Below are 72089 nucleotides of genomic sequence, written 5' to 3' on the forward strand. Positions count from 1 at the left end.
GCATCATTGTCGTCTCGCCAACTATTGCTTCTATAACTATTGCTACTGCTTAGTGATAAAGTAAAGCAATTACATGACGATTGCATTTTATACAATAAAGCGACAACCATAAGGCTCCTGCCAGTTGCCGATAACTTCTACAAAACATGATCATCTCAAACAACAATTTATATCTCATCACGTCTTGACCATATCACATCCCAACATGCCCTGCAAAAACAAGTTAGACGTCCTCTACTTTGTTGTTGCAAGTTTTATGTGGCTTCTATGGGCTTCTAGCAAGAACAGTTCTTACCTACACATCAAAAACACAACGATTTTTCGCCAAGTGTGCTGTTTTAACCTTCAACAAGGACCGGCCATAGTCAAACTCGATTCAACTAAAGATGGAGAAATAGACACCGGCTAGCCACCTGTGTGCGAAGCACGTTGGTAGAACCAGTCTCATGAACGCAGTCATGTAATGTCGGTCCGGGCCACTTCATCCAACAATACCGCCGAATCAAAGTAAGACGTGAGTGGTAAGCAGTATGACTATTATCGCCCACAACTCATTTGTTCTACTCGTGCATATCATCTACGCATAGACCTGGCTCTGATACCACTGTTTGGGAACGTAGCATGCAATTTCGAAAAAATTCCTACGATCATGCAAGATCTATCTAGGAGATGCATAGCAATGAGAGGGGATAGTATGCCCACGTCCCCTTAGAGATCTAAAGCGGAAGCGTTATGTTAACGCGGTTGATGTAGTCGAACGTCTTCATGATCCAACCGATCCAAGTACCGAACATACGACAGCTCTGTGTTCAGCACACGTTCAGCTCTATGATGTCCCTCGAGCTCTTGATCCAGTAGAGGGTCAGGGAGAGTTCCATCAGCATAGCGACGCGGTGACAGTGATGGTGATGTGATCCACACAGGACTTCGCCTAAGCTCTACAACACTATGATCGGAGGAGAAAACTGTGGAGGGGGCACCACACACGGCTAAGACAAATCTTGGTGTGCCTTTAGGGTGCCCCCCGCCCCTGTATATAAAGGGGGGAGGAGGAGGCCGGCGGCCTAGGAGGGGGGCGCCAAGGGGGAGTCCTACTTGGACTCCTAGTCCAAGTAGGATTCGGCCCCCCTCCTTCCTTCCAATGGAGAGGGAAAGGGGAAAGGGGGAGTGGGAGAAGGAAAGGGGGGCCGCGCCCCACCCCTTGTCCAATTTGGATTGGTCTTGGGAGGGCGCGCGCTGTCGGTGTCAAAACCGGTGGATCTCGGGTAGGGGGTCCCGAACTGTGCGTCTAAGGCTAATGGTAACAGGAGGCAGGAGATACAATGTTTACCCAGGTTCGGGCCCTCTCGATGGAGGTAATACCCTACTTCCTACTTGATTGATCTTGATGATATGAGTATTACAAGAGTTGATCTACCACGAGATCGTGGAGGCTAAACCCTAGAAGCTAGCCTATGATTATGATTGTTGTTGTCCTACGGACTAAACCCTCCGGTTTATATAGACACTAGAGGGGGCTAGGGTTACACAGAGTCGGTTACAGAGAAGGAGATCTACATATTCAAATCGCCAAGCTTGCCTTCCACGCAAAGGAGAGTCCCACCCGAACACGGGACGAAGTCTTCAATCTTGTATCTTCATAGTCCAATAGTCCAGCCAAAGTATATAGTCCGGCTGTCCAAGTACCCCCTAATCCAGGACACCCTCAGTAGCCCCTGAACCAGGCTTCAATGACGATGAGTCCGGCGCAAAGATTGTCTTCGGCATTGCAAGGCAGGTTCCTTCTCCGAATACTCCATAGAAGATTTTGAACACGAGGATCGTGTCCGACTCTGCAAAACAAATTCCACATACCATCGTAGAGAGCACAATATTCCACAAATCTAATCTGCTGACAACTTTTCATATCGTGACATCACGCCACAGCCCGGTCATTATTCGAACCGTTTTCCTCAACCAGCTACTGCACATATCACGAGGCGGATTCTTTGGCACGTCTTGTCAAAGCAGAGATCATGTCCCCTTATCACGGGATTCTCATCAATATGGGTGTGGGTAATGATGACCCACAAGTATAGGGGATCTATCGTAGTCCTTTCGATAAGTAAGAGTGTCTAACCCAACAAGGAGCAGAAGGAAATGATAAGCGATTTTCAGCAAGGTATTCTCTGCAAGTACTGAAATAAGTGGTAATAGATAGTTTTGTGATAGGATAAATTGTGGCGAGTAACAAGTAACAAAAGTAAATAAAGTGCAGCAAGGTGGCCCAATCCTTTTTGTAGCAAAGGACAAGCCTGGACAAACTCTTATAATAGGAAAAATGCTCCCGAGGACACATGGGAATATCGTCAAGCTAGTTTTCATCACGCTCATATGATTCGTGTTCGGTACTTTGATAATTTGCTATGTGGGTGGACCGGTGCTTCAGTACTTCCCTTACTTGGACAAGCATCCTACTTATGATTAACCTCTATTGCAAGCATCCGCAAATACAACAAAAGTATTAAGGTAAACCTAACCATAGCATGAAACATATGGATCCAAATCAGCCCCTTACGAAGCAACGCATAAACTAGGGTTTAAGCTTCTGTCACTCTAGCAACCCATCATCTACTTATTACTTCCCAATGCCTTCCTCTAGGCCCAAATAATGGTGAAGCGTTATGTAGTCGATGTTCACATAACACCACTAGAGGTTAGACAACATACATCTTATCAAAATATCAAACGATATACCAAATTCACATGACTACTAATAGCAAGACTTCTCCCTTGTCCTCAGGAACAAACGTAACTACTCACAAAGCATATTCATGTTCATAATCAGAGGGGTAATAATGTGCATAAAGGATCTGAACATATGATCTTCCACCAAATAAACCAACTAGCATCAACTACAAGGAGTAATCAACACTACTAGCAACCTACTAGCACCAATCCCGGACTTGGAGACAAGAATTGGATACAAGAGATGAACTAGGGTTTGGAGATGAGATGGTGCTGGTGAAGATGTTGATGGAGATTGCCCTCTCCCGATGAGAGGAGCGTTGGTGATGACGATGGTGATGATTTCCCCCTCCCGGAGGGAAGTGTCCCCGGCAGAACAGCTCTGCCGGAGCCCTAGATTGGTTCCGCCAAGGTTCCGCCTCGTGGCGGCGGAGTCTCGTCCCGAAAGGTTCTCTTCTATTTTTTCTCATCGAAAGACTTCATATGGGAGAAGATGGACGTCGGAGAGCCACCAGGGGGCCCACGAGGTAGGGGGCGCGCCCAGGGGGGCGCCCCCCACCCTCGTGAGCAGGGTGTGGGCCCCCTGGCCTTCATCTTTGGCGATGATTTTTCTTTATTTATTTTAAGGTATTCCGTGGAGTTTCAGGACTTTTGGAGTTGCGCAGAATAGTCCTTCAATATTTGCTCCTTTTCCAGCCCAGAATTCCAGCTGCCGGCATTCTCCCTCTTCATGTAAACCTTGTAAAATAAGAGAGAATAGCCATAAGTATTGTGACATAACGTGAAATAACAGCCCATAATGCAATAAATATTGACATAAAAGCATGATGCAAAATGGACGTATCAACTCCCCCAAGCTTAGACCTCGCTTGTCCTCAAGCGAAAAGCCGATAACAATAAATATGTCCTCATGTTTAGAGGTAGAGGCGTCGATAAAAATAAAATACGGACATGAAGGCATCATGATTATTTCATAACAGCAACATATATAGATTTTGTCATATGATTACTCATGTTCAAGTGATGATCTTTTCACAAAGCCAAAATATGAATCAGAAAACTTAATGAGCACCATCAAATTTATACCCTCAGTCATTGAAGCAATTGCAATTTATCATAACATCGGAAAGAGTCTATGTCAGAGCTTAAAAGCAAGTCCACATACTCAACTATCACTTAGTCCTTCATAATTGCTAACACTCACGCGATACTTGTGGTTACGGAGTTTTAATCGGACACAGAGAAAGATAGGGGCTTATAGTTTTGCCCCACAACCTTTTACCTCAAGGGTAATGTCAACAATAATAATTCATGCTCCCCCACATCCAGTTAGATATATATATATATCATGTTCTTTCCAACATGCTGAGCTTGCCAAAGGATAAAATGAAAAAGGAAGGGTGAAGATCACCATGACTCTTGCATAAGGTAGAGGATAATAATAAAAGATAGGCCCTTCGCAGAGGGAAGCATAGGTTGTCATGCGCGTTTAGGGTTGATGCACAAAATCTTAATGCAAAAGAACGTCACTTTATATTGCCCCTTGCATGTGGACCTTTATTATGCAGTCCGTCGCTTTTATTGCGTCCACAACAAGTTCGTACAAAGTTTATTTTCTCCACACTAATAAGTCATGCATATTTAGAGAGCAATTTTTATTGCTTGCACCGATGACAACTTACTTGAAGGATCTTACTCAATCCATAGGTAGATATGGTGGACTCTCATGGCAAAACTGGTTTAAGGGTATTTGGAAGCACAAGTAGTATTTCTACTTAGTGCTGAGAATTTGGCTAGCATGAGGGGGAAAGGCAAGCTCAACACGGTAGAGGAACCATGACAACATACTTTATCTCAGATGTAAGAAAAGATAACTCATTATGTTGTCTTCCTTGTCCAACCTCAACTCTTTAGCATGTCATATTTTAATGAGTGCTCCCAATCATAAAAGATGTCAATGATAATATATCTATATGTGAAACCTCTCTTTCCTTATTACTTCCTATTAATTGCAACGATGACCAAAGCTATATTTGCCAACTCCCAACAACTTTAAATCATCATACTCTTTCTATGTGAAGTCATTACTTTCAATAAGATCAATATGAACTCTTTGATTCTTTTTATTCTTTTTCTTCTAATCACCCAAGATCATGGCAAAAACTCAAGCCCTTGACTCAACACTAATCTTTATTATATAGCTCACGGACTCGATTACAAAGAAGGATCATAAAGCAAAACTCAAAACTAGATCATGCCATGACTTTATTCTACTAAATCAAGATACTACTAATAGGATCGAACTAAGAAAAACGGTAAAGATAGGAGTTGTGATGGTGATACGATACCAGGGCACCTCCCCCAAGCTTGGCAGTTGCCAAGGGGAGTGCCCATACCCATGTGATTATTTCCTCAGAGGTGATGGAGGTGGTGATGATGACGGTGGATAATCGCACATCGAGCGTAAAAGCTCCTCCAACTTGCGGATAATGTTCTTGAACCCGGCAATATGATCCTTCAACAAAATATTCTCCTGTGTAAGATACTTGTTCTGTATGCGGGCTAACTCAATCATATTGAAGGCTTCAAGCTCTGTTGGGGTAAAAAGGTTAGGTAAAGGTTGAGGGATGTCTTCTTCTTTCACCACCGGAGCTTGAACCTCCGTGGCCTTCTTGATCCCTTCATCCTTGTTGATTTCTTCTGGTTCCTCTCTTTTCAACTCTATCTTCAATAGCCAAGCATCCTTGTCTTCGTTGTTGGAGGAGGGAGAAGTCATGGTGCTCTAGACCTGTCAGAAAAACAGCTCGAAACAAGAACAGGGGAGATTTGCGTGATACGAGAGTCAAAACCTTCGGGAGTATATATAATGAATTTTTACCGACCAAAATACGTATCGTGCAAGGAAACGGAGTCCGGAGGGCACACGAGGTGCTCACGAGGTAGGGGGCGCGCCCAGGGGGGTAGGGCGCGCCCTCCACCCTCGTGGAGGCCTCGTGTCCTCCCCGGACTGCTACTTATTTTTCTATTTTTCTAAATATTCCAAAACAGAGAAATATTGCCTTAAAAATTGTTTTGGAGTCGGTTTACTTACCGTACCACATACCTATTCCTTTTCGGAGTCTGGAACGTTCTGGAAAGTGTCCCTTATGTATTCCTCCGGGGTTACGGTTTCAATAATATTAGTTTCAACATTTATAGGATTACCTGAGATATAGTGTTTGATCCTTTGACCGTTTACCACCTTCGGATTTGTGCCTGCGAAGTTGTTGATTTTTATGGCACCGGAACGATAGACCTCCTCGATAACGTAAGGACCTTCCCATTTGGAGAGAAGTTTTCCTGCAAAAAATCTTAAACGAGAGTTGTATAGCAATACATAATCACCTACATTAAACTCACGCTTTTGTATCCTTTTGTCATGCCACCTTTTAACTTTTTCTTTAAACAACTTGGCATTTTCATAAGCTTGGGTTCTCCATTCATCAAGTGAGCTAATATCAAATAACCTCTTCTCACCGGCAAGTTTGAAATCATAGTTGAGCTCTTTAATAGCCCAATATGCCTTATGTTCTAGTTCGAGAGGTAAATGACATGCTTTTCCATAAACCATTTTATACAGAGACATACCCATAGGATTTTTGTATGCAGTTCTATAGGCCCATAATGCATCATTCAATTTCTTGGACCAATTCTTTCTAGACCTATTGACAGTCTTTTGCAAAATTAATTTGAGCTCTCTATTGCTCAATTCTACCTGACCACCAGACTGCGGGTGATATGGAGATGCAATTCTATGATTAACGTCGTATTTAGCAAGCATCTTACGGAAAGCACCATGAATAAAGTGTGAACCACCATCAGTCATTAAGTATCTAGGGACTCCAAACCTCGGAAAAATAACTTCCTTAAGCATTTTAATAGAAGTGTTATGATCAACACTACTAGTTGGAATAGCTTCTACCCACTTAGTAACGTAATCAACATCAACTAATATATGAGTGTATCCATTAGAGGCAGGAAAAGGTCCCATATAAGCAAAGCTCCAAACATCAAATGGCTCAATAACAAGTGAATAATTCATAGGCATTCCTTGATGTCTACTAATATTACCAATTCTTTGACATTCATCGCAAGATAAAACAAACTTACGGGCATCCTTGAAGAGAGTAGGCCAATAAAAACCGGATTGCAATACCTTATGTGCAGTTCTATCTCCAGCGTGGTGTCCTCCATAAGCCTCAGAGTGACACTTGCGTAGGATCTGTTCCTGTTCATGCTCAGGTACACAACATCTAATAACATCATCTACTCCTTCCTTATAAAGATGTGGGTCATCCCAAAAGTAATGTCTCAAGTCATAGAAAAACTTTTTCTTTTGTTGGTATGTGAAGCTAGGTGGTATAAATTTAGCAACAATATAATTAGCATAATCAGCATACCAAGGAGTGCTATGAGAAGTACTTATGACATTTAATTTCTCATCAGGAAAGCTATCATCAATAGGCAGTGGGTCATCAAGAACATTCTCTAACCTAGATAAATTATCTGCAACGGGGTCCTCAGCTCCTTTTCTATCAACGATATGTAAATCAAATTCCTGAAGCAAGAGAACCCATCTAATGAGTATAGGTTTTGCATCTTTCTTTTCCATAAGATATTTAATAGCAGCATGATCTGTGTGAATAGTTACTCTAGAATCAACAATATAGGGTCTGAATTTATCACAAGCAAATACAACCGCTAAAAGTTCCTTTTCGGTAGTAGAATAATTTCTTTGAGCATTGTCTAGAGTCTTTCTAGCATAATGGATAACATTCAATTTCTTATCAACTCTTTGCCCCAGAACAGCACCTACAGCATAATCACTAGAATCGCACATAATTTCAAAAGGTAAATTCCAATCAGGTGGTTGAACAACAGGTGCAGAGACTAATGCTTTCTTAAGTATTTCAAATGCTTCTACACAATCATCATCAAAGACAAATGGTACATCTTTTTGTAATAAATTAGTCAGAGGCCGAGAGATTTTTGAGAAGTCCTTAATGAACCTCCTATAAAATCCGGCGTGACCAAGGAAACTTCTTATACCTTTGATGTCCTTGGGACATGGCATCTTTTCAATAGCATCAACCTTGGCTTTATCAACTTCAATACCTCTTTCAGAAACTTTGTGCCCCAAGACAATACCTTCATTAACCATAAAGTGGCACTTTTCCCAATTCAAGACAAGATTAGTTTCTTCACATCTCTGCAAAACTCGAGCAAGATTGCTCAAGCAATCATCAAAAGAGGAACCATAGACGGAAAAGTTGTCCATGAAAACCTCACAAATTTTCTCACAAAAGTCAGAGAATATAGCCATCATGCATCTTTGAAAGGTAGCAGGTGCATTACATAAACCAAAAGGCATACGTCATAAGAAAAAGTACCAAAAGAGCATGTAAAAGTAGTCTTTGATTGATCTTTAGCCGACACAGGTATTTGAGAAAAACCAGAATAACCATCTAGAAAGCAATAATGTGTATGTTTGCATAATCTTTCTAGCATTTGATCAATAAAAGGTAAGGGGTAATGATCTTTCTTAGTAGCCTTATTTAATTTGTGGAAATCAATTACCATCCTATAACCTGTGATAATCCTTTGCGGAACCAATTCATCTTTATCATTAGGGACAACAGTAATACCTCCCTTCTTAGGGACACAATGGACAGGACTTACCCACTGACTATCAGCAACGAGATAAATTATACCTGCCTCCAGAAGCTTGAGTATTTCTTTTCTTACCACTTCTTTCATTTTAGGATTCAAACATCGTTGAGGATCACGCACTGGTTTAGCATCTGCTTCCAAATTTATTTTATGTTGGCATAGAGTGGGACTGATGCCCTTAAGATCACCCAGAGTATATCCAATAGCAGCACGATGCGTCTTCAGAGTTTTCAATAATCTTTCTTCTTCATGCTCTGAAAGGTTAGCGCTAATAATGACAGGATATATTTTCTTTTCATCAAGATAAGCATATTTAAGATTATCAGGCAACGGTTTAAGCTCAAACGCGGGATCACCCTTGGGTGGAGGAGGATCCCCTAGGATTTCAACAGGAAAATTGTGTTGCAGAATAGGTTCCTGTTTAAAGAATACTTCATCTATTTCCCTTCTTTCATTCATGAACATATCATTTCATGGTCTAGCACATAGTGTTCTAAAGGATCACTAGGAGGTACAACAATAGAAGCAAGACCAATAATTTCATCCTTACTAGGCAATTCTTCCTCACGATGTTGTTTACTAAATTTAGAGAAATTAAACTTATGAACCATATCATCCAAGCCAACAGTAACAACATTCTTTTCGCAATCTATCGTAGCATTAACAGTACGCAAGAAGGGTCTACCAAATATAATGGGACAAAAGCTATCTTGTGGAGAACCAAGAACAAGAAAATCAGCGGGATATTTGGTTTTCCCACACAAGACTTCAACATCTCTAACAATTCCCATTGGAGATATAGTATCTCTATTGGCAAGTTTAATTGTAACATCAATTTCCTCTAACTCAGCAGGTGCAATCTCATGCATAATCTCTTTGTATAAGCCAATGGGTATAACACTAGCACTAGCACCCATATCACATAAGCCATGATAACAATGATCTCCTATTTTAACAGAAATAACAGGCACGCCTACCACAGGTCTATGTTTATCTCTATCACAGGGTTTAGCAATTCTAGCAGTTTCACTAGTGAATTGAATAACATGCCCATCAATATTATCAGACAAGAGATCTTTAACAATAGCAATATTGGGTTCTACTTTGACTTGCTCAGGAGGTGTATAAGTCCTAGTATTGCTTTTACGAACAACAGTTGAAGCTTTAGCATGATCCTTCATTCTAACAGGGAAAGGGGGTTTCTCAACATAAGAAGTAGGAACAATAGGATCATTATAAGTGACAATCTTTTCTTCAACTTTAATAGGTGCAGCTACTTTTACTTCTATGGGAGGATGATATTTAAACCACTTCTCCTTGGGGAGATCAACATAAGTAGCAAAAGATTCACAAAAAGAAGCTACTATCTCAGAGTCAAGTCCATATTTAGTGCTAAACTTACGGAAAATATCGGTATCCATAAAAGATTTAACACAATCAAACTTAGGTGTCATACCTGACTCCTTACCTTCGTCGAGGTCCTAATCTTCAGAGTTGCGTTTAATTCTATCCAATAGATTCCATCCAAATTCAATAGACTTCATCATAAAAGAGCCAGCATAAGAAGTATCGAGCATCGTGCGATTATTGTCAGAAAGCCGAGCATAAAAATTCTGGAGAATTGTCAATTTTGAGAGCTCATGATTGGGGCATGAATATAACATTGATTTAAGCCTCCCCCAAGCTTGAGCGATGCTTTCTCCTTCGCGAGACCAAAAATTATATATATAATTGCGATCACGATGAACAAGACGCATAGGGTAATACTTTTGATGAAATTCCAATTTCAATCTTTTATAGTTCCATGATCTTGTATCATCACATAGCCTATACCATGTCAATGCGTCTCCCTCCAAAGATAAAGGGAAAGCCTTCCGCTTAACAACATCATCGGGTATACCTGCAACAAAGCGTAGATGTTCGTCAGGATGCTTTGTTCCATCTCCTGCGAAAGTGTTAGCTAGCAGTTTCTCCATCATACCCGAAGGAATCTGAAAAGCAGTTTCATTTTCAATAGATTCAGTAGGTTTAGTAGGTTGAGGAGCAACTCTTGGCTCAATCGGACGGGGTGAAGATACCCCGAACAAGCCCCTCAAACAATTACTTTCCATAGTAACAAGTGACAGAAAATTTCAGCACACTAAATAAATTTTTCCTTACCAAATTCCACCTACCAAAGGCGCTTAACTCCCCGGCAACGGCGCTAGAAAAGAGTCTTGATGACCCACAACTATAGGGGATCTATCATAGTCCTTTCGATAAGTAAGAGTGTCAAACCCAACGAGGAGCAGAAGGAAATGATAAGCGGTTTTCAGCAAGGTATTCTCTGCAAGTACTGAAATAAGTGGTAACAGATAGTTTTGTGATAGGATAAATTGTGGCGAGTAACAAGTAACAAAAGTAAATAAAGTGCAGCAAGGTGGCCCAATCCTTTTTGTAGCAAAGGACAAGCCTGGACAAACTCTTATAATAGGAAAGGCGCTCCCGAGGACATAGGGGAATATCATCAAGCTAGTTTTCATCACGCTCATATGATTCACGTTCGGTACTTTGATAATTTGATATGTGGGTGGACCAGTGCTTGGGTACTGCCCTTACTTGGACAAGCATCCCACTTATGATTAACCTCTATTGCAAGCATCCGCAACTACAACAAAAGTATTAAGGTAAACCTAACCATAGCATGAAACATATGGATCCAAATCAGCCCCTTACGAAGCAACGCATAAACTAGGGTTTAAGCTTCTGTCACTCTAGCAACCCATCATCTACTTATTACTTCCCAATGCCTTCCTCTAGGCCCAAATAATGGTGAAGTGTTATGTAGTCGATGTTCACATAACACCACTAGAGGTTAGACAACATACATCTTATCAAAATATCAAACGAATACCAAATTCACATGACTACTAATAGCAAGACTTCTCCCTTGTCCTTAGGAACAAACGTAATTACTCACAAAGCATATTCATGTTCATAATCATAGGGGTATAATATGCATAAAGGATCTGAACATAAGATCTTCACCAAATAAACCAACTAGCATCAACTACAAGGAGTAATCAACACTACTAGCAACCTACTAGCACCAATCCCGGACTTGGAGACAAGAATCGGATACAAGAGATGAACTAGGGTTTGGAGATGAGATGGTGCTGGTGAAGATGTTGATGGAGATTGCCCTCTCCCAAAGGAAGGAGCGTTGGTGATGACGATGGTGACGATTTCCCCCTCCCGGAGGGAAGTGTCTCCGGCAGAACAGCTCTATCGGAGCCCTAGATTGGTTCCGCCAAGGTTCCGCCTCGTGGCGGCGGAGTCTCGTCTCGAAAGGTTCTCTTCTATTTTTTTCTCATCGAAAGACTTCATATGGGAGAAGATGGATGTCGGAGAGCCACCAGGGGGCCCACGAGGTAGGGGGGCGCCCCCCACCCTCGTGAGCAGGGTGTGGGCCCCTGGCCTTCATCTTTGGCGACGATTTTTCTTTATTTATTTTAAGGTATTCCATGGAGTTTCAGGACTTTTGGAGTTGCACAGAATAGTCCTGCTATATTTGCTCCTTTTCCAACCCAGAATTCCAGCTGCCGGCATTCTCCCTCTTCATGTAAACCTTGTAAAATAAGAGAGAATAGCCATAAGTATTGTGACATAACGTGAAATAACAGCCCATAATGCAATAAATATTGACATAAAAGCATGATGCAAAATAGACGTATCAGGTAACCCAATCGCACCATCAATCATGGGGCTTGGGGAATAAGCGAGTTTACCGGGCAAGTGGGGAGGCGTAGGATCCCTGCTGCCTTTATAAGGAGATAAGGACTCCCTTTTTTCACCCACGCCTTCTTCTTCCTCTACTCATCCATTCCCCCTTGCTCGAGCCCTAGCGCCCAAGCGTTCATCTTCTCCGCCCACAAAGGCTTTCCGTAAATGTCCGGATCCGGAGCAGGAGGCAAGTGGATGGCCTCTACCGTCTGGGAGAAGGATATCAAAAAGCTTCGGGAGGCCGGGTATCTGGCCAAGAAAATCAGCCACCGTCTTCCGTCGGCGGGACAGATCGTCCCTACTCCGGAACCCCACGAGAGGGTTGTATTCCTCCCTCATTTTGTCCGCGGGCTGGGGTTTCCCCTCCACCCATTCGTTCGCGGCATCATGTATTATTATGGGATCGATTTTCACGATCTATCCCCCAATTTCTTCCTCAACATCTCGAAATTCATCGTCGTGTGCGAGGCTTTCTCCGCATCTCGCCACACTTTGGCTTATGGCTGAAGGTCTTTAATGTGAAGCCCAAGGTAGTGACTGGCGAGCACGCTGAGTGCGGAGGCGCCATGGTGAGCAAGATGCCCAACTTCACATGGCCAACAGGTACTTTCAATGATTCCGCCAGAGTGGCAGCAACAGTGGTTTTACATCACTGAGTCGCGTGGTACGGAATGGGGCGCTGCTCTAGAATTCTAATCCAGAGACCCCCCGCAGCTCACGTCCTGGCCTAAGAAGGGCCTGAACTGGTCTTCGTCCGCCGAACTGTCAGTGCTCCAGGCGCGCGTCAAGGATATGGAAGACAAGAGTACCAAACTTGTCAATATGGTCCAGGTGATGTTAGTTTGCCGGATCCTTCCTTGTCAACACCGGGCTTGCAATTTATGGGAATTCGACCCGGCCAAGCACTAGACCCTGCGAGAGCTCTTTGGGTCCTCGCACAAAGACATCTGGAAAGTGCTTTTCAAGTCCAGCAAGTCATGGACGGACTCAGCCGAGGACCGCGGGTACCAACTGTCCCGCCCTGCAAGTTCGGTAAGTCATTATAAGTTTTATTCGCATAACCCAAGGGAAATGCTTACTGTGTTCTCCTCAACTCTCCTAGGGATGGACGAAGAAGGCGGGGAGGATCTACTATCCGGCCCCACTGCCTGAAGAACCAGCCGGCCCACTTCTAACGAAGATGCTGGTCCCGACGCCTTACAAGGCGCCGAAGAAGAAGGCCGAGAAGGAGGCCAAAAAGACCAGGGGCGGCCTCCGTCGCCGTGGCGCCTCGGACGCAATGTTCGAAGACTCTAATGCCCGTTCTGCCTCGAAGAGAATGAGGAGGAGGAGGAAGACGAATCTCCAGCGGGGGGAAGAAAGAAGAGGACGGCCACCACGTCCTTGGAGGCTGAGTCGCCTAAGAGGGGAAAAACTCCTCTTCCAGAGGGGCCCATTGCTGCCGCCGACGGTAGCCCGGAGTGGGATCCCAGGGCCCAGCCCCTGGTGAACTCGTGAGTATATAAAATCCGAACACATTTACGCATCCATGACTCACTGTGGCCTGACGTTTTGATCATTGAGCCATCCTTTTTTGTTGCAGTCCGACGAGGTCCCGCACCGAACAAGCCTCGTCGGAGGATTTCTCGGGCTCGGATGCTATGGAAAGCGGGACACCCCCGAAGGCCCCTTCCCCCCAAACATGTGAATGACACCGAGGTTTCGTCCCAGAAGGACCTAGGACAAGGAGGGGGAGAAGAGATCATAAAGGCGGCGGCAGGAGGTCAAGCTTCAGGGGCCGGACACATGGGAGAGAAGTTCCCCATGGACGTCAACGGTGGGGGCTATGTTGAATTCGGCCCCCAGCCGAACGCAATTCTAGAGACCAATACTTCTCTAGAATCGGGCAAGCTGCCTCCCTCGGCTAGAGGGGGTGTGGCTGTTCTGCTGGCAACCTCTATCCAACCAGAGGTGCTGAATACTCTATCGGCGGCGCTGGAAAGCGCCTGGATCATCGATGAACACCGCGCCCTTATGGGTGCAGTGATAGAGAAGATTCAGTCCGCTGAGAGAGGACTGAATGAAGCCTGCGTCAGGCTTATAACGGGCTTTGAGGTATGTTTTAAGGGGTTTCGAAGAGTATCATAGTATATATAGTAGCCCCCGATACACTGTTCGGTGAAAGAAAGAACCGGACAGAGGATCAAATTTATACTCGCAGGAGACTCACTTGATGGCATATATCTCTCTTCTTTTATAAGCAGGCGTCTGTAGCGACTGCTACCTCTCATACTGCGGAACTCTCCGGACTGAATCAAAGTCTGGAGCGGGCCAAAGAAGAACTTGGCTAGTTGAAAAGGCAGTTGGAGGATAAACAAGGTATGCACAAACCGTGCTCGTGTTTAGTGCGAACAAATTTTTAGTATGGTAAAAATATGTTTCATGATTTGCTCTAGGGGCGATGACCGAAGTCGAGGCTCTTAAGAAGGCTGTGGCCGAGGCCGAGAAAAAGGCAGCCGCAGAGCAGGCTCTTCGCGAAAAGCACGAGGCCCAGGTTATTGAAGCTGAGCGAGAGCTTCAAGAGGCCGTGAAGAAATGCGAGACCTTGGAGCAGAGTTTATCAGGGAAAGAATCCGAACTCTCCCAAGCTTGCCAAGCCGCAAGTGATGCCTAGGGGGAAGCCCAAGGTGCCCTGAAGGAAATCCAGGAGGCGACGAAGATTGCGGCTGGTAAGGCTTTTTCTATACAAAGCGGGTAGTTGAAAGGAGAAAATCAAGTTGATAATTTGAATTCTGATTTCTCCAGGTGTATTTGCGGAGCTGCCATGCTGCATATCTGATGCCGCCCAATTCTACCGAGCTGAAGAAAGGAACACTGCGGATAGGCTCTTTTGGTTGCAGTATCTGGCACCGAATTATCCGGTGCCTTTTGCCGATCAACTGAAGAAGCTAATCGAACTGCATAAGATGGCCGAGCTAGCCATGAAGGATTTGATTATCCGACTATGGCCTGCTGAGCCAATTCCAAGCAACTACTTCAGGCTTGTGAAGCGGCTTGTGAGTGCAAGCCCTCGACTTGATGTCATCAAGCGGTCGGTCTGTATAGAGGGTGCGCGAATGGCCTTCGCCCGTGCAAAGGTGCACTAGGGGAAGATGGATGCTGAAAAGCTGATGACCGAAGGACCGACGGAGGGGAAGGAGCACTGCAAGCCTGAGTTATATTATGATAGTGTCCTGAAAGGATCCCGCCTTGCGGTGGAGCAATGCACCAAGGACATTATATTTCCATGAATACAATCATGTTGTCCTTTGTAATTTTGAACAAGGTCATTTCTATTATTTATTGCCTGTTATTTGAAAGTTTATCCTCCTGCGCGGCCGTTTTATATATTAATCCTGAGAGATGGCCAGTCGTCGGCTTCTGCCCCCATGTAGGAAGTACGGGGGTGTTCGGGATAAACCTGAGCACTCTTTATCCCAATTTTGGGTCCTTGAAGGAGGTTTTCAGCACAATGAACCAGGCAATCGGACTATAGGGCTTTATCACTCTCACTTACCCATAGGAGCTTGACAAAAGGAAGGTAGGGGCAACCCCTGGTGTTTGGAAGACCGCACGAGGGGCTCTATAAGCACCTGATCGGAAGAAAAGCCGATCCATCACACGCTGCATTGGTTATGGCATTATGCGGAAGAAATCCTTAAAGATTTTACAACCTCTCGAATAGCTGACCAGCTCTCTCCGTATCATGACAGTTAGTTTTCGGCTTTCTTTACTGAGGTGCTCGTCCGGAAGAACCGGGAGACAACCACAGTAGTTCTCCCTGTGCCACCTTAGCCGATATAGCGGAACATAAGGCAGCAAAACATGGGAGCCGGGCAAACCCAACTATTGACCCAAGACATGATTCAGAGCTGGTGCATATAATGCTATAAGTTTGGGGTGCCGAACTACCATGAAGGTTTCGGACTTTATTGCCGTATTATGGGTACAGTGAAGCCCCTGGCATATTAAGGCATATCGCGGTGTACAGATGCCATTTGACAAAAGAGTTTCAATAAGAAATAATAGCAGATAATCGTCATGTAAATCCACGTGTTGTATTTGAATAGTACGTCGATGCGTATGAGTACACGTAATGTGATAAAAAGAAATATGACTGCGGAACCTGTTGAGACCAGGCGGGAGGAAACTATGTGCGAATCTGGAGTGTAGTCGGATGGTCATCGAGGGGGATATCTAAAGGTTCCCTTATGCATTCAAGCTGTTTCCATGTCGCCAGTCCTGGCCTACGCAAAGGTGAACCTGCAAGGAAAATGCAAGAAATGTTTGTGTGCCACAGATCGGTTGAGCCGCAGTATGTGGCCTGTCCTAGCTTTTGCCGGAGTGTTTAATTGAGCTCCGGACGAGCCGGGCTATCCTGCCGCAAAGTAGTTTGGACTCCTTAGACGGTGTTCAGGAGCTTGGCCATTGACTCAAGGTTTGATTGAAAGATGCCACTCGTTGCTTCTGCTGTTAAAGCAGCAGTCACTACAAAAAAAAGACACATCCGTGACATTTTGGGCCGAACGAAATTTTTTCTGTCATACTTATGACACTTCTATGACGATAATTGTGACAAAAAACCCGGTATCATCATAGATGTTGTGGGCTCCTACTTCTATGACAAAAAATCATGACAGAAAATGGGCTTTTCGTCCTGGGCGGGCTGGAGACGCAGCTGCATGACATTCTTTGGGTCGTCGTTGATGGAAAAAACCGTGGTAGAAGCAAGGGCGAGGAAAATTTCAGGGAGTTCCCGGTTACGGTGGGTGGTCGGGGGCCGAGCGATGCGCGTTTCTCTTGTACATGTACGCACATGCGTGCGAGGCGTTGGCTCTAACTGAACCCAAGCGAGGCGTTGGGCTCTAACTGGACCCGAGTGATTACACTGCAGGCTACGCGTTACTGAACCCGAGCGATCGATCAATGGCTGTTAACTGAACCCAATCGAGCGATTCCTTCGCTACTACTGCTAACTGAAGCTGATTGATTGGATGAACAGTGAGCATTGCGGGGGGGGGGGGGGTGGATGAACAGTGAGCGGTGGGGGTGGATGCAGGACCCCGTGGCGTTGCCTCTGGATGAACAGGACGAGCCTGTGGAGGGCTGGATGAACCGTAGACGGTGAAGGGGTGCCCGTGGAGGGGTGGTTGAATAGTAGCCGGAGGAGTACCGCGCGGTGGAGGCTGGATGAACAGGAGCCCGTGGAGGCCGGAGGAGGTCGATGATAGCCCGTGGAGGCTCGAGGAGGTCGACGGTAGCCCGTGGAGGCTGGAGGAGATCGATGGTGGAGATGAACAGTATCCCGTGGAGTCGCGTTTTGCGGTATGCCACACCCCTCCCGATGAACAGGACCCCCCATTTCGACCGTAGCGCTCCAACACAAGTCTGTTTCGTCCGTTTTGCGGTACGCCACACCCCTCCCGATCAACAGGACCCCCGTTTCGACCGTAGGAGGTCCGTTTCCTCCGTTTTGCGGTACACCAGACCCCTCCCGATGAACAGGATCCCATTTTGAATGTGTCCGGTCAAACACAAGGTCGTTTCCTCCGTTCTGTGGTACGCCAGGCCTCGTTTCCATCGCATGTTCCGTCCAAACCGGTTGGCTCCCACGCATTCCGTTGCCTCCCGATGAACATGACGCATTCTGTTGCCTCCCGATGAACATGACGCATTCTGTTGCCTCCCCATGAACACGACGGCGATGTTGTTTCTCCGTTCCGACCCAGCCATGTACACGAGCCCTGGCCGTACGTATGCGCGAGTAGGCGTTCGAGACCCCGCCCGTATGTACGTGGTCGTATTTTGTTTCTTGCACACTGGCCACTGTACGTACGTGTGCATGCTACGTGCGTGCCTCTACTATGACACGTACACGCCTCTACTACGAAACGTGCGCGCCTCTACTACGACACGTGTGCGCCTCTACTACGACACGTGCGCGCCTCTACATCCACTAGTATGTACGTACACGTTCGCGACCAGAATTACAATGCTACGTACGCTTCGACCAGGTGGGTCCCGACTGTCACGCACTTCCTTGCGTGCGAAGATGTAGCTGGTGGGCCCCAGTAGTCAGGGGGCGAATCTTTTTTTTTTCTGGACACACTTCCTTGCGTCCGAAGATGTATCTGGTGGGTCCCAGCAGTCAGGAGGGAAACATTTTTTCGCAAAATACAGTGGCCCGTCCGGTGGGTCCCTGCTGTCAGGTGGAGGTATCATTATTTTCCGTGTAATAAGGAGGCACTTCCTTGTTGCGGCCGTGGACCCAGCTGTCAGCCTCTCCACGTACAGTCCACGTCTGATGGAAGTCGTTCCTTGACCATGTTGACCACGCCGCACCGAGAGCACCAGGGCGGTGGACGTCGGAGAGGCCTAGGAAGGGGACGACGCGGAGCCAGGGAAGACGCAGCAGTGGATGCCCACGGGAAGAGGAGTATGAGGGTTCACTGGTTCGGCTGCGGTGTGAGGCTGCTGTTGTCGGTGTCAAAACCGGCGAATCTCGAGTAGGAGGTCCCGATCTGTGCATCTAAGGCTAATGGTAACAGGAGGCAGGGGACACGATGTTTTACCCAGGTTCGGGCCCTCTCGATGGAGGTAAAACCCTACTTCCTGCTTGATTGATCTTGATAATATGAGTATTACAAGAGTTGATCTACCACGAGATCATAGAGGCTAAACCCTAGGAGCTAGCCTATGATGATTATGATTGTTTTTGTCCTACGAACTAAACCCTCCGGTTTATATAGACACCGGAGGAGGCTAGGGTTACACAGAGTCAGTTACAAAGAAGGAGATCTAACATCCGGATCGCCATGCTTGTCTTCCACGCAAAGGAGAGTCCCATCCGGACACGGGACGAAGTCTTGAGACTTGTATCTTCACGGTCCAACAGTCCGGCCAAAGTATATAGTCCGGCTGTCCGGATACCCCCCAATCCAGGACTCCCTCAGTAGCCCCTGAACCAGGTTTCAATGACGATGAGTCCGGCGCGTAGATTGTCTTCGGCATTGCAAGGCGGGTTCCATCTCCGAATACTCCAAAGTAAACCTCGAACACTTAAATTGTGTCTGGCTCTGAAAGACGATTTTCACATACCACCGTAGAGAGAAATATAATCTGCTGACATCTTTAAATAACATGACATCACACCATGGTCGAGTCATCATCGAACCGTCCTCCCGCAGCCAGCCACCGCACATATTGCGAGGCAGTTTCCCGGGCATGTCTTGTCGAAGCGGAGATCGTGTTTCCCTTATCACGGGATTCTCATCAATACGGGTATGGGTAACCCAACCGTGCCATCAATTGTGGCGCTTGGGAATTAAGCGATTTTTAACAGGCAAATGGGGAGGCGCACTGTTTTTGTTGCCTCTATAAAGGGATAAGGATCCCCCATTTTTACCCATGCCTTCTTCCTCCTTTTCTTATCCATTCTCGCACCCTCGAGCTCCAACGCCCTAGTTCACGCCTTCTCCGCACAGCCAAACATGTCCGGAGCAGGAAGCAAGTGGGTGGCCTCCACCGTCAAGGAGGAGCGCATTACGAAGCTCCGGGCGGCAAGATACTTGGCCGCAGATATCGCGCACCGGCTGCCGGATGCAGGGCAGATCATTCTGACTTCGGGACCCCACGAGAGGGTCGTGTTCCTCACCCACTTCGTCCACGGACTAGGATTCCCCCTCCACCCATTTGTCCGTGGGCTCATGTTCTATTACGAGCTGGATTTTCATGATCTGGCCCCTAACTTTATCCTCAACATCTCGGCGTTTATCGTCATGTGCGAGGCCTTTCTCTGCATCAGGCCCCACTTTGGCTTGTGGCTAAAGATCTTCAACGTAAAGCCAAAGATAGTGGTCATCCAGCAGGTGGAGTGTGGTGGCACCATGGTGGGCAAGATGCCCAATGTCACCTGGCTTCAAGGCTCCTTTGCGGAGACCGTGAAGGGGTGGCAATCGGGGTGGTTCTACATCACCGAGCCACGCGACGCCAAATGGGAGGCGGCCCCCGAATTCCAATCCAGCATCCCTGTGCGGCTCACTTCCTTGAAGAGGAAGGGCCTAGCCTGGGGCACATCCACGGAGCTAACCGGACTCCAGAACTGCGTCCAAAACATGATAACCAAGAGTATCAAGCTAGTCAATGTGGTCCAGGTCATGCTATTTCGCTAGATTCTCCCATGTCAGAGACGGGCGTTCAACCTCTGGGAGTTCGACGCGGCCCAACACCAGACACTGCAAGAGCTCTTTGATACAATGCACAAAGACGCCTGGAAGGTGTTGTTCAAGGCCAGCAAAGTTCCTCCCCCCACCTCCGAGGACCGGGGACTCATCGCCAGGCGCCAGGCCAATGCGGTAAGCATTCTACATTTCGCAAGACGTGCTTCCCCTCAGTATATTCGTGGGAGAAACTTAGGCCACTATGTTGATTTTAACAGGAATATGTGGTGACGGTGGAGAGGATCGACAGTCTAGCTCCGTTGCCTGAGGACCCAGCAGACGAACTCCTGACGGAGATTCTGGCTCCGGCACCCTACGAGGTGCCAAAGAAGAAGGCCAAGAAAAAGGCCACGGGGACCAGAAGAAGTTCCCGGTGCAACGTGGTGCCCGATTCATCGTCCAAAGACATCAGGGTGCCCTCCTCCAACGACAACAAGGAGGAGGAGGAAAACCGTCTCCCCGAAAACGAAGGGGGAAAGAAGAGGAAGGCCACCCTTTCCAGGGAGGCCGAAGGGTCCAAGAAGGGACGGACCCTCCCTCCAGACACTCCACAACCGCCGCCTATAGCAAGGAGGAGTGGCTACCCAGGGGCAAGCCCCTGGTGAGATCATAAGTATCCGCACTCTGCAATACTTTTAGTGCGACTTAGCTTCATAGTTTGTTATAACGCCGAACATGTATATGCAGTCCGGCCAGGGCCCATCCCGAGGTATCCTCTTCGGATGGGTCTCTGAGCGATTCGGTGATGAATTCGCTCCCGACGGACACCTCCCCTCGGCCTATGGATGACACGGAGGTGTGGTCCCAAAGGGTATCGGAGCAGGGGGAGGTGGTTCTGGAGACGCCCCAAGGCGAAATTCCAGACGCCGGGCACATGGGGAGTAAGATACCCATAGATTATGCTGACGAGAGCCACAACAAGTTGAGCTCCCGGCCGGACACTACACCGGAACCCCCAAAGGTTCCCGATTCGGGTAGGCAGCCCCTCGCTAAGAAGGGCGAGCCGGCCGTGCCGATGACATCCGTTGTGCCAGAGGCGTCGGATAGTTTGCTGGAAGTGCTTCGCGGCGCTTCCATGGATGAAGAGCACCGTACTCTTATGAGTGCGATGATTCAGAAGGTTCGGTCCACCAAAAGCGGATTGACCGAAGCCTAGGTTCTAGGCGTGGTGCTACTGCGAGCCAACCAGCTGTCCTCGCCCGCGCAGAAGCGGGTCATGAGTGTCGTGAGGGCCGCCATGGATTTTGGTTTTTCTTGGCCGAGGTGTCGGGCAAGCCACATCATGGATATTATGCTTAAAGGCCACCAAGGCTTCGGCGTTCGGACAGTCGACAGTTTGGTTCTTTTTAGTTAGGAACCGAGTCCAGAATTTCCTGGCTGACTCTCCGGGCTGTTGGGTAATGTGACTCAAGTCATCAGCATCTGGTGGTCGCACGTAGGTGCCTTAGAAGTTGTCGAGGAACGCGTCCTCCAGGTTTTCCCAACTGCCGATGGAATTTGTCGGCAGGCTATTCAGCCAGTGTCGGGCCGGTCCTTTGAGTTTAAGGGGAAGATACTTGATGGCGTGTAGATCGTCACCGCGGGCCATGTGAATGTGGAGAAGGAAATCTTTGATCCATACCGCGGGGTCTGTTGTGCCATCGTATGATTCGATGTTTATGGGTTTAAACCCTTCTAGGAATTTGTGATCCATTACTTCATCTGTGAAGCAGAGGGGGTGTGCGGCGCCTCTATGCCAGGCTATGTTGCTACACAGTTCGAATAAGTCTGGTCGGCTATGTTCGGCCCGGCCGGACTTGCTGATAGTGTATCCGGCATGACGATCATCGTCATGTGTTGGGGCACAACCCCGCAATCCGTAGATCGATCTTGGTTGTCCTGCCTTGTTTTCCAGTATGTCTCGCAGGTCCTGCCTATTGCCCCGAGCTATAGTGTATTGGCGTGGGGGTGCGGGCTGGTATTCAGGCTGATACGCTGTTTTATCCTGGCCACAAGGTGGTCGGTCAGCCTCGTCCTGTGCTGGTAGTATAGGCTCCTCCTCGAGTTGAGGTAGCAACTTGTGCTTTGGGTAACCTTTGGTGTGGCGCTCAAGTCCATATTCCTCGGCTGCTAGGACTTCAGTCCATCTATCTGTGAGCAGATCTTGATAAGCTTGGAGCTGCTGCTGCTTCTTTTTCAGGCTTCTCGCAGTGGCCATAAGCCGACGCTTGAAGCGCTCCTGCTCTACGGGATCCTCAGGCACGCCGAATTCATCGTCGCCGAGGCTCACCTCGTCTTCGGAGGGGGGCATGTAGTTGTCCTCCTCCAGGTATCCGTCCGTCACCTGTTCGTCTGGGCTGACATGCCCGTCTTCCCGTTCGGCCTGCTCGAAGGCAGGCTGATCGGGATTGTATTCATCTTTGGCACCATCCGGATTGTTTTCGTCTCCTGTGCCGGTATTGCTGTGGCGGGGCTTGGAGCGGCGCCGATGACGCCCATGCTTTGATTTCTTCCTTGAAGGGTTATCCTCCATTGCCTCATTGCCATTGGTTTCTTTGGGAGTGTCCACCATATATATATCATACGAGGAGGTGGCTGTCTAGTGTCCTGTGGGTGGTGGTTCCTGATCTTCTCCTGCATCATCGTCCACGCCTTCGATGTCTTCAGAGTCGAAGTCAAGCACGTCGGTCAAATCATCGACAGTGGCAATGAAGTGGGTGGTGGGTGGGTAACGAATTTCCTCGTCGCATGCTTCCCACTCGAGCCGGACATAGTTTGGTCAAGAGTCTCCTGACAGAGAGAGAGACCTTAATGAATTCAGCATGTCACCAAAGGGCGAGTGCTAGAAGATACCCGCAGCGGTGAACCCCATTACCGAAGCCCAACCAGATTTGGCGGGCTCGGGGGCGCGCGGTTTGGAACCTACAGCCGGATACACGTCTGGGGGTCCAGTGACACAGACTTCCTCGAGGGTGGAGTCCGTGTTCGGCTCTACCGCCGATGAGTATGCAGCCTCCGGGGCGGGGTCCATCCACCCGTCCTTGGTCAACGCGATCTGCCCCAAATTTAGGTCCGGAGCTCTTGCAGGTGCGATATCCCGAGTATTGTCTGACAGCAGGTCTAAGCCGTGCTCGTCGTGACTGTTCGCCGCCCCTGGCGTAGGCCCGAATCCGTCAAAGATCAAGTCTTCGCGGATATCGGGCGTGTAGTTCAAGTTTCCAAACCTGACCTGATGGCCAGGGGCGTAGCTGTCGATCTGCTCCAGATGGCCAAGTGAATTGGCCCGCAGTGCGAAGCCGCGAAACACAAAGATCTGTTCGGGGCGAAAAGTCTCACCCTAGACCGCGTTGTTGTTGATGATTGAATGAGCCATCGAGCCTTGCAGCGCTGACACAGAGGAACTCTCAATGAAAGCACCAATGTCGGTGTCAAAACCGGTGGATCTTGGGTAGGGGGTCCCGATCTGTGCGTCTAAGGCTAATGGTAACATGAGGCAGGGGACACGATGTTTTACCCAGGTTCGGGCCCTCTCGATGGAGGTAAAACCCTACTTCCTGCTTGATTGATCTTGATGATATGAGTATTACAAGAGTTGATCTACCATGAGATCGTAGAGGCTAAACCCTAGGAGCTAGCCTATGATGATTATGATTGTTTTTTTCTACGGACTTAACCCTCCGGTTTATATAGACACCGGAGGAGGCTAGGGTTACACAGAGTTGGTTACAAAGAAGGAGATCTAACATCCGGATCGCCAAGCTTGTCTTCCACGCAAAGGAGAGTCCCATCCGGACGCGGGACGAAGTCTTGAGTCTTGTATCTTCATGGTCCAACAGTCCGGCCAAAGTATATAGTCCGAATGTCCGGATACCCCCTAATCCAAGACTCCCTCAGTTGTCGCCGCAGAATAACAGGGGGTGTGGATGAGTAGAGGGATGGCCTGGCCAGCGGTGGGAGTAGTAGGGGGCGGTGAGGCCTTCGCGGCATCACAGCCGGCCATGGGAGGCAGGAGCACGCGGCACGACCGGCGCTGGTTTGGGCGGCTGGAGCAAGAAGACCAGAGGTTGAAGAAAGCACTACGGCTATTGGATGAACATCGTACGATAATAGGAGCTAGAATTGTTCATATTGACTAAGTTGACAAAGCCCTCCGTCCCCGTCAACTTGGTAGGCCCACAAGTCAGCCTCCCACTATGCTGGGTTCCAGCTGGCAGGGGGAGTATTCATTTTTTGTGCATAATAAGGAGGCACTTCCTTGCGTGCGAAGATAGCTGGTGGGTCCGACCTGTCAGCGGAGGGCACATTTTTTACGTGAAATACAGAGGCCCTTCCGATGGGTCTGAGATGTCAGGTGGAGGAATCATTATTTTGCGCGTAATAAGGAGGCATTTCCTTGTGTGCGGTCGTGAACGCAGCTGTTAGCCTCTCCATGCATAGTCTACTTTCGATGGTGTCGTTCGTTTACCAAGTTGACCATGCCGTGCCGAGCGCATCCAAGGTGGTGGACAATGGCGAGGCCCCGGACAACAACGAGCCGGAGATGGGAAGACACGGGAGTAGAGTCACGGACGGAGAGGTGTACGAGGGTTAACTGGTTCTAGTGCAGTGTGGTTCAGCAGTCGGTGGAGAAGAATAGGGGGTGTGGAGGGGTGGAGGGATGGCCTAGCCAACGGTGGAGTAGCGCTTCATAGCGAAGCATGCTAAGCAAAGCTGCTAGCAGCAGGAGGCGGGAGGTGGTCCCGATGGCACTGGAGGAAGAAGATGAGAGATTAAAGATGGATGCCGGTCGTTGGATGTAAATCCAATGGCTAACATGTCAGAATCATTTGTTGACTAAATTGACAACGACTTGCGTTGGCTTCGACCTATTAGCCCACATTTCAGCCTCCAAAAATGTGGCACGTATTCAACCCATTTTTTCAAAATTTACAGTCTTTTTTTTGCGCAGTAGAATTTACAGTCAATTTGATCATTTTTTTGAATTACAGCCATTAGCTGGGTTAGGTGAACAAATAATGTAGCATCCATGCGGCCCATTTATTTTATTTCCTAAAAAATTACAGGCCATTTGCACTTTCTCGAAATACATGATTTTGTTGGGCTGGTTCTAATTATAATGTTGGGTTGGGCCAGCAATGTTATCAAAAAATAAAAAGGGGCTGAGCATTTTGTTATAAATATATTTAAATAATAAGTGATATTATTACATTCGTCCTTAAATCTTACCAAGATTTTGTACACAATCACTAGGATTTTTGTGCCAAAACAATCCAGGATTTTATTGTTAAGAAATTATTTTTATAAGTTAATAAGATGTGGGATATTGTTTTCTTACATATGTAAGTACCTGTTAAATATATGATGAAAATAAAAATAATATATAATAACATATAAAATAATTTAAATATATATAATATAGTTAGAAGGGAAACATAAGTTGGACCTGGTGTTCCTATTCTTATATAGAAAAATAGAACAGACCTCTGCGTTTTCTTCAAAAAAAATACATAAATTGGGCTGCCGATATTCAGGAAAAATAAAACCTCGGATGGGAGGTCCATAGGCTGGTCGATACATGACAGCCCTCAAGAAAATACAAATAGGCCTATGGACCTCCCATCTGAGGTCGTGGGCTGCGCATGTTAAAAATGAAAGCCTAGACGGGGCAGCCCAAAACCCAGCTCATACTTGCTGCCCCAGTGATAATAAATGATACCTGCCAGCTCCCCGGCTTCGTTGTGAATTTATCTCCTATAGTAACTACGTTGAAGCACCTAAAAATGTAACTATGTTGACAAAATAGTGGGCCCCAATGTCAGTATAGCATTAGGAGGAAGTATTTTTTTGATGAGGCACTTGCTTGCGTACGACCATATACCTGGTGGGTCCCAACTGTCCGCCTCTCCACGTATAGTCCTCTTCAGATTCCTCTTGTTTGTTTAGCATGTTCACAACGGTAGACAGCGGCGTCGTGGCGAGCTCACAAAGGCGCGGGAGGGGATCCGACCACCCGAGGAAGTGCCTTATTATTATTGAAACTACTGAACTAGCCTTGTGGCCAAGTGACACTGCCCGACTGCTGTTCTGCCCGGGTTCAACTCCACCTGTGCAGGGAAAATATCTCTAATTTTTTTGCCTTTGCCTTTATTGACACGTGGGTCCCCATTGTCATCTACGCACACCACGTCCAACACTTGCCAAAACTTCGTCCCTCGTTTTCTCTGTGTTTCGCACACTCGACATTGTGTGGGCATTTTGACTGTGCATCATATGAAGATGTGCTATGCACGAATGTTGATCATCATGATGTTAACTGGCTGGTAGTTCCATTTTTGACCATGAATAAAACTTCCAACATGATGTCAACCCTGTTTGAAAAGCCCGTGTTAATATAAATGCTCTACCTCTGAAAGTTGCAGTTTCTTATCTGAAACTGAACTTGCAGTTTCTTATCTAAAACTGAAACTTGCAGTTTCTTCTCCGAGAACCACATTGTCTGCACTTTTATACTCCTATCAAACTACATTTTTTTAAGTGCTAAAAATAGATCTCTAGAATTCATAAAATACTTCATATGCTCAATACTGCAAATCTGAAATTCAAAAGACATTCATATCTGAAAGTACTCTCAAAATACACAACACAAAACACAATTGACAACCTGCAAATACTGACAACCCTAAGCTCCTCCTAACAATTCACAACCTGCCCGACTATTGGGCTGGGGGGGGGGGCAGTCCCCTCCTATTCCTCGGCGGCAGACAGCCGCCCCGTGAGACGATGTGAACGACGAGGGAGAGGATGGCGGGGAAGCGTCGTCGGGCCAACTACTTTTCTCCTCTTGCAGCTAGGTTCGGTCAACAAAGACTCCACCGGCTCGCTCTGGCAGGACACCCTCACAGACGACACCCTGTAGATGCTCGATCCTTCAATCTCTGGTGGATGCTCCATCTGGGATCGATACTCCCACCACCGCTCCCTCACGATCGGATTCGATGAATCTGTTTGCTCCATGGCCTAGAGGAGCAGCTCTTTGTACCCCGGCGCGACTCCCTTCGAGAGTATCACCGCATTTTTGCTCTGTTGTAGATATTTGGCCATGGATGTCGCCGTCGCTGCTAGTTCGTCCTTGTTGTCAAACCAAGACAGTATCTCCAACATCCTAGCTAGCTTCACAGGGTCGCCGTCTGGGATCCTCACGTATCGGTTGTACTCCTCCATCGATCTACTTCTCCACAGCACCTTCACTCGCCGGTGGTGGTTTTTGAATGGAAGAGGAGAGGAGCAGCGCTGGTTTTGGATTAGAACGGGAGAGGAGCGACGCTGGTTTTGGACTAGAACAGGAGAGGAGGGGCGGTGGTTTTAAAATGGAAGAGGAGAGGAGCGGCGCTGGATTTAGATTGGAACAGGAGAGGAGCGGCGGTGGTTTAAGAGGAGAAGAGCGGAAGAGCGGCGCTGGTCTTGGAAGTATTTTTTTTGTTGTTTTGTGTATTTTGGGTCAAAGTTTGACCACGCACTGTATTTGACAAGCAAAATGTGAATGCATGTCACCAAAAATTGTATCGTTTGGTTCGTATCTGAATGTACTTTCAAATTATATTATGTTTACAATGTATACCATATATTTTATGTGCGAAAATCATGGTCAATTATGACCCACAATAAAAGGGAGACTAGTTAATGTGGGGTCGCTTTCTTAATTGAAGGGTAAATTGATTTTGATTTTGATCCAGTCACAGTGCGCCGGCCCTCTCGTCCAATCCTAAATCGCTGTTGCACGCTCCTCTCCCTCTTCTCCATTGCAAAACCACCTCCTCTCCTCTCCATCATCTCCATTCCAAAACCACCGTCTCGCCTCTCCCTCTTCCGATCTTCTCCATTGCAAAACCACCTCCTCTCCTCTCCATCATCTCCATTCCAAAACCACCATCTCGCCTCTCCCTCTTCTCTATTGCAAGACCATCGTCTCTCCTCCCATCTTCCAAAGCTTGCACCAGACCACTCAGAAGGACATCTATGGAGAGGATGCAGCAGGGAATCAGGCAGATCGCCGGCGGCGACCAGGCAAAGTTAGCCATGTTGAAGGAGATCCTTACTTGGTTTGACAATGAGTGGGAGATTTCGAGGACGGTGCAGGCCATGTGGCAATGTATGCGAAAGAGCGAGACGGCGGCGATGAAGGCGGCGATGTACATGTACTCCTCGGCGGCAGTCACGCTGCAGTCCTCTGAGTTCATCGAGTATCTCCTCTGGGCGATGGAGCAGACAGATTCGCCCGAGGCGACAGTCAGGCGGAGGTGCTGGGCGTACAGGTCGAAGGTCGAGCACCCAGAGGATAACGAATTGATCAAGTATGGTGTGTCGTTCGTGAGGGTGCAGAGCCAGCCGGAGCCACAGGAGTATTCGTTCTCCCACCGCAAGAGGAGGTCGGATGGCGCGACATCGCTTCCCCGTCGTTCTCCATGGTTCCCTCGATGCTTGCCTCATTTCAACGGCGGCGGTAGGGTTTAAGGTAAGCTTCGCACTAACCTAATCTTCCACCTGCTCATGCTTACAATCAGTGTGACAGCTAATGAAAATCATGCTTACAATCAGTCTCCGAGTACTACGCCAATCACCCTAAAATAGCTTTGGACCTTTGTGTCAAAGTGGTGACACAGTGTCCAAATAAAGAGAAATAGATTGGTGCTTCTTTCAGAAAAGAGTACTCCCTAGAAAACTGCCAATATAAGCTACTAGTATTTGGTTAGAGGATTTGCTGCCGAGAAAGATCCGTCCACAGAGAGTGCCACACATCCCACTGGTGGTGGTGGATGCCAATGCGTGCATGCAGCATGGTTGGTGTCGGTAATTTTTACTTGGCACACCTCGCACTCTGCATATCTGCCGGTTCCATACGTACATTTGTGCAGTTCCACCAAAATGCAGCTGAATAACACTGTTTGCACAGATAATGAAAAAGTGTGATTACATTATAGTGGCACTAGTTGATGAAACACACAAAATAAATAGAAGAAAATATTGCGATAGTATCATAATATGCCATGCTGCGAGGGCGAGATGGGCCCTGCGACGCCTCATACGGTACGTCTCATACTAGACATCGTCCCAAGTCTCCCAGATACACCTTCTGCCAGTGATGAACATCAGTGTACAGCGGTAGTACAAGGAGGCGCCTTGAGACATTCAAATCTCTATTTTTGTACAGATCAACTAAAATTAAGCACCCTAGTTTGCAGAAACGTTTAAACATTAACAATGGGACTAGTTGATGAAACATACATTAACAAAGAGAAGCACTTTCTTTATCTACATTGGAAATGAAATGATAGAGAGGACACTCGCTCTATTTTAACTGTATTTTTACTTCATTTTATCAGTGACACTAGGGTCGACCAGGTGGCAAACGAGGTGTACCGTGCGTCGCAAGGATGGAGGCCGTGGGTGCTTAGACTGGGATGCTGAAGCTGGATCTTTCAGTCACCAACATGGATGATTCAATTCATGGGACCTTTTGGTGCAGTTCACATAAAATGTAGCAATGTCCTGTGAGCTAGCAGCAGCTTCTTCTTCAAAAAAAAATTTAAGAAAAGGGCTCCAGCCCCGGTTCCATTTCCAGCAGAAAACGAAACCCACAGAGCTTCTTCCTCATTAGTTGCAATAAAATTGAGCAACATCAAGGTTGGTTGTGAAGCTCCTGGAATGCTCAACTATAATTTGGATATCATTTGTGCAGTTCAACTAAGATCGAGTGTGAAATGTATATCTTTGTTTGCACAAAAAAGGTGGAAAGGAGGGTGACTAACAAGTGATGAAACATGCATCAAATGAAAAGAAGCATGTTCCTTATCTTAATGGCAATCCTACAAGGACATTAGGAATTTCTAAAGCAGTGGCATTGCTAGATATTAGTGGGGGCATTAGGATTAACTATGACAACCGTTAAATACGACATTACTTTGGGCACGGGAGAGTAGGCGGACCAGGACAGTTGCATTTCTAACAAAAATAACCAACTTATCTTAATGGGAAATTTAGCAGGACATGTAAAAAAGTGCCATTGATTCATATTACTGGAGGCATTACATTGAAAACAACATTGGTTTAACGTGTCCTTACTTTTAAGAGTGAGACTGCTACATTTTACCAGTGGCATTACATAAGAGTGGCTCGGGGCAACAAACATCAGAACAGGATATCTGGGTTGGTCCCATTTTTGTTCGGTATAGCCACCTTATACTGTGTGAGGCTAGCAAATCTAGTGCTGGACTTACTCTGTTGATTTGTCCCCCAGTCCCCACTTCTTTCCTTTTTCAACCAATAGATCAAGTTTATATTGAGTTTGTATTGTGTTTCCCTTTATTTCCCTATTAGACCTAGAGACCAGTTGGATAGCCAGTCTCTGCTACTCCCCCCCATTATTTCCTCTTTCGACCAAGTCCTAGATTCAGGTAACAAATCCTCCCCCACCCCCCACCCCCTTTCTTCCTTGTTTGAACCAAGTAGTACTAGATTCGAGTGCATGAACTAGTTTTACCTCTTAAACATAAAAAAAATTAGGTGGTTTTCGAACAGCCGATCGATCCTATCTACGAGGGGGCCTGAGAAATAGTAAAAGATACAAATGCAGCGACATCAGGAGCTCGGGAAGTAGAGCAAGGCCGGTTTCGAAGGAAGTTATACCTGATGGTCATTGGGATGTCGCTAGGTGAGCGGTGGGAGGCCGGATCTGCCCACACTACGGCAGCGAGGAAGAAGGGATTGGAGGCCCTCCCTCGCCAGCAGTGCTTGGAAGAGAACGGCAAGGCAGGCTGATCGGGACGCGCCAGCAGTGGGTAAGAGCCGTCGCCAAGGACGACCGCGTGAACGTTGCACCTTCTCACCTTCCCTGGCGGAGAGGATCCGGCTGGATCTATGACCAGCGGTGAGCAGAGACAGAGAGAGAGTGGCCACCACTGTCATGTTTAGATCTGGAGAGGCCGAGACAGTGTGAAGAGAGCAACACTAGCAAGCAAGTGCGGAGGCTCCTGCCTATATAGTGGAGTAGTACTAGTTTTCTTTTGTCTACCGGAGCCGGCTTGACCTCGTCAATGACTGTCGAGAAGTCTTCATGCACGTGGCCCGGAGGCGCAGTTGTCGTCATTTTGATCTGAAGCGCCGGATTATAACATATAACACGAAAAAATGCCACATGACAAGAAATCACAACCTCACTGCCCAAAGGAGACAACATGAATCCCGACGGACAAAATAGACGAGGAACAAAGCTCAAATTAAAGATAAACTCGTAGAAAATGGGTCCGTCGATAGATGTCCTAATTAACATAGCTGGCTTGACCTAGATGGCAGCCGAGTAGTCTTCGTGCATGTGCCCCCAATGACTAGCCCAACTCAGTTGTCGCTGTTTAACCCTCGCAGTGATCCGAAGCACATGACACCTAATTTTGCAAGATGACAAGAAACCTTTTTTTAGATTTCTCACCACAACTACAGCCATGTACAACATAGCCTGCACGATATGTAGACGATAGCCAATCCAGGCATGTCTGCTGGATTCTGGTCACAGGCATGGACGAACTGATCTTCCGTGTCTTGCAGGGATCGTCCAGGCACCAACATAGTACAACACTTCTTGAGTACTATCGCTCATCTCCCTCTTCTATTAAGTCACCCGACTTGCGGGGCCAGGGAGTGTGCCTATGGTCGGTTCTCAATTGCGGTCCCACATGTGTGTGCAAACGCAATATGACGCGCGTTCCATTCGGAGAGCAGCGTGCCAGACCGACCGCCCGTCTGGGGTGCGACGCGAATGCGACGGGCGTGCTGTATACTCCGTACATGTGTACCGCTGTTTTCTAGAGGCTTTGCTCCATGACCCAATCCATGGATATAAAATTAGTATACTGTACTATTTAAAAGTCGAGGGCGGGGCTTTTCCTGCGCGGTAGGCGAGGCAGTTCCGCCTAGTCGGTTCGCAGAGACACGAGAAGACGAGGGAGTAGGCTGCTGCAAACATAGGGCTGTGTGATTTGACAGTGAGTTACTACTGGACAGGTGGGGCCACGTGATTTGACTTGCCATTATCATTTTAATAGTGGCGCTACGACCGGCGTGAGTCTCCCAATTCCTGACCACCTCCGTACAGGTGCCTCTCCCAATGCTCCACCATGTACTCCCTCCATTTCTTTTTTACTCCGCATATAAGATTTGGTCAAAGTCAAACTACACAAAGTTTGACCAAATTTACATAAAAAATTATGAACATCTACAGTACTAAAACTATATAGTATGAAAATATGTTTCATGGTGCATCTGAATATATTGATTTCGTATTGTGAATGTTTATATTTTTTAATATAAAGTCAGTCAAACTCTATAATGCTTGACTTTGACCAAACCTTATATGCGGACTAAAAAGAAACGGAGGGAGTAGTAGAGGCTGGCTCTTGCATGAGAGCCCACTTCTCCACTTTTTCCTTGCCTCTCTTTCCTCCACATATGCAAAAATGCCATGTAAAGTGCACTATTGTACTTACTTGCTCCTACAGGTGCTAAGCTTGCCACATAGGCATAAAGTCTGATGTGGCAAGTTAATCAAGAAGAGAGAGACTAGTTTGGTGACCCAAGGAAGAAACGGTGCTAAGCGCGTGTACCTAGGTGAAAAGACAATTTTGAGTCTATAGCTAATTAAATGAAGCAAACTTAGCAACAAAAAACTAATAAGCACACCATTTCATTGGAAGAGGTCACTCCTTGGCAAATGCAATAAATACTAGTACTCCCTGTGTCCCATAATATAAGAACGTTTTTGGCACTACATGGAGTACGAAGAAAGAGATAGAGAGAAGTAAAAAAATACACAGATAGCCAACCTTATAGCTAACCTTGTTGTAGTATGAGTGACTGAGTGATGACTATGTATGACATGCCAACATCAGATAGCCTAACACACCATGTTAAATCTCCAAGGGCGCGACCGTGCGAGCAACGCGACGGTCGTGGTAGGCGCGACCATGATATGGGCTGCTGACAGCCCTTGGATCTGAGATCTAACAGTCGCATGCTAAGTTGCTGAAAATTTGCAGAATAACCCTCCAGGATAGGATATTCACCCATAGGTCTAGAATCATGCCATGCAACCGTTCGATCTCAGATTCAAGGGCTCTCGGAAGCCCGTATCATGGGAGAACTACCCTGTCATTCGCACGCTGGCAGTTCGCTCCTACTCGTCCCTGCACGTCCTTTAGTACTACGGCGGTTTGCTCCTAGCCGTCCTGTCCTTTCACAATACGGCAGTTCCACTAATCCTAACCCTCCTCCCAAATCCATGGCGTCCCAAATCTCCACGATCGGTGGTGAGTACAAGGTTAGAACCATCACCGACGATGAGTTCGACGTCATCTACACCCGTTCTTCCGCGACGGTGAAAGGATGCCTTTCTCGCTTCAGACGCATGTTCGAAAACTCAGATGATGAGTGGGTCGTTGGAGAGAAGGATCTAAAGGACGAAGAGAGGAAGAAGCCCGCCGTGATCCAGGTTTGCGTGCATGACTTATGCTTGGTCTACCACATATGCCATGCCGATGTTGAATGCCTGGATTTTATGGACTTCCTCGAGAGCAACCTAGTCAAATTCGTTACTGTAGACTTTGGTAACGACAAAGAAGTCCTGGGTCGGATAGGCCTCGTTGTAGGCAACACCTTCGACCTCCAGAAGAATCAACTGTTGTCCTCTCGTCAGCCTTCAATGCTGACCCTGGCAGGAGCCGTGGTTCATCCTTCATACGGTAAACTGGAGAAACCTCCATACGCGTTTCATCGTTATGCATGGCAGCGGAATGTACTAGATATAGACCACATCCACTATGCTGCAATGTATGGCTACCTTTGTTTCAATATCTACAAGTGTTGGATGAAGAGCAAGAGCCAAGTGTGCGGTTCAAGCAAAGAAGTATTGGCCAAGAGGAAGAGGGACAAGGACGAAGTCGAGGACATGGACGAGGACTCCGAGTAAGGTGGCATTGTCATTGCTCATGGTGGTTCTAATGCAGTGTCTACCGGAATAGTTGCAAAGTTTAATTTCAGGTGTGCTTAATTTAATTTGAGGGGTGTGTTGTGCTGAGCCCCCAGCAGAACTATGTTATGTTTCTTCTTGTTACTTTAACTCTTCAGTACGTACATACTAGTATTTCTTACATTTCATCTTTTAGTTGGTATAGTACTACCACTCGTTTCTCCACATTATATACGTACAGTATATATGGCCAACATCATATAGCCAGCAGTTTAGTTGTCAAAGAATTTCAGGGTGCTTAGTTTTGTCAAAGAATTCCAGGATGCTTAGTTTTATTTGAGGGGTGGGTTGTGCTAGACACCATTATTGTGACTAGCCTTTTTAATAGTACTATATGCATAATTTGGCGACGAGCGCTCTCTGTAGCACCTTTTTTTTAATTTCAAGTTTTGCTCCATGGTGCAATCCATCGATACTACTACTGTACGAAAGTATACATTTTTTAAAAGGCTAGAGGGTGGGGCAGTCTAGCTTGGTCGGTTTCACAAGAGGCGAGGGCCTTTCTGATTTGACGGCTCATTACTGCTGGAAGGCCGGGCCTTGTGATTTGATTGCTCGTATAAATGCGCCGACGACCTGAGGAGGAGCAAAGAACCGTGCGGTATACTCAAGTTTTCCACTGGAGTAGTACTGCGACGAAGGAGCACGAAACACGGCAGCCCAGTGCCATATGGCGATAAAAAATGATCTAATTTGCTAGTCATCTCATTGTTAGCATTGTTCTATTCATTCCCTCAAAAAAAGCATTGTTCTATTCATGCCTCGCAGAGAACGTGACACGTGCGGCGAAACACCTGAAGCAAAAGATGAAACACAGGAGCAAAAGAAGAAGGAAGATTATCACCCCAAATGATCTAATTCGCCGCGGAGTCGTAACTGTTTCTTCATTGCCTCCACGACCTCCATCTCCTTGCGCGTCTCCTCCGCCATCTTCTTCATTCTGTCCATGAAGCGGGATTTCTCGACGCGAGCCTTCATCATCTGTTCCACGGCCACATTACATACCTTGACAGCAGCCGGGTGCTCGATGCGGAGCTTCGCCAACTCCTCCTTCTGTTCCATGATGAGGAACTGCAGCATCTTCATCGAGGAACTACTATTCTCATGCAGCTTCTTCCATCCGGCGTTCTTCTCCTTCAATAGGTCGATCTCGTGGCAGAGCTTCGCCTTGTCCTCCTGAAGTCAGAGGATTTCGTCGGTCGCCTTCTTCTTTGAGGCAATGCTCTTCTTCAGCAGCATCACCAAGCCGGCGGTCAACTCTCCCTACTTATTGAGCTCAGCGGGAATGTCGTCGAGGCTCTCCTTCAGCAACTCCACCAAGCCTTGGATGAACTCCTTCTGCTTATTGAGGTGCTTATTGATCTGATCAGGCATGCCGTCGAGGGATAACGACTCCAGCGCCGCCGGCTCGGCATGTTCGCCTCCGCGGCTAGGGCGCTCCTGGGAGCCATCGCCTGCCCGTGAGAGATCTTTCGAGGTCTCTGCGTGGCGGCGAGCCCTCTCTTTTTTTCGCAGCCTTGGTTGCCGCTCCCTTGTTATGAGTAGTTCTCAACCCAGAGCTCTGCTCACCGGCCATGGCAACAACGTACGAAGAAGAAGCACTTATGAGGAGGAAAGGTAGAGTAATTTTCGGTTAGGTAGTTCCCCTTTTTATAACCTAAGTACTAGCACTAGTACTAATACCTGCATAGTGGGAACACGTTCAGGTTTGGTACGTACTAGTAGGTGTGAGCAGGCTTTCGAATGTGATGGGAACAAGGTAAAGATTAATTGATGGTTTTGGTTTCGAGGCCCGAAACGGCTCCCGATGAGTTTAGCGGAACATAAATTTCAAGTACTACACTGCTCAAATGCGTAAATATTATGTTGCTGTCAAAAATTGGCACAAAATACGAAGGAGACCAATGGAAGTACTACTAGCAACCCATGATTTAACTACTCGCATGCGCACAGTGGAGTAATAATGTCTTTCTTCCGCCCTCACGTCCACTCAATTTGCATGCGCTGTATTGTCGGGGAAACTGATCCACGAACACCTGTGGGACCGGCGGACCGAGCCCCTTTCGGTTCGGCGGGGGGTGGAGATCGCACGAAGAGCGGATCGAGGCGAAGCACATGAGCAGTTTACCCAGCTTCGGAGCTCTCCGGAGAGATAACACTCCTACTGCTGCATGTCTTAGTGTATTGAGTTCTTGCTCGGGAGCGCTGAGTGCTACAACGCACACTAGCTGCTAACGAGACCAAGCGTGAGTGTTTTTCTGCCTTCGAACCCCTCCCTACGTTGCACATGGGCCTCCTTTTATATGCTCAAGGGGTCACCGACAGGTGGCAACATAGACAAGGGTAAAAATGGAAAGGTGTTGCGGTTGGTACAACTACTTGTATAGTGTACCATACCTAACCTTGACGGCAGGGGACAAAGGCATTAAATGCCCGTCTGTGTCACCCAAATAGTGCAAAAAAGGGACCGTCAGGGACGCCACCGCTTGCCACGATGGCAATCTTGTCAGCGCCGCTAGCCACTGCGCACCGCTGGCTGCACAGCCTCTTGCCACGTGCGCCTGGAAAGGTCCCAGGGCGACACGTTGGTGGATGTGCTGGAGCGCGGGTACAGAGTGGTAGCTTGCCGCGGCAAGCGCCTTGCCGCTGTCATTGTCTTGTCACGTCCGGAAGCTTATCGCTCACCGGGCCTCGCCGGGACGCGTGGCGCGTCGCGGCAAGTTCCTTGAGATGCCTTGGTTGGCCTTCCCGGCAAGCTCCTCTTGCCGGGGCCTTGTCTCCTTGGCTTGAATACTTTGTTCTTGAATGGCTCCAAAGGAACCACGGAGGACCTTGGCGGTCACCCGGCAAGCCTTGCCGCGGGGTGCTGCAACTGCCCGTGCACAAGTTCGGGATACTAGGGTACCCCTACTCTAGTACACCGACAGGAGCCCCCGGGCCTGGGCCACACACGGTGCCGAGCGCTGTTGGGCCAGGCCCAAAACAGGGCACGGGCACGCGGCCTGGGTTACGCCGATCTTACTCCGTATCCACCGCGCCCTCCCCCAACGGCACGCGTCCAATGCGGCATCGTGGGAGAGATCGTGGGTGGTTCTTTATTCGGAAGGACGGAAACGTCCGCCCCCTCCCTCTTTATAAGCAGGGGAAACAGGGGCAGTTCGCCCATCTCGCCGGTTGTTACTCCAATTTCACAAATCTCCGCCGCTCCCCCCTTCTTCCCGAAGCTGAAAGAGAGCAGCGCTCTGCCCCAAATCGCCACCGGCACCACCAACGCCATCGATCTCCCCCACCACCTCCGCCATGGCTCCGAAAGCCGACAAGGGGAAGGGCGTGAAGTCGGCCGAGGCGCAGCGGCTCGCGGCGCTGCGAAAGGAGCGGGCCATCTTCCCCCCTCAGCTTGACGCGAAGGAGCTGAGGGAGTACTACTACCTCTTCTGGTCGACAGAGACGCGAGCGCATCCACACACGAAGGTACTCTCAGCTGCCGCTTCGGCACTGGCTCCAAACGGGTACCCCTTCTTCGCGCTGTTCTTCTACTGCGGGCTCTGCCTGCCCTTCTCTGAATTCTTCTGCGACATCATGAACACCTACGGGTTCCGCATCCTTGACTTCACCCCCAACGCCGTTCTGACCATGGCAGTTTTCGCACATCTCTGCGAAAACTTTGTCGGAGTCCATCCAAACGTAGCCCTTTTCCACCACTTCTTTATGCCCCGAGTCGAGAGAGGGGAGCCCTTTATCCGGCGGAATCGCCTGGATCTCGAGAGCTGGCAAGAAGGAAGCTTATCTGGAGGGAGAGCTCCGCGGCAAGTGGGAGCAATGGAGAGCAGACTGGTGCTGGATTGTCGAGGAGAACCCGCAGCCGTTTAGCACCCAGCGCCAAGCCCCAGTAACGCGCGGCAACGATTGGAGCAACGTGGCCCCGGAAGACGATAGGCTGAAGATTGCCGTCACCCGGATCCAACGCCTCAGGCTTGCCGGGCTCACTGTAGGCGCCGTTGGCGCAGATTTTCTTCGCTGCCGCATCGCCCCCCTGCAGGAGAGGAGGAGACCCGCCTGGGAGTTCCAGAATGCGGCGGACATCATGAGGCTGCGCCCGGGCCTCAACTTCAACTTCACTGTCCTGGAACTGGAGGCGATGCTCCAGGAACTGTTCAAGCACGACCCTCAACATCCCGAAGTGTTCAGGTTGCCAAGGGGTGTCGTTCCTTTGTGCAACAACTCCTCACTCGACCGCATCCGTGCAATGATGCTGCTGTGGCGATTTGCATGGAATTGTCCCAACTTGGCAAGAGCCTACAGATGACGTCGTGCAGGAGTTCCTTGACGGCTTGGTAGAAGTACCGGTCCGCTCCGATGAACAGAAAGGCCTTACTCGCGACACCACCGATGCGGAGATGCAGCGCATCGCCACTAGGCTGGAAGAGGCGGCGGCAGCCGCTGCCGCGGGCGAGTTTGGATTCACCGTGGAGGAGGCAGAGGCAGCAGAGGCGGCAAGCCTTGCCGAGCGAGAGGGGCTTGCCGGCGAGGGAGAGCTTGCCGGGCCTGAAGTTGAGTCGAGCGAGCCCGCCGAGGGTGGAGCGGCTCGTTGAAGACCAACTCCTCTTCCTCCTCATCTTCAGACAGCTCGCCGCAAGCAGAGCCCCCAGCTCCACCAAGAAGGCGTCTCCGCAAGGCCGGGGACGTAGCGGGGCGGTAGACGAGTCAACAGCCGCCGCGCTGCGCGACACGCTCCACCGTGGCAAGCACTGTTGCCGCGGGAGCACCTCATGCCACTGCGGCAACTGGAGCGGGGTCTTCCCGGTCCACCGCTACTGCTCCTGCCAAGCGGACAAGGGAACCTACTCCTCCGCCTCGTCGCACCGGAGGCGGTCCGGACTTTGATCTCTCCGCGCTCAGCTCCAACGAGGAAGAAGAAGAGTAAGATCTCTTGCTATACTTGTATTTCTTCAATCCTTGCTATTTTATCTTGTATCTGACTTGCTTTACTCCGAACCCATTCCTTTTCAGGACTCTGGCCCAGAGAGCGGCGAAGAGAGCCAAGGTCCCGGTGATCGTCATCGAGGACGAACCCACCGCGGCGGCAGGGGACGAGTCTGAGACCACCTTACCGGACCCGGCAACTATTCCTCAAAGCAGCCCCCAGCGCAGCCCCCAGCGTAAGTGTATAGTTTACTTCTTGCTGTCAGGCGCGCATGGGTGCCCTTTCTTTGCTGATATCTGACTGTTGGTTTGTGCAGGAGCAGAGCAGCCTCACCAGGAATGCCCGGAAGCCGCTCCCGAAATGCCATCTGCTTCGACTACACCGCCAAGGGAGGGATTCCCCGGCAAGGGAGCATTCTCCGGCAAGGGAGAATTCTCCGGCAAGGGATAGTTCTTCCGGCAAGGGACCAGCACTCAGCGACCCCCCGGTGGCTGAGACCACGACTGCAGATCCAGTACAGGTAATCCTCTTGCTTGAAAACTTCCCTTGGGTTCTTCTTCTTCCTGATTTTCTTTTTGATATTTGCTTGACTTTTCTCCTTTTTCCGATTCGTCAGATCCATCTGCCACGGAGCCGATGGAAACCGAGGTCGCCGGCGAGGAGAACGCGCACAGCAATACCGACGACGCCGTTGCCACCGAAGGAAGAAGCCGGCGCTGATGATCTCGCCGGCGAAGAGGCCCGCCAAAGCTGCCGCCGCAGAAGCTGGCGAGGGATCCGGCGATCGCACTGACGGCCCGAGGCCGCAGGAGCGTCAGGCGCTACGCCGACCGCCGATCCCTCCGCCGCTGCTGCAGCGCCAGGCTCCGAAGAGCCCCAGCCCGGCGCCTATTTGAAGGCCGGCGATGGCATCTTCATCAAGCTCCCCTGGGCGTCAAGCTCCAGGGTGCCGGTCGAAGGAGAAATCTTGGATGGAGAGGTGCTCGCTCCGCTGGGCTGACGCTGGTCGACGCGCCAGCAGCAGCAGGCGAGCCTGAGGAGGAGCGGCTGCTGCGGAAGCTGTTGTCGCTCTACCGCGCCCGACAGGCCAAGCTGGAATCTCGAGAAGCGCTTGTCGCGAAGGCGGGAGTGGACATCGAGAAGCGCGCGGAGGAGCTCCGGGGTCTAAGCAGGAAGCTCTCCGATCCCTGGCAGAGGAGCGGGAGCAACTCGCCGAGGAGCGGAAAGCCTTCCTCCTCGAGAAGGCTGAGGTTGAAGAGCAACAGCGGCTTGCTGCTGAGAAGCTATCTGCGCGGGAAGGCGAGTTGGCGCAGCGCAAGGTCAACCTTGACAGCCACGAGGAGGAGCTTGCCGCGGCGAGCAAGCATTGGCGGGGCTCTCAAGGAAGCAGAGGATGCTGCTGCACCTGCCGAGGCCGCCAAGAAGGAGCTGGAGACAAAGGTGGCGCAGCTGGAGGCCGATCTCAAGGCGAGCGGCGAGGAGCTTGCTGCGCTCAAGCGTGAGCGCGAGAAGGACGCCGCCTCTCATGGCGAGCTGTAGGGTCATCTCGCTGAGAGGAGCAAAGAGCTTAGCACCGCCAAGGACTCCAACTCGGATCTCGAGTTGAAGCTGGCCACCTTGACCCAGACGCTGGACGGCGCCAGGGAGCAGGAGGTGGCCTTGAAGGAGAAGATCAAGACCGACGAGGCGCTGCTGGCGAATGCTGCTGCCGCCCACGACGCTTTTAGGGAGACTGTGGAGCACTAGACCGAGGGTCTTGTGGATCTTGCCGCAGCCATCGATGGGGAGTTGGCGCAGATGGGGATGGAGGATCTCGGGTACTCCTCCGATGAGCACCTCCAACCCAGCACCAAGCTCAGTTTATTCTTCAAAGGCATGGCGACGGCCCTCCAGCAACTCCGGGAGAAGATCCCAAAGCAGCTGGCTGACGAGTCGCGCAAGATCTATGCAGGAGCTCTTCAGAAGGTGCTGGTGAAGGTGGCCTTCCGCAACCCAGGCCTCAACCTCACCAACGTCCTCAGGTCCTTGCCGCTGGATGCTGATCTGGAAGCGCTCAAGGCCCTTGTCGCACCCATTGTGGACAAGGTGAGCGGAATCAAGAGGGTTGAGGGCGATCACATAGACTAGGCCGCCCGTTTTCTCTTTTTCTTGTCGCTGCTGGTCATGTCACGAGAACAATCTGTTAGAGCTGCGACAAGCTATCTTGTAATATGACTTTATTTTGGGTAGATATTGCTATGTTATTTCCTTTACTTGATTCCTTCCTTTGTATGTTTTTGCCCTACGCTTTTAGGGAACTTGTCGGTGCAGGCACCTTAGCCGCGAGCGCTGAGTGCGGGACGCCAGCAGCCTGCTGGCGGTGCCGCTACCGATAAGAAACCTTGTCGCAACTAGTCGCAGCTCACTTAAGTTGTTGAGCGGACTTGAAACAAAGTAAGGGCGCAACTAGCTACGAGTCAGTTCCTCCGTGCACAGGTTTTCCATACAAATCACGGCCGTTCAAGGAAGATAACTTAAAAATTTAAAAACTGATTGCTCAAACTTTGGCAACTTAGCTTTTCTGTCGTTTGCTTCCCGGCAAGGCAAAACTTCCTCGAGCGACGCTCGGTCCACACCATTATCTTCTCCTTTCCCCCCGGCAAACTTGTGGGCGAGGGAACCTTCCTTTCTTTGAGAAAGAGAAAGAAGAGAAAATAAAGATATGGAGCCTTATGGCTCGTTATTGCTTACCGGGGGTAGGTGCTGCACAAAGTGTCAGATAACGCATGCAAAAAATAGTAGAAAGCATGAAATCGACAAGATGTGCGGGGCACATGAGCTTTACTTATGCACGGGGTCTGCGCCCGGCTTTGTACAAAGGATTACATGCAACATCGGCAAGACTTGTACAAAAGGTGGTTGCCGGAACGGGTTCCGGCAACCGCGCCCTACGGGTAAAACTTACGAAGATGCTCAACATTCCAGGAGTTGCTCACCGGAATTCCATCTTCAGTCTCAAGGCGGACAGCGCCAGGCCTAGTGACTCGTTTCACCCGGTAAGGGCCTTCCCACTTTGGCGTCAACTTGTTGGAATTCTTGGCGGACTGAACGCGCCGAAGAACAAGGTCGCCTTCCTCGAAACTTCTGGCATTAACTTTGCGGCTATGGTAGCGGCGCAAAGCTTGCTGGTATCGAGCAGCTCGTACAGCAGCCTGAAGACGGTCCTCCTCAAGGAGCAGCGCGTCATCTTGTCGCAGCTGCTCTTGCTCAAGCTCATCATAAGCGAGCACTCGAGGTGACCCGTATACGAGTTCCGTGGGGAGAACTGCCTCTGCTCCATAGACTAGAGCGAAAGGTGTCTGGCCAGTGGCTCGATTTGGCGTCGTCCTGATCGACCAAAGAACCACCGGCAGCTCCTCAATCCAGTTCTTTCCGCACTTGCGCAGCCTGTCGAAAGTCCTGGTCTTGAGCCCGCGCAGCACTTCAGCATTTGCCCTCTCCGCTTGACCGTTGCTTCTCGGATGAGCAACAGAAGCGAAGCAGACCTTGGCGCCAAGATCTTGGACGTACTGCATGAAGGTGCGGCTCGTGAATTGCGTGCCGTTGTCGGTGATGATCCTGTTAGGGATCCCGAAACGGCAAACAATCGACCTGAAGAACTTGACTGCTGACTGTGCTGTCACCTTCCTCACTGCTTCCACTTCCGGCCACTTTGTGAACTTGTCGATTGCAACGTACAAGTACTCAAAGCCCCCGACAGCTCGGGGAAAGGGGCCGAGGATGTCGAGCCCCCAGACCGAAAATGGCCAGGATAAAGGGATCGTCTGGAGAGCTTGAGCTGGCTGGTGTATCTGCTTGGAATGGAACTGGCACGCTTCACACTTGGTTACTTGTGCAGTTGCATCCTGGAGGGCTGTCGGCCAAAAGAAACCTTGCCGGAACGCTTTGCCGGCAAGTGCTCTTGCGCCAATGTGGTGACCACATATGCCTCCATGTATCTCTGCCAACAGCTTTTGTCCATCTTCCCGGTGAATACACTTCAATTTCACACCGTTGAGTCTTCTTCTGTACAGTATGTTGTCGACAAACTGGTACATACTTGACTGCCGGGCTACTCTTTCCGCTTCTTCTTGCTCTTTGGGAAGTTCTCCTGTCTGAAGGAAACGGACAATCTGCTGTGCCCATGCTGGAGCTTGCGGCTCGACAACAAGGACTAAAGGCACATCTGCTGCTGCGGGAACATCCGCTTCTACGGCGAGAACCTGCAGTTCGGCCGGAGCTTGACGTTCCCCGGCAAGCTTGCCGGAGCAAAACTTGTCGGGAGCGTCTGCTTCAACGGAACAAACCCTAGGGCTTGTCGGAGCAGACTGCTCCTCAGCATCCTTGGTGTTGATCTTGAGGACCTTCTTGGCGGCGGCTTCGAGGAGCTCTGCCGGAATATAGTCACCAGAAATCAACTTCCTCTTCTTGCTCTGTCCAGTTGATGGCGTTACAGACGGTTGAGTCAGCTTGAGCACAAAGATCCCTGGTTCCACAGGTAACTTAAGTGCGGCGCACTTTGACAGGCCATCGGCAATGTCGTTCTGAGCTCTTGGAACATGTTCCATCCGCAAGCCGTCAAAGTGCTCTTCTAGCTTTCTCACTTCATCAACGTAAGCTTCCATCAACGGACTCTGATAGTTCTTGTTCACTTGGCGGACGACAAGCTGTGAGTCACCCCTGACAATGAGCTTCTTGATCCCAAGGTCTGCTGCGATCCTGAGACCGGCAAGCAAACCTTCATACTCTGCAGTATTGTTTGTTGCTTGCTCCTTGGGAAAGTGCATCTGGACTACGTACTTGAGGTGCTCTCCGGTGGGTGCAACAAGTAGCACGCCCGCACCGGCGCCTTGCAGCGAGAAGGCACCATCAAAGTACATTAGCCACTCTTTGCTTGCTTCCTTGACGGGGATGCTCGTTTCTGGAATTTCTTCATCTGGTGTTGGCGTCCACTCTGCTATGAACTCTGCCAATGCTCTGCTTTGGATTGTTGAAGTGTTTTCAAACTTGAGGCCAAAGCTTGACAGTTCCAGTGCCCACTCGACAATCCTGCCTGTTGCTTCTGGATTTTGCAGTATCCTCTTCAGCGGAAAACGAGTGACGACTGTGATCTCATGTGCTTGGAAGTAATGGCGCAGCTTTCTCGAGGCCATGAGAAGGCCGAAAAGCAATTTCTGCACACCAGAGTACCTTGACCTAGCCCCCTGCACCATTCTCTTCTGCATCTCCTCACGCGCCTGCGCAGATCCATCTTTGTCGGGACCAGAGCTTGTCGGTGAAGTCCCTTGCTTGTCGCTGGATGCATCTGCCGTGGTTGCTGGCTCATCATCCGCCTCCCTCTCCGCTACTAACGCAGCACTAACCACTTGATTGGTTGCCGCTATATACAGCAGCAACTTCTCTTGTGGCTTAGGTGCGACAAGTGTTGGAGTGGAGGACAGGTATCTCTTTAAGTCCTGCAGCGCAGCCTCCGCTTCCGGAGTCCATTTCATTGGACCTGCCTTTTTCAATATTTTGAAAAATGGCAGGGCGCGCTCAGCAGACCTAGAGATAAACCTGCTGAGAGTAGCCACACAACCGGCAAGTCTTCGCACATCCTTGACGTGCTTTGGTGCTTCAATCTGCTCAATGGCCTTGATCTTGTCGGGATTGGCTTCAATTCCCTGCTGAGACACGAAGAACGCGAGCAGCTTGCCGGAGGGGACTCCAAACACACACTTCTCGGGGTTAAGCTTGAGGTTGATCTTGCGCAGATTTGCGAAGGTTTCGTCTAAATCTTGAATCAGAGTTGCCTTGTCCTTGCTCTTGACCACTATGTCATCCATGTAGGCTTCCACATTTTTGTGTATCTGCGGCTCAAAAGCGTCATGGACTACCCTTGCAAATGTTGAACCAGCATTCTTTAAACCGAAAGGCATCCGTACGAAACAGTATGAGCCACACGGAGTGATGAATGCGGTCTTCTCCTCATCCTCTTCTGCCATGAAGATCTGATGGTATCCTGAGTATGCATCAAGAAATGAAAGCAAGTCACATCCGGCCGTGGAGTCAACAATCTAGTCGATGCGCGGCAAGGGAAATGGGTCCTTGGGACAAGCTTTATTGACATCGGTAAAGTCGATACAAAGCCTCCATTTCCCGTTTGCCTTGCGTACGACTACAAGATTGGCCAACCACGTAGGATGGAGCTCTCCTCTGACAAGGCCTGCTGCTTCCAACTTCTTGATTTCTTCAGCGATGAATTCTTGGCGCTCCACTGCCTATTTTTTCATTTTCTGCTTGACGGGCCGCACATGAGGGCAGACGGCAAGATGGTGCTCGATTAATTTCCTGGGAACACCGGGGATGTCAGACGGTTGCCATGCAAACACGTCGACATTCGCCCGCAGGAAAGCAACGAGCGCGCTTTCCTATTTAGGGTCGAGAGTGGCACTGATGGTGAAGGTACCACCAGCGCCGTCCTCCTTGGTGGACACCTTCTTGGTCTTTGGTGGAGCTACCATTGTCTTCTTACACTTGCCGGTGGAGCTTGATGATGCGTCCTCGACGGTAGCGCAGTACTCCGAAGAGGTGCGCTTGCCGGAGTGGGCATCAAAACTCTTGCCGGACTTGGTCTTCTTCTTTCCCCCGGGAGCTTCAACGGCAAGTGATCTGCGATCTGTTGCGGCTGGTGCTTCCCGGTAGATCTTGTCGGCGCAGATAAGAGCATCCTTCTTGTCGCCAGGGACAGAAATGACACTTATCGGGCCCGGCATTTTCAGCATGTTGTATGCGTAGTGAGAGGCTGCCATGAATTTGGCGAGCGCTGGATGGCCGAGTATCCCATTGTAAGGCAATGGAAAGTCAGCAACGTCAAAAGTGACCCTCTCAGTCCTGAAGTTCAACTCGCTGCCAAATGTCACGGGCAACGTGATCTTTCCCTTTGGCTTGCTTCTTCCCGGATTGATTCCTTGGAATGTGCCGGTCTCTTCGAGCTCGCTATCAGGGATCTGGAGTTTATGGAGTACCGCGGAGGAGATCAGGTTCAAGCCGGCCCCACCGTCAACTAGCATCTTAGTGACCTTGAGGTTGCGGATAGTTGGTGAAACCAACATCGGCAAGCACCCGACCGCAGTTATGCGATCATGGTGGTCCTCAATATCAAAGATGATAGGCGTGCTGGACCATTTCAGAGGCATGCGTGACTCGACGGGTGGTTCTGCCGCATTGACTTCTCGCACCCATTGCTTGAGCTGGCGGTGTGAAGTATGCAGAGAAGCACCGCCGTCAACACACAGGACCTCTGTGGCTTTCTGAAACTCCTGCTCATCGGTCTCGTCATCATCCATATCTTCATCGTCGTCGTCATCTTCATCCTTGTCGCGGCCGCGGGGAGGTCTGTCTCCTTGTCGCTGCTTGGCCTTGCCGCGGCGCCCTCCTCCAGCACCTTCCTGGCCCTTCTCCTTGTCGCGCCGCTCGTATTCAGCCTTCTGCTGCTCAACAAGCTGCTCGACTTTCTTGCAGCTCTGGAGGTCATGGCCCCTGGTGCGGTGGATCTTGCAGTACTGCCTGTTGGCGCCATCCTGCTTGTCAGCGACCGCCACAGCCTGGTGGTTGGTGCCTGCGGCAACCTCCTTGCCGGAGCAACTAGCTTTGGCTTTCTTGCCAGACTGCTCAACGACTAGCACCTCTTTGCCTTTCTTCTTCCTGTTGTTCCGCTGCCGGTTTTTCTTTGCCGGGGCAGTATCTTCACTATCAGATCCTCCTGCTCCTGTATTCTCTCCGGGGAGTTTCCTCCCTTCCTCAGCACGTGCACACTTGTCGGCCAGGGCATATAGCTCACTGACGTCTCTGATCTTGCACATCGCCTTCTCCTCCCGCATCCTGCGGTTTCGCACGTTCTGATGGAACACGCTGATTACTGCAGCAGGGTGGACATCTAGGATGTTGTGCTGTACGCGGCTGAATCTCTGAATGTACTTGCGCAGGGGCTCTCCTTCCTTCTGGGCGAGCAGATGAAGGTCGCTTTCTTGGCCATGAGGCTTGTGGCCGCCTGTAAAGGCGCCGACAAACTGATGGCATAGATCTGCCCAGGATGATATGGAGTTGTCCGGCAAGTGCATGAGCCAGGATCTGACATTGGGCTTGAGCACCAGCGGGAAGTAGTTGGCAAGGATCTTGTCGTCTCGCCCCCCGGCAGCTTGCTCTGCAATGGTGTAGATGCTGAGGAACTCCGACGGATGCGATTTGCCGTCGTACTTCTCTGGTACGTCTGGCTTGAAATTCTTCGTGCTAGGCCACTGGACTTGCCGCAGCTCACGAGTGAACGCAGGGCAACCTACCGCGTACGGCAAGTCGCCTGGTTCCCCTAGCACGTGCATGTCGACAGAGGGCCCAGCGCGCTGGTCCGATTGACGCCGCGCTTCTCTTTGGCGCTCGATGCGAGTACGAGCGTCTTCTTGCTGTCGTTCGTGAAGAACTTGGCACTGATCGCGACGAGCTCGTGGATCTGATTATGCGGTGGAGTCGCTGTCGAGATGGATCCAGCGAGTCGCCGATCTTGGCCTTCGGGGTGGAGAGTGCACGGTGGTTGCACCCCCACCGGTTTCGTCGCCATTGGCTCGTGCCTGGCGGTCCTGCCGCGGCAGCGATGTACTCTGCTGCCGTGGAGTGTCACCGTTGGCGAATCCGATGAGACTCTGAATAGTAGCCCTCCATTCATCGATCTTGTCTGTCGTTGGAGGGTAATCCAGGAGCAGTTGAGCTCGTGCCAAAGCTTCTGCTCGAGTGGTGGGCGGCAGTGGCGAACGGTGCGAGGAGCGGGGTATGCTCGGACTTCTAACTATGTTAGAAGGAGCAGTATCCCGTCCAGGCGACCGTGTCTCGCTTGTGCCAGCATGTTGGCGTGCATGTTGGTCTTGAGCACCCCGAGATCCACCAGCTCGATCTTGGTCCAACAAACGTATGGTACTGCGAACACCATGACGCTGTCGGTCCTGCGCCTCCTGAGGTGGGCGCGGGACATGTACGGACGCCGAGGTCTGCGCAGCCTTGTCCTTGGACCTGGCAGCATCGTGCGCTCCCTCGTCGATGTCGTTCTTCCTCCGGCGTCTATCCCACCACCCGATTGCTCTGGTGGTGGTGGGATCGACGTGGACGGAACGGTTGCCCCCGAAGCCTTCTTCTTCGGTGGCATGTCGATGAAGAAAATGAAGATCTAGCTCGTGTGAACGCCGGATCAGGTTCACACAATCTCGACGCCCCCTACCTGGCGCGCCAAAGATGTCGGGGAAACTGATCCACGAACACCTATGGGACCGGCGGACCGAGCCCCTTTCGGTCGGCGGGGGTCGGAGATCGCACGAAGAGCGGATCGAGGGGAAGCACACGAGCAATTTACCCAGCTTCGGAGCTCTCCGGAGAGATAACACTCCTACTGCTGCATGTCTTAGTGTATTGAGTTCTTGCTCGGGAGCGCTGAGTGCTACAACACACTCTAGCTGCTAACAAAACCAAGCGTGAGTGTTCTTCTGGCTTCCGAACTGAGCCGAACCCCCTCTACGTTGCGCATGGGCCTCCTTTTATATGCTCAAGGGGTCACCGACAGGTGGCAACGTAGACAAGGGTAAAAATGGAAAAGGAGTTGCGGTTGGTACAACTACCTGTACAGTGTATCCTACCTAACCCTGATGGCAGGGGACAAAGGCATTAAACACCCGTCTGTGTCGCCCAAACAGTGCAGAAAAGGACCGTCAGGGACGTCACCGCTCGCCACGATGGCAATCTTGTCAGCGCCGCTTGCCACTTCGCACCGCTGGCTGCACAGCCTCTTGCTACGCGCGCCTGGAAAGGCCCCAGGGCGACACGTTGGTGGATGCGCTGGAGCGCGGGTACAGGGCAGTAGCTTGTCGCGGCAAGCGCCTTGCCGCGGTCGTTGTCTTGTCGCGCCCGGAAGCTTGTCGCTCACCGGGACGCGTGGCGCGTCGCGGCAAGTTCCTTGAGATGCCTTGGTTGGCCTTCCCGGCAAGCTCCTCTTGCCGGGGCCTTGTCTCCTTGGCTTGAATACTTTGTTCTTGAATGGCTCCGAAGGAACCACGGAGGATCTTGGCGGTCGCCCGGCAAGCCTTGCCGCGGGGTGCTGCAACTGCCCGTGCACAAGTTCGGGGTACTAGGGTACCCCTATTCTAGTACACCGAGATGTATTAATTGACCATCAATGAAGTGAACGACTTTACATGCGTCAAATTATCACATGGGGTGGATCTTGGTACCAAATTGCGTCCACCCGTGTACCCGCGTGTGCGTGCGTGGCGTGCGTGCACATCTTCGCTTCGTGCATGTACCGCCAGTATGGCTCAGGGAGGACGAGTACATTCTTCTGGAACCAGTAGCACGTCACTGTGATCAATCCACGCAAGGAGGTCACGACAATGCCTCCACATGTGCCATGTGGCTTTATGAACTGTAAGAGAGACACTGTGTAGTGTGCCATTGGAATTCTAATTTACGTGTTTTGCACATACTCGAAGTACTAGTAAGGTACACGTGCATTGCACGCATCAGATTTTGTAACCAAATTATGAATAAATACCACACTATAGCATGTAAGCTCTGAGTCATATATGCCTGATGTAGCCCTTCGTTTATTTCTTATAGTTCATCTCATTCAAAATCAATTAGTTTTTATAAAAAAACTAAGAACGCGGGAATAGGAAAACATGGGATTATAGTGGAATGTCATCTTGAATCCTACAGGATTGTACGAGTGTTTGATTGTGCATAGAAAAAACGCAGAATTCTTTCAAAGAGGTTTGAGTGGATGTGATGTTTCCTATGAAATCTAGTGCAAATGAATCATATGAAAAAATTCCTATGGTTTACAATCCTACGAATAAAACAACCAAGATAGGAAAAATTCCTAATGATTAGAATCCTCCAAAATTCCTTTGAGAATCCTTTGAATCAAAGAAGCCCTTAATCTATTTTATGATTCATCGAATTGTGCGTTGTAAATCATAAAGTAAAAACAAATAATGGCAATTCAACTAGAAAAAAAGTTTGGGAAGTTATGATATGGAAGATTCTAGAACAAAAGAGAACCACTGTTGTTTTGAGGTTTGTGCATTATGCTTAAGTTCAACCATGGAGTCTGCTAGATTGTACATGTGGCAAAATCCGGTGGGGGGCTAGAAGATGGTGCGAGGGGCCGAGTGGAGGGAGACTATGAAGGAATGCACAAGTGCGAGATCGATATTTAGAGAGAGGGGGCGAGAACGTGCGTTGTTGCGCGCAGTGGCGGAGCCATGAAAAATAAATGAGCTAGGGGGCCAAGCATTGCTAATCCTTTACGAGGAGGGTCAATTCATGAACTTAAACCATTTTTAGCAGCAATTGTATAATGATCACATTCATATTAGCCTCGATATATAGTGATGTTAGGGGGGGTAGGGCCCTTACTGCCCCCTGTCTTCGCCATTCTGCACGCGTCTGAGAGATGAAGCGGAAGGCATGGATGATGAGAGGGGGCCGGTGGATATATAATTAATGTGGGTGTATTAGCTATATATGTTAATCCTATATAGAGAGGTATAGATTGATCGATGTGGACGTGGGAAAGAGGGTGAGACATCACTGGATATATCAATTGATCGGTTTGTGTGGAAAACTATGAAAAACCTAGCTATATACACATATACATAGAGGAACATCGATCGTTGCGCATGCACGCGTGAGAGATAAAGAATGCCCGATATGATGGAGAGGGGGATGTGTGTGGGTGTGTGCCTTCATGGGAGACTCACCTGAAGAAAAAGATTGCATGTGTGCGATGGATAATGCCGACTGGTAGTGTGTGTGCATGCATGCACGAGAGAAAGTTAGTGGTACAATTATAAAGAGAAGACGACTGTGTGGGTGTAAAAGACTAGGTGAGGTCATAATCAATATAAAGTTGAATTCAAATATTTTAATAAGAGATCCTAATGTTTGAAACCCATGCATGCATGAATATAACGGAGATCTGCGCTGTATGGTTTGGAAACGAGCATGTTGTAATGTATACACATTGAACAAGGTCAGTCTGATTTGAATTTGAGATACCGATGGCAGACATCATTTGGCCACGTCGCATCTGTGCATGGACACACCATTCTAATTGGAGATGATGGGCGGCTTTCACATCACATATCTATATCTATACCCCTATATTATATATATATATATATATATATATTTTTATATTGTGTGAGGGTAACTTTAACTTTCAAAGATGGTCGTTGGATGAGGCGAATCCGATGGTCCAAAGATGGCAAATTTGAGCACTACTGGCCGTTGGATATCATCTAGATTCCACCAGATTTTGCCACATGTATAATCTAGAAGACTCCATGGTTGAACTTAAGCATAATGCACAAACATCAAAACACATACACTTCTTATTTGTTCTAGAATCTTCCATATCAGAATTGCCCAAATGTTTTTCTACATGATTTGCCATTATTTTTTTACTTTATGTCTTACAACGCACAATTCCATGAACCTTAAAATAGATTAGCTTTCTGATAAAAATTAGATGATTTTGAATGAAATAACTATAAGAATTAAACGAACATCTACATCATGCATATATGACTCAAAGCTTACATGCTATAATGTGGTATTTATTCATAATTTGGTTGCCAAATCTCATGCGTGCAATGCGCGTGTACCTTACTCTAGTCTAAATGGTGTTTGTGTGTGTGTGTGTTGTGCGTGTTGAGGTGCAAATTGTCTTTTTTGGGCACACGTTAAGCTTGTTCTTCCGAAATTCCAAGCCGCACCTTGTTATGCCGAAAATTCAAGCTAGCGCCTCTGTCTATCGTGTTGCGAAAATCCCGCCTCTTCAACCCGCACCTTGTTAGCCTGAAATATTTAAGATATATCTTTGTCTCGTTGTGCTCCGACAACTCCCTCCATCTCAACCCGCGCCTTGCTATTCTGAAATTACAACGCGCGCGAAAACTCCCACCTCCTGTGAATTCCTGACACATGAAATGCTTGTGGTACCCCTGAGCTAAAAGAACCGCCTCAAATCGGTGGGGGTACTTTCGTAACTTACCCCACATTTCGGACAAGCGCGTCCTTAAGCCATGGTTCCCCACTGCCATCCCATCCGCCCACCCATTCATACACCGAGGCCGCGAAAACCCGCGACGAAGCCCCACACCCTGCTCCGTCCGCCACCCAGCCGGGGTGAAAGCACAAGTGCTCCCTGGGTGGTTTTGGTAATTAATGTCAACATATCTCTTGTTGCACTAACACTTCTACCTAGTATGTTTCAGAGAAGTTCAACAATGGAGTGGCATGGACTAGAGGATGTGGAACCCCTTCAAGATGTTAAGGACAAAGGATTGGCTCAAGCTTCAAGCACAAGACTCTACATTTCATATTTTAGTGATCCAAGATCACATTGAGTCTATAGGAAAAGCCAATACTATCAAGAGGGGATGAGGTGTTGCTTAATGGCTTACTTGCTCAAGTGCTTAGTGATATGCTCCAAAGACCTCAACTACTTTCTCACATCCACATATGTCCTAAACCAAAAAGTCTAACTCGGCCCTACCGATTCTTACTATCTGGCGCCACCGAGTTCAGATGTCTTAGCCACTGCCACAAACCCTAGGCAAATCGGTCTCACCAATAGGGATCTCGGTCTCACCGAGATGGGATTGTAATTTCTCTGTGTATGTCCATTACGAAAATCGGTGTCACCGAGTTTGAGTAATCGATACTATCGAGATTACAATGCAAACTCTCTGGGTAACTTATTACCAAAATCGGTCCCACCGAGTTTGTGTAATCGGTCTCACTGAGTTTTCCTGACCAACTCTCTGGTTAGCTTATTACAAAAATCGGTCCCATCGAGTTTGTGTAATCGGTCTCACCGAGATTACGTTATGCCCTAACCCTAACCATATTAGTCCTACCGAGTTGCATGTCGGTCCCACCGAAAATCCTAACGGTCACTAGATTTGCTAAATCGGTCCGACCGAGTTTCACAATTCGGTCCCACCAAGTTTGGCAAGTTGTGTGTAACGGTTAGATTTTGTGTGGAGGCTATATATACCCCTCCACCCACTCTTCATTCGTAGAGAGAGCCATCAGAACGAACCTACACTTCCAGCATACATTTTCTGAGAGAGAACCACCTACTCATGTGTTGAGACCAAGATATTCCATTCCTACCATATGAATCTTGATCTCTAGCCTTCCCCAAGTTGCTTTCCACTCAAATCTTCTTTCCACCAAATCCAAATCTTGTGAGAGAGAGTTAAGTGTTGGGGAGACTATCATTTGAAGCACAAGAGCAAGGAGTTCATCATCAACACACCATTTGTTACTTCTTGGAGAGTGGTGTCTCCTAGATTAGCTAGGTGTCACTTGGGAGCCTCCGACAAGATTGTGGAGTTGAACCAAGGAGTTTGTAAGGGCAAGCAGATCGCCTACTTCGTGAAGATCTACTGCTAGTGAGGCAAGTCCTTCGTGGGCGACGGCCATGGTGGGATAGACAAGGTTGCTTCTTCGTGGACCCTTCGAGGGTGGAGCCCTCCATGGACTCACACAACCGTTACCCTTCATGGGTTGAAGTCTCCATCAACATGGATGTACGATAGCACCACCTATCGGAACCACGACAAAAACATCCGTGTCTCCAATTGCGTTTGAATCCTCCAATCCCATCCCTTTACATTCTTGTAAGTTGCATGCTTTCCTTTCCGCTGCTCATATACTCTTTGCATGCTTGCTTGTTATGTATTGTGAGTGTTGAACTTGTGCCTAAACTCCACCTAAACTTAAAGAAGATAAAAACTGCAACTTTTGGTACTTAGTGTCGAATCAACCCCCCCTCTAGACACCTCTTCTCAGTCCTTTCAATTGGTATCAGAGCCTTGGTCTCCATTGCTTTGGTTTAAACACCATTGGAGGAAGATGGATGAGTCTACAATTGGGAGTCTTAGACATAGAGTGCCTATACTTGATGGAGAGTATTTTCATGAGTGGAAAAATGAGATGCTTGTGATTTTCAGTCAATATCATTTGAACAAATACATTGCTAACCCTTGTGTACCTCATGTTAATCCTGTGCATCCTTCCCTTGATGAGTCAATTGACATGATTCGCAATCTTAGAACTGTTGAACTTATCATTAGAGGCTTGCCTAGAAACTTGATTGGATGTTTGCCTACTCTTAAGTGTGCCTACACCATATGGAAATTTCTTGAGGAACGCTTTCCAAATTATTCCTCGAAAAATCTAGATGAAATTCTCCATAAGTCTATTGCCTTGAGTAAGATGAATTCCAATAATCCTATGTTTGGTGATTGTCTATTTGAGCTTACTAACCTTATGCGTGCCAAAGGAGATGTTGGAATTATTAGTGATATTATTTCCGAAGCTATTAAAATTTATAAACAAGATCATTGTCAAACTCACTCTAACGAATCACCCTCTCGAGGATTTGATCCACCACATGACGATGTTGAACATGGATACTATGATGAGGATGATGATAGTGACTTTGATCTTGATGATGCAATGGGACATTTTGGTCTTATGGCAAATCTTCGGGGATATATGACAGGAGGAAAGGAATGGGTTCTTGACAGTGGATGTACCGATCACATGACCGGAGATAAAGATATGTTTCATGAGCTTGTTGAAAACGATGGTCCTCGAAAGTATATCACTTTTGGTGATAACTCAAAGAGTAAGGTGGTTGGCCTCGGTAAGGTGGCCATATCACATGATAGCTCCATACAAAATGTCATGCTCGTTGAATCTCTTGGCTACAACTTACTTTTAGTATCTAGACTTGCTGATTTCGGTTTCAGTGTCCTATTTACTGAAGTAGATTGCCAAGTGTTTCGTAGAGATAATCATAAAATGGTCTTTACCGGTGTGCGTGGAGGTGATCTATACATTGTTGATTTCACTAAAAAGGCTCAACCTAGAACTTACTTTATTGCTAAATCTTCTAAAGGTTGGTTATGGCATAGACGATTAGGTCATGTTGCCATGCGAAACCTTGACAAGCTTATTAAAGGAAATCATATCCGTGGCATTAACGATGTCATATTTGATAAGGATAGACTTTGCAGTGCTTGTCAGGCAGGTAAACAGGTCGGAGGGAGACATCCCGTGAAGAACATCATGACCACAAGGAGGCCACTCGAGCTACTTCACATGGATCTTTTTGGTCCCAACGCCTACAAAAGTCTCGGTGGAAATTCTTTTGGTCTAGTTATAGTTGATGATTTTTCAAGATTTACGTAGGTGTTCTTTCTCGATGATAAATCACAGGTTCAAAAGATCTTCAAAAACTTCGCAAGGAAGGCCCAAAATCAATTTGAAGTGAAGATCAAGAAGGTTTGCAGCGACAACGGAACAGAGTTCAAGAACACAAATATGGATACCTTTCTTGATGAAGAAGGTATTTCGCACGAGTTCTCGGCTACGTACACACCTTAACAAAATGGAGTTGTTGAGAGGAAGAACCGGATGCTCATCAAAATGGCGAGAACGATGCTTGATGAGTACAAGACGCCGAAGCACTTCTAGGCGGAAGCAGTTGAGACAACTTGTTATGCAACAAATCGCTTGTATCTTCACAAGCTACTCGGCAAGACGGCATACGAGCTTCTCACCGGTAACAAACCCCAAGTTGGATACTTTCGAGTATTCGGCTCAAAGTGCTACATTCTTGATAAGCATCATTGTTCTAAATTTGCTCCTAAGTCTCATGAAGGTTTCCTACTTGGTTATGGCTCAAACTCTCACACATACTGTGTCTACAACAATTTCACCCGAAAGGTTGAAGAAATGGTAGATGTGAAGTTTGATGAATCTAACGGCTCGCAAGTAGAGCAATTGCCAATTGATGTAGGAGACAAAGACCCCTCGGAAGCAATTTAAGACTTGTCTATTGGCAAGATTCGTCCAACGGAGGTGAAGGAGAGTACCTCGTCCGTCCAAGTGGAAGCTTCTACCTCACGACAAGGTGAACCAAGAGTTGATATAGAAGCATCCACAAGTGGGACACACCAAGATGAAGAAAATGAGGAAGTGCACCAAGACGAACGTCAACATCCTCCTTCTCCACCACGACAAGAGAACGACAACGCCTACAATGAAGAAGGCCAAGAAGAAGAACAAGATGAAGAATATGTTCAACCAAGACCCAAGCAAAAGCTTTCACGAGTTCGAGCAAGAATTGCTAAAGACCATCCTGTCGAGCAAATCTACAATGATATCCAAACCGGGAGAATCACTCGCTCTAAAACTCGTTTAGCTAACTTTTGTGAACACTATTCATTTTCTCTAGCATTGAACCTATGAAGGTTGAAGAAGCATGGGAAGATCCGGATTGGATAAACGCCATGCATGAAGAGCTACAAAACTTTGAGCAAAATCAAGTTTGGACATTGGTTGAGAAGCCCGACAACAACCACAACATCATCGGTACCAAATGGGTGTTTTGCAACAAGCAAGATGAAGATGGGCAAGTAGTTCGCAACAAAGCATGTCTCGTCGCCCAAGGCTACACACAAGTCGAAGGTATGGACTATGGTGAGACTTATGCTCCTTTTGCTAGACTTGAGTCCATTCGCATCTTACTTGCCTATGCTAATCACCATGATATCACCTTGTACCAAATGGACATTAAAAGTGCTTTTCGAAATGGTGAAATAGAGGATAAAGTTTATGTTAAGCAACCTCCTGGCTTTGTTAATCCGAAGAAACCGGATCATGTTTACAAACTGCACAAAGCTCTTTATGGTCTTAAACAAGCTCCTAGAGCGTGGTATAAATGCTTGACCAAGTTCCTTATTGAAAAAGGCTTTGAAATTGGGAAAATTGATTCTACTCTTTTTACTAAAAGGGTTAATGGAGAACTATTTGTATGCCAAATCTATGTTGATGATATTATATTTGGTTCAACTAACCCTCATTTTAGTGAGAAGTTTGGAAAGCGAATGTCGGAGAAGTTTGAGATGTCCATGATGAGTGAACTCAAATTCTTTCTTGGTTTGCAAATCAAGTAAACTAAGGAAAGTACCTTTGTCTCTCAAACGAAGTACACCAACGACTTATTCAAGAAGTTCAATATGCAAGAATGCAAAGGTATGACTACACCCATGCCTACTAGTGGACATCTTGATTTGACCAAAGATGGTGAACCGGTCGATCAAAAGGTTTATCGCTCTATGATTGGTTCATTGTTATATCTATGTGCTTCACGTCCCGATGTCATGCTAAGTGTGTGCATGTGTGCACGATATCATGCTGCTCCTAAAGAATGTCATCTTAAGGCCGTGAAAAAGATAGTGAGATACTTAATACATACACCAAATTTTGGCATTTGGTATCCAAAGAGGGCCTCTTTCGATCTTGTTGGCTACTCTGACTCGGACTATGCCGGAGACAAGGTTGATAGAAAGTCCACTTAGGGTACTTGTAAATTTCTTGGTAGATCTCTTGTATCTTGGTCTTCCAAGAAACAGAACTCGGTATCCTTATCAACCGCCGAAGCGGAATACATTGCCGCTGGTTCATGTTGTGCTCAATTACTTTGGATGATCCAAACTCTTAAATATTATGGGATATATGTGAAACATGTTCCATTACTTTGTGACAATGGAAGTGCTATCAAGATTTCTCACAATCCCGCGCAACACTCTCGAACTAAGAATATTGAAGTTCGTCATCATTTCATTCGAGATCATGTTGCTAAGGGTGACATTAATCTTAAGCATGTTCGCACCGAAAAACAATTAGCGGATATATTCACTAAACCACTCGACAAGAAAGTGTTTTGCATGTTAAGAGGTGAATTGAACATCATTGATGCTTCAAACTTGGAGTAGGAACTCCATTTGATACATGCAAGGCATGAGCCTATGACTAATCCTTGATATTTCTCTTACGATGAAAATCTTATATCTTGGATATATTTGCACCTTGCCTATTATCTAACCCATGTAGGTACTTGGATGAATCTAAATCTATGAGATTGCAACTCACTCACATCTTGAGCAGTCTCTACATCACCAAGTCTCTATACAATGGTGGTTGAAGACAAGGAAGCACAAAACCACTCAAACATATCCTTTAACAAATTATATGTTAAGCTTCATGATTGTCATTTTGGATACACAAGTGCTCTTCCTTTCAAAAACTAACCCATGTAGGAAGATCGACTCAAATTCCAAATGGTGCTCCCAACTCTTGATGAGCTACATCAACTTTGAGCAACCCACATAAGTTCCACTACATGATCACGATCAACACCACCACCCAAGGTATGTTATTCCATCTTAGAGAAGCTTTACTCCAAGACATGCGTCAAAGCAACTCGACAAGATGAGAATACAACAAGATGCTTAAACAAAAAATGGTAACCCCATTTTGAGCTTAAATGATGAGTATGACCTATGATCAAGTGATCTCACTTGACTCCTAAGTCAATATACTCTAACATAGGTAACTTTGTCGCCGACCATCTCTAGATGAAGTTTTCTTGTGTTCTTTTTGTGATCTTGCATTTGTCTCATGCACTTCATCTAGATTTATTTTCTTTTATATTTGTTCTGCATTCCCTACATCCAATTCATTGCAAATCTTTCAGTTAATTCCTTGCAAATCCTTGTGAGATCTTACTTGTCTAGTGAGCTAAGGTGACAAGTGTTGTCTCTGTGATGAACTCGGTCTCACCGGTTTGATGCTTTCGGTCCAACCGAATCCTTTCGATGCAACTGAAGCATATCACTCGGTGCCACTGATTTCACTATAGGAAAAACATTTTGCCATTTATTCCTGCATTACTTTTGATCCAGCTCCACTCAATAAATCTTGTCCTCTACAAGCATCACATTTACCTTAGTGCTTTGTGCTGTGACTCAAGGACTAAACCCATTCACGACAAATTCCAGAAGGCCCTTCTTGGAAATTGATGTCAAAGGGGGAGAGAGAGATCACATCAAAGCTTAATCATATCTCTAGGGGGAGAGAATACTCAAGGAGAGAGTAATCTTCAAGGATCCCAGATGCTTGGTGTTCAGGAGGAGAGATGCCACATGTCTTTAAGAGGGGAAAGACATGTTAATATGTGCTTATTTGCATTAGCTCTATTCATTTGCTTCTTTGAGCTCTGGTTTTGCTCTGATTTTCTGTTCCCTATCTTCTCCCAGTATCACATGCTAGATTCAGGGGGAGCAAGACATCTAAGGGAAAGAAACTCTTTGAATTCATTGCACATCTTTACCTTTGGGGACATGTCTATGTAAAATGTGGTACTTAGTACTCACTCTACATGTCATCCCAGTCTTGGTACTCTTGTGGTTTCTTTTGTTTGCTCTGGCTAGTAAGTGCATCTGTGTTATCTAACCTTATTTTCACAGGTTCATTCCATCCTAAGCCAACTCAAGACCACAAGGTAAGTATATGCATCACTATCATGTGTATGAGGAATTCTTGCTGATGTACATACTGTTTGCAAGAAGGACTCATGAGCATGAAGGTACATTTCCCATATTCACATATTTTGCTCTAATGCATATAGCCAGGATACATGTAACACATTTCTTACTCTGTCATGCTTATGCATTCACTTGCTCCTATATTCCATATTCACATGATTGCATACACGTAGGGGGAGCTTATGCTTGTTACATGTCTTTCCAAAGCTTTATTTGCTATTCTCTATATATTTATCTAAAGCTTTGATGTATGTTGTCATAAATTACCAAAATGGGGGAGATTGAAAGCACAAGTGCTCCCTGGGTGGTTTTGGTAATTAATGTCAGCATATCTCTTGTTGGACTAACACTTCTACCTAGTATGTTTCATACAAGTTCAACAATGCAGTGGCATGGACTAGAGGATGTGGAACCCCTTCAAGATGTTAAGGACAAAGGATTGGCTCAAGCTTCAAGCACAAGACTCTACATTTCATATTTTAGTGATCCAAGATCACATTGAGTCTATAGGAAAAGCCAATACTATCAAGAGGGGATGAGGTGTTTCTTAATGGCTTACTTGCTCAAGTGCTTAGTGATATGCTCCAAAGCCCTCAAATACTTTCTCACATCCACATATGTCATAAACCAAAAAGTCTAACTCGGCCCTACTGATTCTTTCTATCCGGCACCACTGAGTTCAGATGTCTTAGCCACTGCCACAAACACTACGAAAATCGGTCTCACCGATAGGGATCTCGGTCTCACCGAGATGGGGTTGTAATCTCTCTGTGTATGTCCATTACCAAAATTGGTCTCACCGAGTTTGAGTAATCGGTACTACCAAGATTACAATGCAAACTCTCTGGGTAACTTATTACCAAAATTGGTCCCACCGAGTTTGTGTAATCGGTCTCACCGAGTTTGCCTGACCAACTCTCTGGTTAGCTTATTACCAAAATCGGTCCCACCGAGTTTGCGTAATCGGTCTCATCGAGATTACGTTATGCCCTAACCCTAACCATATCGGATTACCGAGTTGCATGTCGGTCCCACCGAAAATCATAATGGTCACTAGATTTGCTAAAATCGGTCCGACCGAGTTTCACGATTCGGTCCCACCGAGTTTGGCAAGTTGTGTGTAACGGTTAGATTTTGTGTGGAGGCTATATATACCCCTCCACCCACTCTTCATTCGTAGAGAGAGCCATCAGAATGAACCTACACTTCCAGCATACATTTTCTGAGAGAGAACCACCTACTCATGTGTTGAGACCAAGATATTCCATTCCTACCATATGAATCTTGATCTCTAGCCTTCCCCAAGTTGCTTTCCACTCAAATCTTCTTTGCACCAAATCCAAATCCCGCGAGAGAGAGTTGAGTGTTGGGGAGACTATCATTTGAAGCACAAGAGCAAGGAGTTCATCATCAACACACTATTTGTTACTTTTTGGAGAGTGGTGTCTCCTAGATTTGCTAGGTGTCACTTGGGAGCCTCCGACAAGATTGTGGAGTTGAACCAAGGAGTTTGTAAGGGCAAGGAGATCGCCTACTTTGTGAAGATCTACCGCTAGTGAGGCAAGTCCTTCGTGGGCGAGGGCCATGGTGGGATATTCAAGGTTGCTTCTTCGTGGACCCTTCGTGGGTGGAGCCCTCCATGGACTCGCGCAACTGTTACCCTTTGTGGGTTGAAGTATCCATCAACGTGGATGTACGATAGCACCACCTATCGGAACCACGACAAAAACATCTGTGTCTCCAATTGTGTTTGGATCCTCCAATCCCATCCCTTTACATTCTTGCAAGTTGCGTGCTTTACTTTCCGTTGCCCATATACTCTTTGCATGCTTGCTTGTTATGTATTGTGAGTGTTAAACTTGTGCCTAAACTCCACCTAAACTTAAAGAAGTTAAAAACTGCAACTTTTGGTACTTACTGTCTAATCACCCCCCTCTAGACACCTCTTCTCAATCCTTTCATGGAGCCTCTTCCCCGATGACGTCGTCCATAACAACACCTCGACGTCCCTCATCCACCAATCTCATCGTCCCGCCGGTTCAGCCACCCCGTCCTCCACCTCCAAGGAGCTGCCCCGACGTTCCCCTCGTCTTTCGCGCCACCTCCATTCCCACACCGCCGTCTTCACCTGCACCACCGGAAGAGCATCATCATCACCATTTCCTCGGATGAAGTTGTGGCCTAATCGGCGCCACCAAAGAGGTTGTACACTAATCGCTGCATTTTCTTCCTAATTCGATCTCACGGTGCTGCCGGCACTCGGTCCCGAGCCGACACGGCGTGGCTCCATCCATGGCGGTGTCGCCGGCCACTTCCTCCACGGCGTCGCTCCCTCGGGGGCGACGTCCACATCAGTAGGAGCTGCTGCTGCTTTAGCTCTTGCTCGCGCTGCTGCTCTGCTCTTGCTCTCGGTCCCCTGCCTAGTCTGCTCTTTCTATTACTCTTGCTCACGCTGCTGCTCTCACTCTTGCTCTTGCTTGCGATGCTGCTCCGATTTAGCTACACTTCAGTCGACTGAATCGACTTTTGGGTCAGTCGATTTTCAGGGGGTGGGGGGGCTCGCCGGGGTGAAGGAAGAACCAGCCACAGTGGGGAGGGGGGCTCGCCGGAGAGGTACCCCACTATCTATCTTAGGGTTCAGGGTGGGGGCGGTGGTCGTGGTGGCGGGGCGTTGGCGGGGCGGTGGTGTGGGGATCACCGGAGAAAAATCTTGGCACGGGGGGCCTAGAGGGATGGCCGGGGCGGCGGCGGACCGGCGGTGGGGAGTGTTTTCAGGGCGGGCGGGCGGCGCACCGCCAGCCGCGGGCGGCGGGGGGGCTGCTGTTTGGCCGGTGGTGGCTGGCGGCTCAAGGGGGTGGAGGTTGAAGATGAACCACATGCCCTTGATTTCGTATCCAATGGCTGCAAAATCGATTGACCAGAGATGAAAAAGTCAGTCGACCGACGTGTAGCCTCACCTTGCTAGTGTGTTCAGTTTTGACAGCAAAATTCAGTTTCGACAGCAAAATTTAGTTTCGACAGTTAAGTCCAGTTTTGACAGTTAAGTTCAGTTTCGATAGTTAAATTCAGTTTCGACAGTTAAGCTCAGAGATGAGTGGCTGATGTATTTTACATCTATCACTTTGTGGTTATGTATTTTACGTCATGTATTGGAGATGCTATTAGAATTCCACTCAGGTTAACGTTGTTCGTTGTCTCTCTTGTCCTGCTTCAGCCTCGGCGTCGTACAACTCACCGGAGCTGCTCCAACGACGAAACCCTCCATCATAGAGGAGCAGTACCTCGGGCTCCATCTCTAGACACCTAAGATCTTCTTCCCCTCCTCCGACAGCCAAGTCAGCCGGAGCATCCTCACCGGCCAACCCAATCACGGTGAGATCGACATGGCTTCGCCAAAGAGGTTGTACACTTGTTGCATCTCTTTTTTACTCTACATGTTATATATATTGTCCACTGAGAACTCGTAGTAACGGGAAATACGATTATTTTATCCTACTATATGACAAGTAGTGAGGTACCAGGTAACTTCGCTATCCGTGATGGACTCTCTTGAATGCCATCATTATTTATCTCTGCGCGTTTGAGCTGTGCATTTGTTGATGGGCCTGGGAGTTGAGCTAGTATGGCAGTGGCCTGGGTCCAAAGTAATAGAAGTAGCACAAAAACATTTTTTTAGTGTAGGATTTTCCTTGCTCAAGCCTGCCTACTAGAATCGCCAGTGCTTGAAAGGAAAAGTGAATGAAAAACATAGGAATTGGAAAGTTTCCTATGGTACTACTTTTCATGAATTTGGTGCAAAGGAATGGAGCAAAGGAAAACTGTAGGATTTGTTCCTTTAGTGTCGACTTGAAAGAAAAACCGTAGGAATTCTAATTTCAACTTCTCCTCCTTTTCATATTCCTATTCATCCAGCACAAGACTAAGATATAGTAGCATAATAGCGTTATAACCGTACATTTTCTTGTGATTTGACTTAATCTCACCATGCTTTTTTGCATCCTGTGATCTTCCAATTGTTGTGAATCAAACACCCAGATTGGCAGAAATCCTGTGTTTTTAAATTCTCTATTTTGCACGTGCATTCCTATCCTATTCCTGTCTATTTCCTATCCCTGCATTGTTAGAATCCTCAAATTCAAACAAGCCCTTACTCAATTACTTCTGTTACAGATATGTGTCAAAGAAAACCTTGTGTGGTTTGTCCTGCTCCTGCGGCGCTGTGTTCCACCCCATCTAAGCTGCTCCAATGACGGAAGGGTTCACCACAGCAGGGATCAGCTCTCCAGACTGTCTTTCTCCGCCTTAGATCTTCTTCCCCACCGTCGGCAGCCACGACAACTGCATTACCATCATCAACTGAGCAGATGACCTTGAGGACTACACGGGTCCGCAAGAGAGGTCGCACTCTTCCTTGTTCTCTTACGTTATGCGTCGCTTAATATGATGACATGCTACATTATCGTCGTGTTCACCTATTAGACTCTGAGTCAGGTCCAAACTAATGCTGAAACTTGAGTTTTTAAATGGTTGTGGGGTACATATTGGGGCAGCAATTAGTACTATCTGTCTACTATCTTGTTAATCTCCGGTGCCTACTATGAGTTCCACGTTGGGTGCAAACAAACATTAAAGGAGCCATTATCTATATTTTTTAACTAAAGCTATTATCTGCCTGCTATCATTGGTTTTGGGTCTATCCACAGTTTGCTACCATCACTCTGGATTTGTGCATGCACTCCTTACATAATCTCACTATGTTTTATTCCTATGCATGCGAGTTATTGTACACAATGAAACTGATCATGTAGAGCAAAAGAGACGAGCCTTGTGTGGCAATAAAATTTCATGCAGACATCGTTCCATGGTGCGTGCAAAGGCAGCCCCCCTCCACCCATTCGGATCATAATCAAGAGGAAGATAACTGTTCTGAGGGGGATTCAGAAGGAGAATACCACTCCTATTTACCCCATGAGGTCTTTGCTCTAACTTGGCATGCTGATGTTGGTAATATCATGCATATGGTGCCTTGCATTGCTTACTGTATACATTAAAGATGTCATCTGCTTAGTTTAGACATGCTTTGTGTCAATGCCATCTGTTTAGTTTCTTTATCGCATATGTGAATCATGCAATGCCAGCTTGTTTAGCCAGGCATCATATATGTGAATTTTGCAATGCCACCCTGGTTAGCCAGTCATCTTATATGTGAATTATAACATGCCATCATTTTTTTATTACGTGTTAAATTTGTCAACAATTTTAGTACATTCAATTACTCTTCCTGTGCATCAGCCATTCGACATGGTCATGGAAAAATCTGGAGTGGAAACAAGGTCTTCAGAGCAGACAATGCTATCTGACAAAGCGCATGTCTTGCTGGTTACCGATGCTCCTCAGAGGAGGATTCAGAGGCAGATGAACAGTCATATCCCCCCCCCCCCGAGGTGCATGCCCTAACTTGGCAGGGTTATGTTGCTCATATCGTGCGTATGGTATCTTGCATTACTATGTCATTTGCTTAGTTTAGACATGCTTTGTGTGAATGCCACCTGTTTAGTGTCTAATTACCATATATGTGAATTATGCAATGACATCTTGTTGCAAGACATTATATATGTGAATTGTGCAATGTTATCTTGTTGCAAGGCATTATGTATGTGAATTATACAATGCCATGCTGTTTAGGCAAGCGTCATATATGTGAATTATATCATGCCGTCATTTTTTTTGTATTTCTCATTGCTTTTGTCCACAATGTTTGTATATTCAACTGCTCTTCCTGTGCATCAGCCATTTGAATTGGTGATGGAGAAATCTGGAGTGAAAACAAGGTCTTCAGAGCAGATGATGCTACCTGCAGAAGAAGATATCTTGCTGGTTACAAATAGCTCTTCAGAGGAGGATTCAAAGGCAGATGACCAATCCTATTATCCCCTGAGGTGTATGCTCAAACTTGGCATGGTTATATTACTGATATAATGCATATGTTGTATTGCAATGCTTAGTTTTTACATCATATAATCAATATTGAATGCCATCTCCTTAGTTGACACATCAAATATGTGATTGCCCTCTGCTCGCTTCCTTAGTATATAAATCATATATTTGAATTATGTCATGCCATGATGTTTACATAGACATCATGTATCTGAATTATGGCATGCCAACCCATTTTCTAAAGACATAATATAGTTATATCATCTCATCCTATTTACATAGTCATCATATTTTAAATTATGTCATTCTATCTGTGAATTGTATCATGCCATCATGTTTCCATCGATGACATGTTTGTGATTTATGGCATGCCAACCACTTTAATAGACACATTGTATAGTTATATCATGTCATCCTGTTTACATAGTCATCATATTTTGAAGTATGTCATTCTATCCTGTTTAGTTAGCCATCATACATGTGAAATTGTGTCATGCTATCCTGTTTAATTAGCCATCATATATGTGAAATTATGTCCTGCTATTCTGTTTGCTTAGATAACATAAATGTGAATTATTTCATGCTCTGTTTTCTTCCCTACTATCCATTGCACCTGTCTATCTTACAATGTATGTACATTCAATTACTTTTCTTGTTTATCAGCCATTTCAATTGGAGGGAGTGATGGCAGTATCTGTGGGAGTAAAAACACGGTCTTTAGAAAAGATCGTGCTACCTGTCGATGCAGATAGAACCACGGTTGTACTTGCCCAAGAACCAGCCCCACCACACATAACCCACACTCATGCAGATTGTACCCCTACCCAGTTGGACAGAGAACCAGCTACACCCCTTCTAACCCCAACCCCAGCAGATAGACACCCAGTTCCCGTTGACACAGCACCGTCTCCACCATAAAGCACCAAAACACGAGCAGTTAGTAAGGCAACTGCAGTGCCCAAAGCACGAGGACCACCACTCCGAACCCGAAGTCAACGCTTAAAGCAGAAGAAGAATTGTTCTCAGGTCAGGTTCCGTTGCTATGGTTCATACTACTTTACTCTTGCATCACTGTATTTACTGATACCAACTAATTTCAAATTTGAAGGATGCAATTGAAACTCCAATGGCGCAACAGGTATGTTTTAAACCTGTTTCTTCAACGTGTTTGGCTATTTGTTGTTGTAACTTGCTCTATGTTAATTTCAGTTTCAATTGAATAAACATTTATGTTCTCATGACATGCACATTACAAGTGTTTTTATTGTTGTGTAGTTTCCCACACTTATATTATGTCTATGCTGCTTTGTCTTAAATAGATATGATTTGAACTATATCTATCTTGATTTGGCAACATAAACTAGAATGATATAGACCATACAGGGACCATACTACATAGATATATGTTTGTTTCATGCTGTTATCCCGTCCACCTTACTATTGAACTGGTTTACCAAAATGAGTTTCATATACTACATTGTAAACCTGAGATGTGTTTGTTTGTTTCCCTTTTAGGACGCGGATAAAATATTGGAGAAGAGTACCCCCGTTATCCAATGGCAAAGGAAGTAATGCAGATAAGGTTCAAGATAGTGAGACATCCCTGTTGGTCTCCAAGAAAGCTGATAAAAACTATATTGAAGACACTGAGACAACCCCAAAGTACTGTCTTAATGTAGTGTTCGAGTTACTGGCTACCACTGCTGGCACCAGCTCTTCGAACTCGTTGCCTGAATCAGTTCGGCTTCTTGAGTCTCAACTTCAAGTTGAAAGACATCGATCGGATGTTATGTGACAGGAAGCCGAAGGACTGAGGAAGTCCCTGCAGAATTCAGATGCATACTTTCTGGTGCAACAGCAAGTCCTGGAGGACTTAAGCGCCAAACAAGAGAAAGTTAATAAGCTTGCTAAGCATCTTGCAAGCATTATGGGTACCTAGGATATTGTTTCTTGAGCTCTTCTGAAGTGGTTTCAGTTCTGGACTTGTTTTGCTGCGGCATTTATATGCTGTTGTGTTCCCTATATTTGCACTGGTGGCGAACTTTGATGCCCAGTGGATGTAATATGTGTAATAGCCGTGATAGCCTAGCGTAAGTTGCTTGCTTATTTATTTCCTTATTGTCTTCTTTATTTCCTTGCTTGTAGTCAGTGGAGTTCTTTTTCCGCGGTTTGCTAGTGGCCGCAATAACCTATTTTTTTAAACCAGGCCACAATAACCATGGGCTACATATTTACTGTAGTTACCATTTCCCTCCTACGGGCTATAGAAACAATGGGCCTTCTACGTGTCGTAGACACAATGGGCCTTCTACGGGCCGTATCATCAATGGGCCTTGTACGGGCCGTATGATCGGTTGGCCAAACATGGGCCAATAATAGACTGCATTATGGCCGTAAACGGGCTAGAGTTGGAATCGTCTGTTCATGGGCCGACCATAATGGGTCGTCGTTAATCGGCCATATTTTATGACGCTATGAAAACGGCCCAATGTATTAACGGGCCACCAAACGGGCCGACTGTAACCTCGGGCTGAATTTAGCCCACAACAGAAAATGGCAGTAACGGGCCGTAAGTAAACGAATGCTGGAAATGAGCCTAAGAGTAAATGGGCTCTGAGAAGGCCGAAAGATAACATGAGCTAGAAACGGCCCAACGGAATAACGGGCCGTTAATGGGTATAAAGTGATACACTGTTCATTACAGAACAGTTTCACCATGGGCCGTTAATGGGTATAAAGTGATACACTATTCACTGCAGGCCAGTTTCACCACGGGCCGATAATGGGCCAAGAGTTATAAAGGGCCTCATATGGGCCGAAAGACGTCATGGGACATACATGGGCCAGAAGTGAACACGGGCTGGAATCATATTGGATGGCCCAGATGACGCTACTGGGCCTAATTTGGATAGGGCATAACGGGCCTTGGGTTAGCGAGCTGTAAATGGGCTATATGCGAACAGGCCGTTAACAGGCTTTCCATGGGCTGGCCCACCACCTTTTGACCAAGTCAAATGGGCTGGCCTTTTCATAGGAATGGGCCTCTATTGGTCCGTGCCACGTGTCGATGTATCATAGGCGCCTTCTGTCCAATGAGTGGATGACATCTGTCCCAACGATGAGCCGACACGTGTTTCTTCCAGCCAATGATGATTTTACACGTGGAAAATCCCCATTGGTTGGGACTGTTAACGGGTTATCGGATCCAAAACCCGACCCGATAGCTTAACGGCGTACCGTTATGGTGGATGCCACGTGTCGGTCACCCTTGACGAAAGCACTTCTGTGACGCGTGATTTATCGTCATGGAAGTGGACACTTCCGTGATGATAATTTTGGTAATGTCATGGAACACTTCTACGACAGCACAGGTATGACTATCTTGATTCTGTCATAAAATCGTCATGGATGTACATGCATGACAAAAAACGCGACCTACTGTGACAAGCACATATCATCATGGAAGTGTATTTTTTTGTAGTGAGTATACTCTTTGGCACCGAGGGAGAGTTCGGCCCTGCCATTAACCGTGATGACGCCGCACGGACCGGGCATCTTGAGATTACGGTAGGCATAATGTGGCACCGCGTTGAATCGAGCGAACGCGGTTTGTCCGAGCAGTGCCTGATAATCACTGCGAAAGGGGACAATGTCGAAGACTAACTCCTCGGTACGGTAATTGTTCGGTTACCCGAAGACTACCTCCACGGTGATGGAGCCTGTATAACTGGCCTCCACACCTGGTATAACACCTTTAAAGGTGGTTTCAGTGGGCTTGATCATCGAATGATCGATACCCACCTTGCGCACTGTGTCCTGATACACCAGGTTTAAACTACTGCCTCCGTCCATAAGGACTCCTGTGAGGTGGAACCCGTCGATTATCGGGTCACGGACGAGTGCGGCTGAATTGCCCTGATTGGTATTAACCGGACGATCTGTATGATCGAAAGTGATCGGCCATAGTTTATATTGTGGGGCGACTGGCTCTGTTAAGTCGACATCCCTAGGAGTGCACATCCGTTCTGGCTTGGGAATGTGGGTAGCATTTATCACGTTCACCGTTTTGATTTGCGGGGGAAATTTCTTTTGCCCTCCTGTATTCGGTGATCGAGGATCCTCGTCATCCTCATTGCTTTGAGACCCCTTATCCTTGTTTCCGAGACCTGACCTACCGGCCTGTCCGAAGACCCAGCATTCTCTGTTGGTATGATTAGCTGGTGTTTCTGGGTGTCATGAATTTGGCATGGACGGTCGAGTATGCGGTCCAAACTGGACGGGCCCGAATTGTTGTTTTTGAATGGGTTTTTCCGCTGACCGGACTTAGAGCCACTGAATCCGGCATTGACTACCATGTCTTCGGCGTTATCACCATTTTTGTGATGCTTGTTTTTGTTGCTTCAGGGCTTTCATTGCTATCTCTGGCCTTTGATGTGCCAGGATTGCTTGCTGTGTTGTTGCTACGGGCCAACCAGCTATCCTCGCCCGCATAAAAGCGGGTCATGAGTGTCGTGAGGGCTTCCATGGACCTTGGCTTTTCTTGGCCAAGGTGTCGGGCAAGCCAGTCGTCACGGATGTTATGCTTAAAGGCCGCTAGGGCTTCGGCATCCGGACAGTCGATAATTTGGTTCTTTTTAGTTGGAACCGAGTCCAGAATTTCCTGGCTGACTCTCCGGGTTGTTGGGTTATGTGACTTAAATCATCAGTGTCCGATGGTCGCACATAAGTGCCCCTGGAAGTTATCCAGGAATGCGTCTGCCAGGTTCTCCCAACTTCTGATGGAGTTTGCCGGCAAGCTATTCAGCCAATGTCGGGCCGGTCCTTTGAGTTTTAGTGGGAGGTACTTGATGGCGTGTAGATCATCCCCGCGGGCCATGTGAATGTGGAGGAAGAAATCTTCTATCCATACCGTGGGGTCTGTTGTACCATCATATGATACAATGTTCATGGGTTTAAACCCTTCTGGGAATTCATGATCCATTACTTCATCGGTGAAGCATAGGGGGTGTGTAGCGCCTCTATGCCGGGATACATTGTATTCGGTCCGGCCAGATTTGTTTATAGTATATCCGGCATGACGGTCATCGTCACATGTTGGGGCGCGCCCCCATTATCCGTAGACCGATCTTGACTATCCTGCTTTGTTTTTCAATTTGTCTCGCAGGTCGTGCGTGAAGCCCTGGGCCTTTGTGTTTTTGTTTTCTTGGCGCCAGGGTGCGGGCTGGACTTCGGGCTGATACGCTGCTTTGTCTCAGCCACGAGGTGGCCGGTCAGCTGCATCATGCACTGGTAGTGTAGGCTTTGATGCCTCCTCCTCGAGTTGAGGTAGCAACCTGCGCTTTGGGTAACTTTTTGTTGGGCGCTCGAGTCTGTATTCCTCGGCAGCCAGGACCTCGGTCCATCTATTAGTTAGCAGATCTTGATCAGCTTGAAGCTGTTGCTACTTTTTCTTCAGGCTTTTTGCAGTGGCTATAAGCCGGTGCTTGAAGCGCTCCTGCTCGACGGGATCCTCAGCCACGATGAATTCTTCGTCGCCAAGGATCACTTCGTCTTCGGAGAGAGGCATGTAATTATCATCCTCTGATTCTCCGTCCGTTGCCTGTTCCTTAGGGCTAGCTTGCCCGTCCTCTTGTTCGGCCTGCTCGATGCCTAGTTGGGCGGGATTGTTTTCGTCTTCGGCACCATCCGGATTCCTATCATCTCTTGTGCCGGTATTGCTATTTTTGCTCTGGCAGGGCCTAGAGCGGCGCTTATGAAACCGGTGCTTAGATTGCTTTTCAGGGGGACTATCCTCCCTTGCCTCATCGTCATCGCCTTCTTTGGGCGTGTCCACCATGTATATATCGTATGATGAGGTGGCCGTCCAGCGCCCTATGGGCGGTGGTTCTTGTTCTTCTCCTGCATCGTCATCCATATCATCGATGTCTACGGAGTTGAAGTCAAGCACGTCAGTTAAGTCATCGACTGTGGCTATTAAGTGGGTGGTGGGTGGGGAACGAATTTCTTCATCGTCCGCTTCCCACTCCAGCTGGACATAGTTCGGCCAAGAGTCTCCTAACAAGGAGAGAGACCTCAATGAATTTAGCACGTCGCCCAAGGGCGAGTGCTGAAAGATATCCGTGGAGGTAAACTCCATGATCGGTGCCCAATCAAATTTGATAGGCATGGACGCACGCGGTTTAGAGCCTGTAGCCGTAGACGAGTCCGAGGGTCCGATGACAACAGCCTCA

Source organism: Triticum aestivum, chromosome 2B (genome assembly GCF_018294505.1).
Source record: "Triticum aestivum cultivar Chinese Spring chromosome 2B, IWGSC CS RefSeq v2.1, whole genome shotgun sequence".
Classification (NCBI taxonomy): Eukaryota; Viridiplantae; Streptophyta; class Magnoliopsida; order Poales; family Poaceae; genus Triticum; species Triticum aestivum.